Below are 72089 nucleotides of genomic sequence, written 5' to 3'. Positions count from 1 at the left end.
AGAAATCTCGGAAACTTGATGAATGAGAATGAAGACATCAAACAGAGAAAAATGCTAGCTCAAACTGCATTCAGAGAACTACACGTTTGGAACAGGACGAACATCATTAATGAAAATAAAAGAATACGCCTTTACAAAGCGCTAGTGCTGCCAATCCTTATGTACAACTGTGGTACGTGGGGTCTTACAAAAAAGAATTTGGACACCCTCCTTCATTGCAAACAACTGAGACGAGTTATTGGGGTACATTGGCCAGACAAAATTAGTAATGAGGTATATGACAGATGCAGAGTACAACCAGTCAGTACACGTATAAAGAAACAAACATGGAAACTGTTCAGACACATGTTCCAACGAGATAAAAATATTCTAGCACAAACCTCAATGAATGATTACTTCAAACAAGGAGCCAAATACAGAGGGCGTACACCAACTTCACTTCCAAGAACAGTGAATCAAGATCTCAAAAAATATCAAATACATTTAGAAACAACAACCGAAGAACAGATTTCAACAACACAAGGAAAAATTCAACTGCCTCAGGACCTTAACACACATGATGACATTCTAAAGCTAAGATCACTTGCACTAGACAGAGATTTATGAAGGCAGATTACTAACTGGATAATAGAAACAGACTGACAAACTCAAAGTGACGCACAAATTCACAGCAAGCGTCCATTGAGACTGTGCATTCATATTCATTCATTCATTATTATTATTATTATTATTATTATTATTATTATTATTATTATTATTATTATTATTATTATTATTATAATTATTATTATTATTATTATTATTATCATTATCATTAATATTATTATTATTATTATTATTATTAGTATTATTATTATTATTATTATTATTATTATTATTATTATTATTATTATTATTATTATTATTATTATTATTATTATTATTATTATCATTACTGTCATTATCATTCTTATCATTAATATCATCATCATCATCATCATCATCATCATCAAAACCAATATTAGTAAGATCTGGAAAAAAAAATGCGTACAATCCTGAAATCCACAACGTGCTCGAATTCTGATGATGGGCAACAAAACCAAACTAGCAATATTATAATCGATATTGAAATTCATGTATAAATCTAAAGGCCCTCAAGACATACATTCTGAAATGGCGTTCAGTGTCTAAATGGAATGATGTCGTTGTAAACTGCAAGTATGGAGGAGAAAAACCGTTGGGAAATCAGAATCAAGTTGAAATCAGACAAGCTTGAATTTTTTTTCTGCGATTCGGAAACAGACTTCATCGCGCCACTGCAGTAATTTGAACTCACGTAAATTGAACAAAATCATCTTTCTAAAATTGGTAATAGTTGACCGCTTTTAAATCTGATTACATATTGGAACCAGGGCATCAAAATTAGCAAACCCTAGATATACACATCCGTTTTAATTGCGTATTATAGAAAATATGTTATTCGATGACTTTAATTATCTGATACACAAACACCCTATGTTTTTTTAATGTATTCTTTTTCAAGAACAAAACAATGTAAACAGCTAACAAGTCATCAACATCACCGCCCTTTGACTTCGACATATCTCAAAATGAAAATCAGCGCACACATTGTGCTTGACATGTTGGAATGACCCACTGGAATGTGGCGTGTGAAAAGGTTCAGAGATGTTCCTGGAGAGCCTATCACTCTTCATGGACAAAATAAATAGTATCAACTTCCATAATCAACATATAAATCAGATATAACCCAGCCAGATCATATTTTATTGAGTAACCAGCATGAACTTCAGGTCAAATAACAAATCAAAGTGTTGAAGTAAACTAAAAGAGTGTATGAATTATAAAACTGTTTAGCACAAAAATTTTAATATAGCTAAGATCTTCAGCAGAAAGCGTATAATGAATGTAAAAATGCATTTTTCACTAAGGTTGGCTGTTACACCCTTATGGTCATATTTTAAAATTTACTTAACAGCAATTATATATCCAACAGTGACCAATTTTATTCATCCTCACATCCTTATGGGTACTCAACAATTCAGGACTGTGAATATAGAGAAAGACAACATTCTTCTGAGGAAGCTGGCTGGAACAACTAGAGGTGCCGATCAGACGCATGTGAGAACTTATGCCCAGGCATTAGGCTTATTCCACTGCAGACTTTTGAGCTGCAGCATGGGGTAGAATCATAAACATAGAGAAGGTAGATGCAAAGCTTTGCAAGTCCATGCATATACTATCGTGAACACTGGCAGCAACATCTAAATAATGGGGCCCAATAATGTCTGGGAGACAATTATCTGGTGCTGGATTTTACTCTCAGACGCAAAATGGATGGTGTCACGAGTATAAACAAAACAAGTCCCAGAAGACTTGTACTTGACTTTCCTGACCTTGGATGGTTTGTTTGTTGTTGTTTTTAAGGGTATTACGGTGCTTGCAACACATTCAAGTAATACAGCACCAGTAAATGGTCGTGTGTGGTCCATGCAAAGTCAAAAGGCGGAAAAAAAAGGAAAAGTAGAATTAGAAAAAGGAGAAGAAGAAGAAGAAGAAGAAGAAGAAGAAGAAGAAGAAGAAGAAGAAGAGGAAGAAGTAGGAGGAGGAGGAGGAGGAGGAGGAGGAGGAGGAGGAGGAGGAGGAGGAGGAGGAGGAGGAGGAGGAGGAGGAGGAGGAGAAGAGGAGGAGGAGGAGGAGGAGGAGGAGGAGGAGGAGGAGGAGGAGGAGGAGGAGGAGGAGGAGGAGGAGGAGGAGGAGGAGGAGGAGGAGGAGGAGGAGGAGGAGAAGAAGAAGAAGAAGAAGAAGAAGAAGAAGAAGAAGAAGAAGAAGAAGAAGAAGAAGAAGAAGAAGAAGAAGAAGAAGAAGAAGAAGAAGAAGAAGAAGAAGAAGAAGAAAAACTAAGAGGAAGAAAATAAATCAGAAAACTACTTACATCCCGGGCATTTGAATCTTTAATGCTTATGCTTTTCAACCACAAACTCCCATCTACACCAGTCATGTCAACCGTAACTTCACTTTCAATGTAATCCACTTTATTAACAGGACATGATGCATTGGATGTGAATGGTTGCATTGTCAGTACTGGAATCTGCCCCATGCAGAAACCTGTCAAATAATTTTTCGAAGAAAAAAATATATGTTAGGCTATAAAACGTAAAAATAGAAAAAACATAAGAGCCAGAGGACAAATAAAACAGAATTACAAAAACCAAAGACGAAATTGTCATATTCAGGTGATATGTATTTTTAAGCTGTTGAAAAGTAGTTGTGTCTGTGGACATGTAATACGACACTCGCCATAGGACCTGTTGGTACCAATTTGAGTGCTATTGTCATCAATGCGAAGTTAAGTCCGTGGAAAATACTTTTCACTTACAATCTCTCACCGTACTTAAGAGTAAAATGATTACCTGGCCATTAATAATAGAATTGTACCTTTCGAAAAAATAAAATTGCAACGGCCCCTAAAAGACATCATCTCTCATCCCACATGTTAAGTGCTGCTGTTGGTTTGGGTCCCTTATAAAGCTCTTTGAGCACATTAAGTGGATACTTGTCACTTTAATTATCATCATACCATCATTATTATTATTATTATTATTATTATCATTATTAGTAGTAGTAGTAGTAGTAGTAGTAGTCGTAGTCGTAGTAGTAGTAGTAGTAGTAGTAGCAGTAGTAGTAGTAGTAGCAGCAGCAGCAGCAGCAGCAGCAGCAGCAGCAGCAGCAGCAGCAGCAGCAGTAGTAGTAGTAGTAGTAGTAGTAGTAGTAGTAGTAGTAGTAGTAGTAGATAAAAAGTTTTCAATTTCCCAACTTTTAATGCAAAATACACTTTGTCAAGTCAAGGGGTTTAGGTCTTAAATCTATAAGATAATATTGCACAGTCATAATCTTGTGTGCATAACTATGAGGATAACCCTAGTTAGAAATTCTATGACCTGGTTGTTAAAAGTTGTTTTGTCGAGGTTTGGCGGATAGAGTGAATAGTCATTCAATTATATCACATACCTGATAAAAGAAGGAAAGCTCCTAGTAAGACGGACAAATGGCAACAATTCTTGTCACATTTCATTTTAAATCTGGAATGTCAAAAGAAAAAAGAAATATATCGAACAATTACACAAACACAAAAACTGGTTAAGTAATAGTAATATACTTAACTTGCCTTAAGTCATCAGTAAACAAAATTTCAGATGATGATCAAAAATACTTTGAATAGACAATGTGAGAGGGAAAATGTGTACAGTCAAATTCAAAACAATCGAGTAAAACTTAAAACTCGAGCTTTTATATATAGCGCAACATCCACTAAACGTGCTCACAGCGCTTTACAAAGGGTCCCTGGCCAACAGCAACATGTAACATGTAGAACGAGTTATAATAAAATAATCGAGTAATGCAAGCCAAGAAGCAGCTAGTTTGACAATCACAATAATACGCCATCATCATTTTAAGCCTCAGTAAGAATTCGAATTAACAGCGGCACGACTTGAAACCATCATAATATATCAATGTCAAGACATTGGAAATGTCAAGATGGAAATTCCGCCTTTTTTTCAACTAGTAAGTCACTTGTTAATCAGCAAATCGGTCCAAGTCCACCCTTCATTAACAATTTCACCACCCACCTCCCTGTTAACTTGATCTTCTTTTGTTTCTATCATAATTATATGTTCATTTTAACCACTATTTTGGGGATAATGATGATAGTCAGGGGGTTTGCTTTATTTCACGGATGAATCATATAAAGTAAGCCGTCATAAATTCAAAATCAGCCCTTTTAAAGGCCACCAACCCATCAAGAATGACGTCCCTTATTACTTTCTGGAATTTTCTCATTTGTTCCCTTTCATTTTTTGGAATGACTGATATATCGACATCACGCTTATATCGACAATTTACCATATCCGATCTCGCCTGGTTATTGAACTCCAGGTCAACTAACAGAATCAAGAGTTTTTTTAAAAGCTTAAATAATAAAAAAAATTAATACATACACTCCTGAGCAAAATATACACAATGAACAAAATAAATGCGTAAGAATAGGTATTTTCTAAGTAGGGTTGACACCACTGCAAAATGTCAAAACCTTGCATCTTATTGATACAATAGGCTCTAACTCTAAGCCAAAAGGTAATGTCAATTGCCAGGGCAAAATTTTCTGACCAATACCTAGAATTACGATCTAGAAGGTGACAAAAGATATTCGCTCTAATTTACTGTGTTGTGTTCCCGAACTCCAATAGTGGGCAGGGAGGTCCTTGCTATGTCTTCTATCCCCCTGTATCTGTCTGTTTTTCAAATGCTTTCTGCCATTGTCTTGAAATGAGATTACTTGGCTTTGTCCTGACCAGAGTCCTTGGCTGGGAGGGAAACAGTCAAATGTATATAGTTTTGGGAGATAATATATTTTTCCTTGTGAAATCATCTCTATGTCATAACACTGTTATTGCTTTCATATTTAACATATGATTTGTAAATATTTGAGTGAATTCCTCTTCTAAGTGGGTATTGTGCTGGTGTTTCGTTAAGACTTTTAGGTGATCTCAAACTAAGTACACTGATAGTGTGCTCTTGGAATCATTTGTCTTACTTTTCCTTGTACATCTAGAATGTTTTTACAATCCAATTTTCTTCCTTTTATTGGCCTAAATGTTAGCGCTGTAAAACCCTTAAAAACAAACAACAAGCTCTAATTTAAAAAACTAAAACAAAGACGAAAACAAACTTTAAAAAACACCAACAAACATGAAAAACAAAAACACCAACAAAAAAAAACTAGGGCCCTATACTGCCAAAGGAGACTAACTTGATTGCACATACGTAGTGGAGTTAAGTCCGAAGAACCAAGGGAAACTATTCAGGCTCGAGTCCAAATAGCCGCAGCCTATACTATTATTATCATTATTACTATTATTATTATTATTATTATTATTATTATTATTATTATTATTATTATTATTATCATTATTATTATTAACCTTGAAGGTACTGGGTTCGATTCCCATTGTGGACATTTTTTTTTCTCGGACTGACTATTTTCACCGCACGGTATTAGCCAATCAGAAGCCAGAATACTAACTGTGACGTATGTGCCTCTGCATCCAGACCATTAGAATTCGACCCGACATCATTTCCTTCCTGCGTGCAGACCAGTTTTTTTTTAAAAAGAAAAAGTTTGCCGAGAACAAGGGAGGCCTCCCGAAAGCTACTCGTTATAGCATTTCTTTCAATTTGTATTTTCACTTTGGATCTTTTGTCGGGAGACCTTCCATAAGCTACTACATCCCAAGTATTCTTGTTCTAGAAGTGGGTTTGGGAGGGGGGAAACTTTTTTTTTTAAAGTCTCCCCCCTCCAAAACCCACTACTAGAAGTTCTAGTGTAGGGGGTTTGGATGGGGGGAGACTTAAAAAAAAAAAAGTTTCCCCCCTCTCAAACCCCCTACTAGAACAATAATACTTGGGATGTAGTAGCTTATGGAAGGTCTCCCCTTTTGTCAGACGTTTATTTATTCAATTTGTCATCATATAGAACAAACCTTGATAGATTTGTGAAAGTTTAAAATTTCCTAATTTGACCATTGTTTTGATTCTCTGCTGCCATTTTGATTTGTGAGGTATTGAAACGCAGTGCAAAGCAGTCCTAGGGTTGTTTTTGTTTTGTTTTTTTTTCCTATTAGGGGTAGTTAAAGGTACTAGGTTGTATTTTTTCTTAAGAGCGAATATTTGGCATGATGAGCTTTCGGAAGGCCTCCCAAAGCTATAATAATACAGGCGGGATGGCGGATTCAGAATTGGTTACAGTTACCGATGAAGCTTTCCAATTTCGTGGCGGCAATGGGGTCTCGAAAGCGACCTTTCTGGTACAACAACAACACCTGGCCGGGGAAGGGCGTGGCTCTACTGTATGAGTATGAGCTATTCACAACGCGAGAAATAGTGATTTCAATCTCTATGTCTATCTTGAGCCGCTATTCCCGACTTCTTGAGGTCATGGGTTCAACACAGACAAACGCCGTGAAGTTTGTTAACTACCAAGATACCATTATCACTGTACGGTGAAAATAGTGTGTCAGGCTATTTTCACCGTACGGTGAAAATCGTCCACCAAGATATTACCGTACGGTGAAAAAAGCCTCCTACACTATTATCACCGTACGCTGAAAATCGTCCACCAAAATATTACGGGATAGTGAAAAAAGTCTCCCACATATATCACCGTATGGTGAAAATTGTCAACCAAGATATTACCGTACGGTGAAAATAGTCTCCCACACTATTATCACTAAGATATTACCGTACGGTGAAAATAGTCTCCCACGCTATTATCACCAAGATATTACCGTACGGTAAAAATAGTCTCCCACGCTATTATCACCAAGATATTACCGTACGGTAAAAATAGTCTCCCACGCTATTATCACCAAGATATTACCGTACGGTAAAAATAGTCTCCCACACTATTATCACCAAGATATTACCGTACGGTGAAAACAGTCGGCCCCACTATTATTAATTATCACCATACAGTGAATAATATAGCCTTCCACACCATTATTACCGTACAGTGAAAATAGTGTGTCAGGCTATTTTCACCGCAAGATGAAAATAGTCTCCCACACTATTATCACCATACGATGAATATAGCTTTCCACACCATTATAATGGATATATGTAGTCTCCCACACTATTATCACCGTACACTGAATATAGCCTTCCACACCATTATCACCGTACGGTGAAAATCGTCCACCAAGATATTACTGTACGGTAAAAATAGTCTCCCGCACTATTAACACCGTACAGTGAATATAGCCTGCCACACCGTTATAGTGAATATAGTCTCCCACACTATTATCAACGTACACTGAATATAGCCTTCCACTCCATTATCACCATACGGTGAATAGTGTGTCAGGCTATTTTCACCGTAAGATGAAAATCGTGTCCCACACTATTATCACCGTACACTGAATATAGCCTTCCACACCATTATCGCCGAACTGTGAAAATAGTCCACCAAGATATTACCGTACGGTGAAAAAAGTCTCCCACACTATTATCACTGTACGATAAAAATCGTCCACCAAAATATTACCATACGGTGATAAAAGTCTCCCACACTATTATCACCGTACGCTGAAAATCGTCCACCAAAATATTACGGGACAGTGAAAAGTCTACCACTACCACACTATTATCACCATACGATGAAAATCGTCCACATAGATATTACTCGTACGGTGAAAAGTCTCCCACATTATAATCACCGTACTGTGAAAATCGTCCACCAAAATATTACGGGACAGTGAAAAAAGTCTCCCACACTATTATCACCGCATGGTGAAAATCGTCCACCAAGATATTACAATACGATGAACAAAGTCTCCCACACTATTATCACCGTACACTGAAAATCGTCCACCATAATATTACGGGAGGGTGAAAAAAGTTTCCCACACTATCATCATCGTACGGTGAAAATAGCCTCCTGTAGGGATCTCTAGCCGTAAACAATCGTACGGCTAGTGACCTTGGCAATGGTCACAGCCTTCTTGAAATCCCTTCACTCTCCCAACTTGAGCACCCTCTTCGTAACCTTTTTGATATAGGCCTGAATCTAGGCATAGTTGATAGGAAGAAGAGTAAAGAGAAGGTTTGATGTCTGTAGGGTAAGAGTAAGAGCGTTTGGTGTGTGTCTGGTGAAGAGAGGGTAAGAGAGTGAGTCGAGAGGTCCACTCGGCTTTTATATGAATTCGTTATCCCCAGACATCGGAGTGGGGACGAATATGACAATTTGCAAGAAACTAGAAAGGAACTCAAAGAAAGAGAGAAAGAGAGAGAGAGAGAGAGAGAGAGAGAGAGAGAGAGAGAGAGAGAGAGAGAGAGAGAGAGAGAGAGAGAGTTAAAGTTAAAAAAAAAAAAAAGAGGTGGGGGGAGGATGGATGGGACATTTATCCCTTGCACCGTTCTGTAAAAGGAAGACGGAATGGAAAAAAAAAAAAAGTGGCGGAACCAGGATTTGAACCCGCATCGTCGCTTCTGGTAAAACTTCCAGGACAGACGACTAAACCATTCGCCCATGACACCCACTTCGAAGTCGACGCATATTGTGTATATGTAGTAACAACTGATTTAATGTTGGTTAATTTTATGTTTTTATAGATATTTTATTAACTTTCCTTATTTCTATGTTGCATTTGGAAACATTTCATATTCTGGACTGTGGATAATTGTTTAAAAGAGCGGAGTTTCAAATATCTGTCTGGGAATAACGAAATTTGGTAATCCCCAGACAGGTGTCTGGGGATAACGAATTTTCATTATCTCCAGACAGGTGTCTGGGGATAATGACAGCCAAACTACAATCTAAAACTATTTAAACCTCATGGACGTATGCAGCAACATTTTCATTAATTTACATCACCGCCAACGGAGGTGCATATAAACGGTGCGTTTTCGTACACCTCCAATGGAGGTGCATAAAAACGGTGCGTTTTTGTACACCTCCAACGCATAATTAAAATTTTTTATTATGCGTTGGAGGTGTACGAAAACGCACCGTTTTTATGCACCTCCGTTGGCGGTGATGTAAATAAAAAACGCCACCCTTTTTTTTTTTTTTTTTTTTTTTGTCTGAATAACGAAAGCCAACAATTCCACTTATGAAGAGTAAATATGTGAAGTTGCTCACCTTAATTTCTTAAAAATCACAAAACGTTCCCTTGATCGTCATCGATTCCATCAAAAGAAAGGGGAGAGAAAAAACAACAGGAAAACCTCAAACTATTGACTCAGTCTCAGTCTCAGACATCGAAACCACCACAGACCACAGTCACAGCCCACTCACTATCCTCACTTTACACAATTCAGCTCTGTACAAACTTGAAGTCAAATAAAACATGGCATATGTATCCCTTGATTTTATTTATTTTTAAGGTCTTCGAAATCCCCACCGTTTAATACTAAATACGACAAAAACAAATAATAATATCATATATTAATTCTAAGGCGTAATTCTAATAAATTCCTTGGGAAACAAGGGTTTGCCTGGAATTACTGGCTACTGGGCAGGGCAAGGAGTGACGGTGCGATTTTATAATCGATACCCTTCCCGATACCGACAAAATGCAATTTACTTCCTGGATTTAAAGTTGTATTTGGGTTATATTTTAATTCAGAAAAGTGACTGGAGCAGGCACTTATGTTGTGTTGGTAACAATAAGAGATGAAGTGAGTAGGAAAGTGCCAGAAGACAATAGAGAATAATTTATTTTTTTTTCGCGGCGGTGATTGGGGTTTGAACCCGCGACCTTATTGGTACGACAACTCCGCCTGGCCGGTGAGAGCGTGACTCTACCGTATGAGCTATCCACGATCCCAAAAAGATCGTCTCGAACTCAGGTCATTATTAGAGCTATTATTCTCTATTGTCGTCTGGCACTTTCCTACTCACTTCATCTCTTGTTGTTACCAACATAAGTGCCTGCTCCACTCACTTTTCTGAATTAAAAATTCACCCCAAATACCGGAGCATACTCAATTATTTTTTTTAACCCAGGCCATCCTATCTAATGACCCTCTTAATTAGTAACAATTTTATTTGTTAGGTTTATTATCAAGCATTCTCAACATCAAACTTATGTTTAGTGGTAGAAGCATCAGAAAGGCTTTGGCATTTACTGCTTCTGTATCGTTCGTTATACTTTTTTTTGGTTAAAGGATGAAATAAAAGATTGAAATATTAATGTTGTCTGAAGAGTTCATGGAGGATGAGGGGTTAATTGGGCAGTTAGGGGATATATTGGGTTGGTGGTTTGTAATAATTTTGTTATTCTTTTAGATAATTTAACAATTAAATAGCAGATCACGGCTGGATGTGGAGAGGAGATAAATTGTGATGTTCTGATTGGTGGATCGCAAGGATCCTGAACCAATCGGTTAATCGGTTTATTGATGATTAAGAGCTGTTTGTAATGTGTTTAGAGAAGTTTGTCTGGGACTGATAGAGGTGTATTAGGGGGGGTGTTGAATTCTGTGGGTTTTGATTGGTGAAAGTTGAAAGTCTGCAGCCTATCAGCTGACCGGAATCTTCGAACTTCTATAATATGGGGTTATTTGTGGAAGGGAGGTTAGGTTTAGGTATTAGGTTGGGTGGGGGTGGGGGGGGGGGGGAGGTTTCTGAGATGTTTCTATTGGTGGGATGTTGAGTACACGGGCCAATCGTCTTGTGGGTTTATTTATTGTTTGTTGTCGGTTGTTGTTGGGCTATTGCTAAATTATGGGAGTAGATTGGAACTGGTGATGAAGGTGGTTATGTTTTTAAAGAGAAACTTTTAATTTGTTAGTAACCTATTCCTTTGCTCCCTAAGGAGTCCAAGGGTGGCCACCCACTTTCCCGCTCTCTAACCGAGCGTCATTCGCTGCTTTAACTACTGTGCACGTGGTCTTTCCCTATGCAGCATTGGTTATTTTATTACACTTTAAACATGGTTAGGTTTTCATTAAAGTAAGAGTCATGGGTGTGTGTGGGGGGGGGGGGGTGGGGGGGTGGGGGGGGGGGTTGACTGTTGGTGTACAAGGTATACTTTTTACTATTATAAATATTATTCCTTCCGAGTCGGACTCAACTGATCTCATCTGTATACATGAGGTCCACGACAGTCTAGGCGCCGCAGCGCAATTGTTTCAGCCGCACTTCAGGCGGGTTGGGCGGGACCAGACCCCTCCGGCATGCTGCGCGGCACACACACATTGCCCCGCGCCGCCTTTGTCATGGGTCGTTGCGCCGAGTTCGCCAAGGCCGCATCGGAAGCTTTGATTCATTGTTATTTAATTCTAAAAAATTATATCATATTTACACTCATGTGCCACATCCTTTCCTTGGAAGTTTGTTATTATTATTTTGTTGGGTTTAGTATGAGTGGGGACTTTTGGTTGGGGGGGGGGGGTTGTTATTTTGTATGTTAGTATTAGTATTATTTATCATTAGATGTTTTAATTGCCACATGATCTTTTAGAGCCGAAATAGGGTCTGTGTTCTCTCCTCTAGCTATAGTTATGCAATCAGGTAACTAAAATTACAAAACGGTGGTACTTTGCATTTTTCCTTGGCGTGATCTCTTGTCGTTTATGTTGGTATTCTTTTCCGTCTCCTTTGTATCAGGGTGATGGGAAGGGGGCTGTCTGTATTATCTATCTATATGTGGGATTGGGTGGATGTACTGTATGGGGGAGGGGGGGGGGTAGAATAAAGGAAATAATAATAATAATAATAATAATAATAATAATAATAATAATAATAATAATAATAATAATAATAATAATAATAATAATAATAATAATAATAATAATAATAATAGATCTTTATTGTCCATAAATATGGCAATTTGTCATTTAGTTACACTTGTTATAACGTTATATGATAACTATAACATTGAACAGATATTTCACTCCTACTATATTCTCTCTCTCTCTCTCTCTCTCTCTCTCTCTCTCTCTCTCTCTCTCTCTCTCTCTCTCTCTCCCCTCTCTCTCTCTCTCTCTCTCTCTCTCTCTCTCTGGTAGAATTAGTTTTATACAGAATGGTTCTGACTATATTATTCCGGAGGCCGAAGAGTTTGGGGAAGAATGATCGATTCATTGGATTTTTGTGTCGTTTTCAAAGCTGAGAAGAAAAAAAGGGGATGGGGGTAAGAAAAGACATGGACGCACCTTGTTGGTTGTAACCAGGTTATTTGGCAATGATTAATTTTATTGGAGTTGGTGAAAATGTTATGGATATATCAGTGTGGTAGAGAGGGCGAAAAGTAAATTGTACATAGAATAGGATAATAAATAAAGCAAAATATAAGGGAAAGAAGAAAAGCTAAATACTGGGAGTAGGAAGATATAATAGTAAGCGATCAGTTAGGTAAATGATCGTTAATAGAGGTGTAAATAATATATGTATAAATAAAATTTATAAAATTTATAATGCTAGTTCACTCGGGAGGGAGGGGGGGGGGGGGGGGGGATATTGTGTTGAGAATATTGGCTGTTAAGCTTAATTGCTGGCCAACTAACTTCGCGGAAGTTGTGTGTGTTGGATCCGCGATCTCAAGTAGTCGGTGAGAGAGAGAGAGAGCTCTGATAATAATGACCTGAGTTAAAGACGATCTTTTTTGGGATTGTGGATAGCTCATACGGTAGAGTCACGCTCTCACCGGCCAGGCGGAGTTGTTGTACCAATAAGGTCGCGGGTTCAAACCCCTATCACCGCCGCGAAAATTTTTTATTCTCTTCTTTTTAAAAAAAATTGAGTTTTATATAGCGCAATATCCACTAAATGTGCTCAAATCGCTTTACAAGGGGTCCCTGGTCAACAGCAACATTTAACATGTAGGACGGAACATATTACAACTTTTCGGACAAAGACAGCGCTGTTAACGGCCAGGTACTCATTTTACACCTGAGTACGGTGAGAGAAAGTGAGTAAAGAGCCTTTTCCAAGGACTCAACTATGCGCCGACCGCGAGGCTCGAACCCAGGACCTTCCGACCACATAGCCGTCTTCTGGCACTTTCCTACTCACTTCATCTCTTGTATTTGGGTTATAGCGATGTGCATGTATCAGGGGCGGTTGCTGGCTGTTTATTTAAGGAGGCATGAATCGAAAACACATTCTCTCACCGTACTCAGGTGTAAACTGAGTACCTGGTCGTAAACAGTGTTGTCGGTTTCGGAGAAAAATGTCATGTCGCCCACCAGGCATCATGTCTTTCATTTTAAGCTTAGGAAACTTTTAAGTGCCTTGAGCACACTGAATATTGCGCTTCATCAAAGTTCTAGTGGGTTTACTTTTTAAAAATGTATGTGTGTAAGGGCGGGGTGGGGGTGTTGGGGGGGGGGGGGCATGTGTGGTTTGAATTTTAAGAGGTGTACTCACGTAATGGGTATTTACGATGGGCTTATGTAAAAGAGGTCCATTTGTCGACCTTCCTCTGCTCTAATGCAAAATTGTATATCACCCGATCACTGAAGTTGTCCATGGGTCCTATCATAGGATTGTGACACATGTCATTGAGCGCATTGAGATTTGTGAATATCATTTTAAAAAACATGACGACATCAATTAGACAGTCATATAAAATTTCTTCCTTTGAATATCAACGGTGATAATGGTCAAAATTTAAGAGAATGAATAGAAAATCCAACCTCAATGCACCACACATCTACTCAAAAGACACTAACATAACTACAAGTTGAACTGCTGTGTGTACCGGGACTGGGGTTCTTTTATAGCATCATGGGGCTCTGCTCGGTGAATGATTTGTGTAATATTCTTATTGATTATTAATATCCATTAAAGCAAAACGAATATCAATATAATCTATATTTTATTGTTATTTTTTTTGATCGTATGTTTTGACTACAACAAACGAGTTCTTTCAATGATAAAGCTGAAATGGTTTTGTTTTCTCCAAAGCCAGGCCTCAACAAAGTGTGGAAAACTAAATTTGCCGGCCTGATCTAATTATTTTTGCAGTAAAAGAGTATCAGTTGTTTGTCGGGAGATGTGGATAACCGTTGTTTTGAAACAGAAGAAAACAGTATTTTAAATAAAATATCAAGGCGGCCTTTTGGTATTTGGTTCAGTGGTAGCCTCCATTTCCCATCGTCACCGCACTGTCGTACGTCCATCTGGCCTCGCGTCGGTAACAATAATAATAATAATAATAATAATAATAATAATAATAATAATTCATTTGTATAGCGCGCAAATTCCATGAATTCATGCTCTATTAATGCGCTTTACAATAAAACACGAACTCACAACGGGAATATAAAATAAAAAGTACAGCATTGAAAGCTTCATTAATTTGAAAAACATTAATTTAACTAAGTAAAGGCTATTTTAAACAGTTCAGTCGTTAAATTGGACTTGAAAAAGTTAAAAGTAGGAAAGTTTGTGGTTGTGGAAGACAAAGAATTCCAGATTTCTGGAGCTGCATTAGAGAAAGATATGTTGAAAAAAAATTGTTCTTGATGTAGACCTTCTAATTTCGAGTTGAATGGAGTGGAAGGATCGATGATTTCTTGGCGTTTAAGAGAGATTTGATATGATCAGGAGCTTGTCCATGTCAGCATTTGTAGGTGATGGAAGTTACTTTGAATTTAATTCATTGGGCAATTGGAAGCCAATGTAGTGTTTTCAGAACCGGGATTATTCTCTCATATCTTCTGGTCTTGGATATGACTCTAGCGGAATTGCTTTGAGTGAGCCACTTGCAAAGCCCTAGTTGTTTTAACGGGCAAACCAGATAAGATTGCACTAGTCGATACGACTTGTCGTATGGATGATTATTTTAGCCGTTTCAGTATTGAGTAAATCTCTAATTCGATTTATGTTTCTCAGGTGGTAGTTTACTGACTGACAGACTTTGGTGATATCCGTGGTCATGTCAAGATTTTCGTCAAAGTAGAAGCCGAGGTTTTTGAAAGGATAGGGAATTGCCGATGTTGTTTCCAAGGATATTGATGCTTTTAACAATCGTGGATGAGCTTTTCTTCTTGAAAACTATCAGCTCGTTTTTTTTTTCATAATTTAATTTGAGCTTGTTTGTATTCATCCATAGTTTGACCATTTGTGTGCTGTGTCCTATGGTGTCTGAGACAGCCTCTCTGGAATTATGTGGAACGGGAACATAAATTTGCGTTTAATCGGCGTAGAGTTGGTAGTTAACACCAGATGCTGAAAGAATGTCATTTAGTGGAGAGGTGTATATTGTAAAGAGTAGTGGTCCTAGGACCGATCACTGAGGAACGCCAAATTGAAGCAGTGATGGAGAGCTATGAGTTCCATCAAAAACGACACTTGCTGCAGACTAGTGGGATAATCAGCGATCCAGTTCAGAGCAGGTCCTCTGATGACAAAGTTTTCGTTTAGTCTTGCCAACAAGATGGTGTGGTCAACAGTATCAAAGGCAGCAATGAGATCGAGCAAGAGCAGGATGGCATTGCTGCCCGTTTCTAGCTCTTCAATGATATCGTTGTGGACCCTAAGGGGTGCCATCTCAGTGATGTAGCCTATTCTGCACGCAGATTGGAGAGCGATCTACAAATTATTGTTCCTTTCCATGTGATCTTGCAGTCTGTTTGTGACAATCTTTTCGATCAACTTGGATATAAAATGAAGGTTGGATAGTGATCAATAACTTTTGAGATTGCCTTTGTCAAAGGATGGCTTCTTTATCGTGAGCCATTTTTAGGTTTGTGAGAAAGTCAGAATTTGCAATAGAGTAGTTGACAATAATTTATGTTGTGGAGGTCGCAAGTTCATTGATGTACGATTTTATAACCCAAGTTGGTATTGAATCGAGTTGGCATGATTTGTTTGAGCTATTGTGAACGAGTCTTATTTGTTCCTCTTGCGTCGCGAGTTCAAAAGATGAAAAAGGTAGAGCGCTGTCAGTTTTCTCAGAGGTTTTATGTCTATGATGTTGCAATGTTCCTTGCCAAAAGTGGAACGAATTTGTTATAATATTCCCTCACAAGGCATTCGAGGTATTCATGTGATATATGGTGAAGGCAATTGTAAGCAAAACATGCGATTTTGTATATTATTCTTTTCTCTATTGAAAGCCTGTGACTTATGGGCTGGTGTTATATAAAGAAATTCTTAGATCACAAGCCAACTAAAGTAAAAGTAACATTTTGTTCAGAAGCAGAATTTTATAGAACAGTAAAGTTGCTGCCCCAAACGTAAACAATAACAAGTTGCTAGTGATTTCCGTTAGGGACCGGAATAATTTACGCACAATATAGGTCTCCCAATTTTGTAGTTTGAGTTGTAGGCAATACATTTTCAGTATTGAAAATATGTTTACATAAAATCTAACAGTTGCGGAAATGATGATATAGGACTAAATTATTCTGAAAATCAGGCTCCGAATAATTCTCGTTTTGTTCACACCAGCGCAATAATTTGCTCTGGTCTAAAAATAGATAGACTGTAAATTTTGATAAATTATACCTTTTGTTCCATAAAATCTCCATATCTAGACATTATTTGATGCATGATCGAGTATTTATGAATATGTGTTTCTTTTGCCACCTAACAGCCAAATTCTAAAGGTTATTTTTTTTTCTATAATTTACATTGGAACGTGAGCTGTCAAGACAGGAACATGTGGTTTGCCATGTGCTTCTAGACCTTTGTTTAGGGTGTGTCTTTTTTACGAAACCCGCCGAAACCCGCCGAAACCCGCCGAAACCCGCCGAAACCCGCCGAAACCCGCCGAAACCCGATGAAACCCGACGAATCCCGACAAAGTTATGGGAAGTAGGTGGCTGTGGGGAGTGAACCTAGAACTCAGGGAAGTGTACACCATTGGGGAGTGAACCTGGGACTGGGTTTCGGCGGGTTTCGTAAAAAAGAACCAGTGCTTTTTTACGAAACCCGCCGAAACCCGCCGAAACCCGGCGAAACCCGACAATATACAGCAAAGTTATGGGAAGTAGACAACTGTGGGGAGTGAACCCGAGACTCAGGGAAGTGTACACCAGTCGGGAGTGAACCTGAGACTAAGTTTATCGGCCGGTTTCGGCGGGTTTCGTAAAAAAGAATTAGTGCTTTATTACGAAACCCGCCGAAACCCGCCGAAACCCGACAATATCCGGCAAAGTTATGGGAGTTTGGCAACAGTGGGGGGTGATCCTGGGAGTCAGGGAATTGCACACCAGTGGGGAGTTAACCTGGGACTGTGTAAAAAGGATATCAGTGGGAAATAAACCTGGGACTAAAGGGACATGGATACCATTGAAAGTTGAAGCCGGATATGGGAATTGAGTACCAGAGGAGAATGAACCTGACACTATAGAAGGTGGGCGCCAGTGGGGAGTGAACCTGGGATTCAGGGAATTGCACACCAGTGGGGAGTTAACCTGGGATTGTGTAAAAAGGATATCAGTGGGAAATAAACCTGGGACTAAAGGGAGATGGATACCATTGAAAGTTGAAGCCGGATATGGGAGTTGAGTACCAGAGGAGAATGAACCTGACACTATAGAAGGTGGGCGCCAGTGGGGAGTGAACCTGGGATTCAGGGAATTGCACACCAATTGGGAGTTAACCTTGGACTGTGGGAGATGGATAACTGTGGGTATCCGAGCCGAACTATAGGAGTTGGGTGCCAGAGGAGAATGAACCTGACACTATAGAAGGTGGGCGCCAGTGGGGAGTGAACCTGGGATTCAGGGAATTGCACACCAGTGGGGATTTAACCTGGGAATATGTAAAAAGGATATCAGTGGAAAATAAACCTGGTACTAAAGGGAGATGGATACCATTAAAATTTGAAGCTTGGTATGAGAGTTTGGTACCAGAGGAGAATGAACCTGACACTAAAGGAGGTGGGCGCCAGTGGGAGTGAACCTGGGACTATGTAAAAAGGATATCAGTGGGAAATAAACCTGGGACTAAAGGGAGATGAATACCATTGAAAGTTGAAGCCGGATATGAGAGTTTGGTACCAGAGGAGAATGAACCTGACACTATAGGAGGTGGGCGCCAGTGGGGAGTGAACCTGGGACTATGTAAAAAGGATATGAGTGGGAAATAAACCTGGGACTAAAGGGAGATGAATACCATTGAAAGTTGAAGCCGGATATGAGAGTTTGGTACCAGAGGAGAATGAACCTGACACTATAGGAGGTGGGCGCCAGTGGGGAGTGAACCTGGGACTATGTAAAAAGGATATCAGTAGGAAATAAATCTGGGACTAAAGGGAGGTGGATACCATTGGGAGTTAAAGCCGGATTTGGTAGTTGGGTACCAGAGGAGAGAGAGAAACCTGACACTATAGGAGGTGGGCGCCAGTGGGGAGTGAACCTGGGACTATGTAAAAAGGATATGAGTGGGAAATAAACCTGGGACTAAAGGGAGATGAATACCATTGAAAGTTGAAGCCGGATATGAGAGTTTGGTACCAGAGGAGAATGAACCTGACACTATAGGAGGTGGGCGCCAGTGGGGAGTGAACCTGGGACTATGTAAAAAGGATATCAGTGGGAAATAAACCTGGGACTAAAGGGAGATGAATACCATTGAAAGTTGAAGCTGGATATGAGAGTTTGGTACCAGAGGAGAATGAACCTGACACTATAGGAGGTGGGCGCCAGTGGGGAGTGAACCTGGGACTATGTAAAAAGGATATGAGTGGGAAATAAACCTGGGACTAAAGGGAGAAGGATACCATTGAAAGTTGAAGCCGGATATGGGAGTTGAGTACCAGAGGAGAATGAACCTGACACTATAGGAGATGGGCGCCAGTGTGGAGTGAACCTGGGACTCAGGGAAGTGCACACCAATTTGGAGTTAACCTGGGACTGTGGGAGATGGATAACTGTGGGTATCCGAGCCGAACTATAGGAGTTGGCTACCAGAGGAGAATAAACCTGACACTATAAAAGGTGGGCGCCAGTGGGGAGTGAACCTGGGAGTCAGGGAATTGCACACCAGTGGGGAGTTAACCTGGGAATATGTATAAAGGATATCAGTAGGAAATAAATCTGGGACTAAAGGGAGATGGATACCATTGGGAGTTGAAGCCGGATTTATTTCCCACGGATATTCTTTTTTAGATATTCACAGGTTAACTCCCCACTGGTGTGCAATTCCCTGACTCCCAGGTTCACTCCCCACTGGCGCCCACCTTTTATAGTGTCAGGTTTATTCTCCTCTGGTAGCCAACTCCTATAGTTCGGCTCGGATACCCACAGTTATCCATCTCCCACAGTCCCAGGTTAACTCCAAATTGGTGTGCACTTCCCTGAGTCCCAGGTTCACTCCACACTGGCGCCCATCTCCTATAGTGTCAGGTTCATTCTCCTCTGGTACTCAACTCCCATATCCGGCTTCAACTTTCAATGGTATCCTTCTCCCTTTAGTCCCAGGTTTATTTCCCACTCATATCCTTTTTACATAGTCCCAGGTTCACTCCCACTGGCGCCCACCTCCTATAGTGTCAGGTTCATTCTCCTCTGGTACCAAACTCTCATATCCAGCTTCAACTTTCAATGGTATTCATCTCCCTTTAGTCCCAGGTTTATTTCCCACTGATATCCTTTTTACATAGTCCCAGGTTCACTCCCCACTGGCGCCCACCTCCTTTAGTGTCAGGTTCATTCTCCTCTGGTACCAAACTCTCATACCAAGCTTCAAATTTTAATGGTATCCATCTCCCTTTAGTACCAGGTTTATTTTCCACTGATATCCTTTTTACATATTCCCAGGTTAAATCCCCACTGGTGTGCAATTCCCTGACTCCCAGGTTCACTCCCCACTGGCGCCCACCTTTTATAGTGTCAGGTTTATTCTCCTCTGGTAGCCAACTCCTATAGTTCGGCTCGGATACCCACAGTTATCCATCTCCCACAGTCCCAGGTTAACTCCAAATTGGTGTGCACTTCCCTGAGTCCCAGGTTCACTCCACACTGGCGCCCATCTCCTATAGTGTCAGGTTCATTCTCCTCTGGTACTCAACTCCCATATCCGGCTTCAACTTTCAATGGTATCCTTCTCCCTTTAGTCCCAGGTTTATTTCCCACTCATATCCTTTTTACATAGTCCCAGGTTCACTCCCCACTGGCGCCCACCTCCTATAGTGTCAGGTTCATTCTCCTCTGGTACCAAACTCTCATATCCAGCTTCAACTTTCAATGGTATTCATCTCCCTTTAGTCCCAGGTTTATTTCCCACTGATATCCTTTTTACATAGTCCCAGGTTCACTCCCCACTGGCGCCCACCTCCTATAGTGTCAGGTTCATTCTCCTCTGGTACCAAACTCTCATATCCGGCTTCAACTTTCAATGGTATTCATCTCCCTTTAGTCCCAGGTTTATTTCCCACTCATATCCTTTTTACATAGTCCCAGGTTCACTCCCCACTGGCGCCCACCTCCTATAGTGTCAGGTTTCTCTCTCCTCTGGTACCCAACTACCAAATCCGGCTTTAACTCCCAATGGTATCCACCTCCCTTTAGTCCCAGATTTATTTCCTACTGATATCCTTTTTACATAGTCCCAGGTTCACTCCCCACTGGCGCCCACCTCCTATAGTGTCAGGTTCATTCTCCTCTGGTACCAAACTCTCATATCCGGCTTCAACTTTCAATGGTATTCATCTCCCTTTAGTCCCAGGTTTATTTCCCACTCATATCCTTTTTACATAGTCCCAGGTTCACTCCCCACTGGCGCCCACCTCCTATAGTGTCAGGTTCATTCTCCTCTGGTACCAAACTCTCATATCCGGCTTCAACTTTCAATGGTATTCATCTCCCTTTAGTCCCAGGTTTATTTCCCACTGATATCCTTTTTACATAGTCCCAGGTTCACTCCCCACTGGCGCCCACCTCCTTTAGTGTCAGGTTCATTCTCCTCTGGTACCAAACTCTCATACCAAGCTTCAAATTTTAATGGTATCCATCTCCCTTTAGTACCAGGTTTATTTTCCACTGATATCCTTTTTACATATTCCCAGGTTAAATCCCCACTGGTGTGCAATTCCCTGAATCCCAGGTTCACTCCCCACTGGCGCCCACCTTCTATAGTGTCAGGTTCATTCTCCTCTGGCACCCAACTCCTATAGTTCGGCTCGGATACCCACAGTTATCCATCTCCCACAGTCCAAGGTTAACTCCCAATTGGTGTGCAATTCCCTGAATCCCAGGTTCACTCCCCACTGGCGCCCACCTTCTATAGTGTCAGGTTCATTCTCCTCTGGTACTCAACTCCCATATCCGGCTTCAACTTTCAATGGTATCCATCTCCCTTTAGTCCAGGTTTATTTCCCACTGATATCCTTTTTACACAATCCCAGGTTAACTCCCACTGGTGTGCAATTCCCTGAATCCCAGGTTCACTCCCCACTGGCGCCCACCTTCTATAGTGTCAGGTTCATTCTCCTCTGGTACTCAATTCCCATATCCGGCTTCAACTTTCAATGGTATCCATGTCCCTTTAGTCCCAGGTTTATTTCCCACTGATATCCTTTTTACACAGTCCCAGGTTAACTCCCACTGGTGTGCAATTCCCTGACTCCCAGGATCACCCCCCACTGTTGCCAAACTCCCATAACTTTGCCGGATATTGTCGGGTTTCGGCGGGTTTCGGCGGGTTTCGTAATAAAGCACTAATTCTTTTTTACGAAACCCGCCGAAACCGGCCGATAAACTTAGTCTCAGGTTCACTCCCGACTGGTGTACACTTCCCTGAGTCTCGGGTTCACTCCCCACAGTTGTCTACTTCCCATAACTTTGCTGTATATTGTCGGGTTTCGCCGGGTTTCGGCGGGTTTCGGCGGGTTTCGTAAAAAAGCACTGGTTCTTTTTTACGAAACCCGCCGAAACCCAGTCCCAGGTTCACTCCCCAATGGTGTACACTTCCCTGAGTTCTAGGTTCACTCCCCACAGCCACCTACTTCCCATAACTTTGTCGGGATTCGTCGGGTTTCATCGGGTTTCGGCGGGTTTCGGCGGGTTTCGGCGGGTTTCGTAAAAAAGACACACCGCCTTTGTTTACGTTTGGGGCACCTAACTTTAATGCTCTATATTCGATATATTCGATAACACTAGTCGGTATTGTATAGAAGAGTAAAGGAAGGTGCCCCATATGTAAACAATAACATTTGACGTCAAACGTGACCCAGATTTTTTTTATAAATGACCCGAACTATGCTGCAGTTGACCTTTAGTAATGTCATGCGCATCCAACCAACTTTTTGTTTACATGTTGCTAAGGCAGCAAACTGAAGCTGGTCGTGAATAAATTCCAGCTGTTTACTCCGAGCCTGAGATAGCTAGGAGGCCACGATCATATTATTTATAGCCCAAATGCTCCTTTTATTTTGTAGGAAAACCATAATCATGGTTCCCCCTCTTCCCGTAAACAAAACCATATCTATGTTCAGGGAAACTAAGATTGTTGCTTGTTTTTGGTTAAGGTGGACCGTACTTTTTTTTTTTTTTTTACAGCGTATCAAATGATCAAAGTCAAAGCATACGGTCAATGCAATGAAGAGAGTAAATTCGAATCTATCTCCTATCTCTTCGCTCAGATGACCATTTTGAACAGAAGACTACTACTACGTACTTCTACTATAACTGCACTACCACTACTGTATTATAACCACTGATACCACAAAACTAGACTGAACTAACGGACCGTATGGCTCAGCGGTACGGTTTTCGTCTTGTCACAAAAGTCGAGCAATGCCAATGCTAAGTGTGATCAGTAATAGGATGGATGACTAATCGTGAAAAAATTGTGGTCCCCGCGTTGTTTCCCTGGCTAAGGCACTTTACCGCTTACCCCACTCGATTGAATGAGTATCTGGCTACAGAAATGACGGGTAGTGACAGGTTTAGTACACAAGGGTCGCTTAACAGGCTGTATGACAAAGAAATATGGTTCCATACGGCTTGTTGAAGTGGGGGGGGGGGGGGGGGATAAATATGAAACATTGTGAAGCGCATTGCTCACGGCTATCTGAATCTGTTGAAATGCGCTGTATAAATATTCATATTTATGTACTTGGTCCAACTGTTACTATTTCTACTACTAGACCTCTACTACTAATATCATTATTAATAACAATAATAATAATAATAATAATAATAATAATAATAATAATAATAATAATAATAGTTATTATTATTGTTGTTGTCAATATCATCGTTTAATGGTAAAAGTGTTAAAGATACTTGCAAAATGTTGGTGTTGTGTGTGTTGTAGCAATCGGCCTCCAGCGACGCAACTCTGTCTACAAGAGACGCACAAGACCGTGGCACTAAACATCCCTGGCATGCATTTAGTCATACAACATGAAAGCAACATTCACGGTAGCGTTAACTACATCAAAGTCAAAGACAAATCAATAGTGACATACAACCAGGACATGACAGTAAGTGAGGTGGAAATTCTCAGAATTGAAGGCAGACACTTCAATGTGATATCTGTCAACAAACCTCCACCAACGCCATTCAAGTGGCCAGTTACATCCACCACTAGTGAGAAACCAATGATTGTGATAGGTGACTTTAACAGCCACAGCACCAAATGGGGATACAATGAGAACAACGAAGATGTAGATACTGTTGAGGAATGGGCTGACCAATATAATCTGACACTCTTCTATGACGCATGAATCATCCTTTTCAAGCGCTCGCTGGAGAACAGGTTACAACCCAGACCCTGCATTTGTGTCTTCCAGCCATGTCAAAAACTGTCGGCAACCCCATACCAAAATCACAATCCGGACCAATCGCCATTGAGGTAGGATCAGTCATCTCTACGAGAACAAACAAATTACATGAACTGTGTTCGTGGACCTGGCAGCTGCCTATGACACAGTAAATCACAGGAAACTGCTCCTAAAGGTTGCAAGGGTAACTCGTAACACAAAAATAGTTGCAATAATAAAATCCCTTATGTCAAACCATCACTTTTTTGTGGAAATGGATGGGAAGAAAAGCAGATCACAAAAGAACGGACTCCCTCAAGGATCGGTAATTGCACCTATCCTTTTCAACGTTTATACCAATGACCAACCTCAGTTCGAGAACATCCAGGGGTTTCTATATGCTGATGATCTGTGTCTCGCGTCCCAGGCCTCTGATTTCAAGACCATTGAGGAGAGACTAACGGATGTCCTGGAGCCACTCTCTGAGCCCACATTTAAAGAACTCACAAAATGCTAACCCAGGAAAAACTCAAGAGTGTGCTTTCCATATAAAGAGCCGCCAAGTCTAAAGAAAACAGGAAACTGAACATCTCCTGGAATGGGGACATATTGGAGAACAACACATTCCCCGTGTACCTCGGTGTTACCGTAAACCGCACAATGTCCTTTTCTCAGAACGCAAAGAAAACAAAAGCAAAGGTGGCCAAAAGAAACAACTTCCTAAGAAAAGAGAAGAAAAACTTACACGGGGAGCAGATCAGAAAACAGTCAGGACAACCATACTAGCCCTCTGCTATTCAACAGCCGAAAAGGTCTCACCAGTCTGAGTAAGATCCTGCCATGTCAAAATAACACCTGCCGGATCATTAGAGTAACTTGAAACCGACTGCAGTTCCAGTCCTCCATCGGCTGGCTGGCATTGCACCTCCCCACATTCGAAGAGCCACTGCTTCCAAAGCCCAGAAATATAAACAGAAAATGGACCCAAGGCACCCCCAACATGACCACAGCCCAATAAAAAGTAGACTGAAGTCGAGAAAGAGCTTCATGACGGAAGAAAGCATCAACCCTGACCATGCAGCTGTATACAGGATTTCCACACAGAGTGGGACAATCATGCAAATGAAGCTGTTGGAGATCCGAGAGAAGAACTGTCCTACGGAACCGAGCTCCCCAGGAATGAATTGGTAACACTGAACACAGCACGGGCAAAACTTGTGAGAACAACTGGTGGCATGAAAAAGTGGGGGCTGGCTGAGACTAGCTTGTGTACATGTGAATGCCCAGAGCAGACATCCTTAGAGAATGCCAGGATGGGCTCAGCTGCACTGACCATGACCTAAGAGTCTGCTCCCCAATGCTGTGGAGTGAGTTTGGTGTTGGTGCGACAAGCTATGATGATGATGACTTGCAAAATTAATAAGTCTTACACCTGGCAACATATAAAAAAAAAAGTAAGATGACAAAGATTAAGATTAGAATGTTAGGATGATGATCTTTTTAATATCAAAATACTTTTGTAACCCGGCATTGCTAACTTTCATGTGTAACCCAGAATGAAAAGTTATTACAAAAGACGAATGCAAGATATTTAGATAAATTGCTAGTCTATCATTGTGGTAGACGTAAATGTATTAAACTTACATATCCAATAACCTGTAGGTTAACAGAGAAGGAAGGGCGCACAAGTTCATTGTAATTTGAAATTGAGGAGTTGGAGTTGGAACAAAGTTGATTTGCATTGAGTCAGAATTCAATCAAGTCTTAGATTGAAGAAAAAAGCCCAAAGAATCTTTCTTTAAAACAAGAAACAAAAAAAAAAACCCCAAAAAACCTACAGCGTGCACCAGAATGAATAAAACAGGACAGTCTTTAAACTGCATCAATGGAAATCACATCTTGCATACAAGACCTCTAGTGCTATTGTGAGGACTGGTTCTCAGTCTCACCCGTCCTGCCGTATCTGAGGGCCATAACACAACTTGTGAAATCGAAATAAATTAAAAGCAGATTATAAATTTATATCACTTTTATTGTCATTTCATTCATATTCATGTTATTCAAACTGAAAATCATTTTTAAAAATATAGATAAGATGTTTCTCCATTATAAAGGTATGCTTGTATTCTCATCCTGTGAAAGAGAAAGAAAAAAAATAAAGAAAATTGATAATTATTACTGAAACTGTGTAGTTCCATTTTTTAAATCTGTGATTTAAGAGCCTTAGCAAAAGCTTTGATTAAGAAAGGTTCTGATATGCAACATCACATGGTCCCATCTATCAAATTCTACTACCATTACAAATCAGCTACATAAATAGATTCATCAGTACTCTTATCTTGTTGATAAATTAAATTATAAATATAGAAAAGGATATAATAAACTTTTAAAAATAATTAGAAAGTTAAATGGTAGACAAGATAAAGAGATATTTGCCTATTTCTTTTTAAATTTCTTATTCATAACCAAGGAAGCAGGTTTCTTTTGCTATATTCTTCTTGACTTCCCTATGTAAATGTTTCTTTCGAGTGTATAACAAGCTCACAGGGCATTTGTATAAAGAAACAGGAGCCAATACCATTAAAATGGAGATACCACTGCCAAAAATTACAACGGGATAGAAATGCATTGGTTTTAAACGTGTATTAGACGCTGTCATTAGAAAAAAGTTTTTTAAAATCTTTACAAACTACAGTAAGCTGCTTTTAAAATTAAGAAACGCTCGAAAGCAAAATATGGTCCTGTTCTCTCAATCACCGCTCTCTAGTCTCTAGATTATACTTGGTAGGTCAATAAAGCTGAGAGGTTTTATGAAGAATATAGAATAAAAACATTAATTCCATTAAAAAAACATAGAAGGGTCCATAATGATATATGAGGAACTCTATAAGATACAGTAACAAATGAAAGCCATTTTGATAATCTTGAAGGATATGACTCAATGATGATGATGATGATAATAATAATAATAATGATACTTCTTCCTGAATATAAATTGTTTAATTCCCATGGTATAGGCAGGCCAATGCTTCCAGAACAATTAAAGGAATGCAGAGACTCATTCTTGTTGTAATGTTATTTAGATCTGAAAAAAAAAGATAAGCATGGCATCCTAAACCATTTTCCCATGGTCCCATAAAAAGCAATATCATCTCACACAAAATCATAAAGTAAAATTCATATGGACCAACCAATGAATAAAAGTTATAATTATCTTATTTTATCAATTATTATCATTGGATTTATTTAACTTTATATTTATTATTATTAATTAAATGCCAATTTGAAATTAAGATAGCAATGTTTGAATGAATAACTGGATCTAACTCTACAAGTAAAATGTAAATGTGCAACTTATTCAGAGTTCATCAAGCACTTGTTACAGTCTGTTGCTTCATGTTACAGGAAAAACTCCAGTTCCATGAGCCTTATGACTCTAAAGGACCAATTATTTCAAAGTAAGATGAAATACCATTTATTGTTTAAAGAAAGTTATCAAGCACTATTTAAGGTCTGTTGCTTCATGTTACAGAAACAGGAATAACTCCAGTTCCATGAGCCTTATTACTCTAAAGAACCACTTATTTCAATGTAAGAAGAAATACCATTCAATGTTGAATATATAGACATGACCTATTTCTTAATGGTTTGCTTATATTCAATAAAAACATTAGAAAACATAATGGACCTGGAACTCAGATACCACTAGGTTGTTAAAACTAAAACCGTTGTGTCAGGTCTAATTTTATCAGAGATTTATGATCATGAAGGCAAGATTACATAACCAATGTCGATTAGCTTTTAAAAAATGGGCTTTTATTTACCTTCTGGTGAACTCATTTGATCAGTATTTCCTGTATTTAACTTTTTGATCACATAAGAAAAGTCTAATAAACATTGAATATTTTTTAATGCCTCTAGATTTCACTTTAAAGTCAAATAAAATATCTGATCACAAATAAAATTTTTGATAATTCGATCAATAGAGAGAGCTTTTCAAAATTGTTGGCTTATCATTCCTCAGGCAAAATTTAGATAAGACATCATGTCACATATCATGGTGTTTCCTATGAATTACAAAATCCTAAAAAGCTTCTTCTTCATAAAAAAACGTATGAAATAAAATTAGGTAATCTAAAGTAATCAGAGAGGTTTAGTTTTCATTTCAATCCAAGGTAAATCCGTAAAGAGTTGTGGGACCAGGCCCCACTTGATCATTACCCCCAAAATAGATTGAACTAACAGGATGTGTATAGATAGTATGCAGATGACGTCACTCAGGCCTTTGTTATTGTTTTTGCCATCCGCGTTTGTGAGTTGTTCTCACTAAACTGTATTAACCAGACTATAAAAGTTCATGGTTACACAGAGTTTGTGTGTTGGTCCGTTATACTTCCGGATGGCAATGTTGTGAACTCCTTGGCCAACCGCATTCTATCTATAAGTATAAAACTGTAACAAAACCCCACGACCCCCCACAACACTCATACAAAAACTTAAACACAGTTTTTTTCATTTTCATTCCTCTTGAGCCAAGGGAAACTCGTTGCTCATTTTAGCTGCACAGATTCATTCAATCGCTCTCCCCCCCCCCCCCCCCCCCCCTTTTTTTTTTAAATCTTTTTTTTTTTTTGGAGCGAGTCTATTCTTTTATCCTTTTTTGTTTGGCCTTGTTCCGTTTCTGAGCATGAATTTCTTAAAATTGTTTTTATTTTTTTTTTAAATAAAAAAATATTGTTTTTTTTTTTTCCTCTATCGGTCTGGGAATAACCAATTTTCGTTATTGGCAGACCCTGTCTGGGAATAATCATAGCGACGACGAAAATATCAGACCGCACTCCCTGCATTTTACAATTGTATGTTTTCTTTCACAGAGCTACCGACCAAATAAGGCGAAACGGCTTGGAAGATCCAAAACGTCATACATGTAGTTTGACACCTGCCAAATATCAAAGATGCGAGAAGGGGTTGAGTGGGACATTTTCTTTTCCCAGACATTCTCATTTTTTCACCCCTTCCTCCCTCTCTGCCATTCCTTATCCCATCGACTCTCAGCAAAAACAATAACAACAAGTCTTATGTGGCAAAAACGGCTACCAACTTAAATCCCTCAAACAACACAAGATATTGAAAATCGGTGGCAGAGACCCTTTGTCTTGTTCCTTTTCCAGTTCCAGTCATGAATAGATAATGAGAGAATGAAGACTGTTTCGAAATCTATTATTATTATCAGGTCAGGAAAGAGCGAGAGTCAATAAAATATGACAAGCGGTGAAAGCTACGCGCCACGAAAGATGAGGATTTAAAAAAACAACTTTTGTTGAGATTTCAACTACTGAGGAGGGGGGTGTCTGCTCTTTTTTTTGTTCCTTTCTGTTTTGTTTTTCGGTCAAGTTATGACTGACGCTGACACTGACACACGTTCTAGACTGTAAACGTTACCCATAAAATGTCATAAATTACGAAAAGTGTGTTCTCTCACAGAGTAGTATTCGAATCACTCACTGAATGAGCATGAAGCAGACATGAGTGAAGGAAACGTAAACTCTGTAAGTGAGAATCGGCGAGTGAAGCTGTACTGTAACTGTAACTGTAATTTGTACTGACTGACAGCAGTCAAATTGCGAAGTGAAATGAAAACAAATAAACAAAGCATTCTAAAATTATGCCGGTGAGACATCCAAAGTTAAATACCCGAACGCTATTATGGATTAACATTGAACTAAATCGTTTCCTTCTCTCAAAACCAATCGATACAAATTACAAACTCAAACACTGAAATTGGCATCTTACCTTTGCATGAGTTGGACTGCCATTCTTTTCTGGTGATTAGGAACTTTAGCAGCCGGACAACGTTGCGCACAAAACAGGTCTCCCGTTTTTGTCGTTCAAATTGTAGATAATACTCAGTCAGTTAAAAACAAATACGTACAAATAAAATAGTTATTTATTTAAATTCTTTGTATATGGCTAAATTATTCCGAAAACCAGATTTCAAATAGTTCTTGTTTTGTTCACACAAGCGCATTGATTTTGGAGAATGAGATTGACCGTGGTCTAAAAATAGACCGACAGTAATTTTTGATAAATTTTACGATTTGTTTAATAAAAAATCAATATTTAGATATTATTTGACGCGTGATCGAGTATTTATGAATATGTGTTTCTTTTGCCACCTAACAGCCAAATTTTAAAGGTTATTTTTTTCTATTATTTACATTGGAACGTGAGCTGTCAAGACAGGAACATGTGGTTTGCCACGTGCTTCTCGACCTTTGTTTACGTTTGGGGCACCTTCCTTTACTGTTCTATATTACAATAACGAATAAGTTGCCCAGCCACTCTTTGTTTTTCACTGCATTTGGAATGCCTTTGTCGCGTTTTTAATACCAAATTCAAAAAGTAGGGTCTGACAGTTTGGCATTCTAAAATTATTTTTTTGTTTGTTTGTTTTTTTTTTCAAATCACTTAACTACATCTACTTTATCGACAAATTATCACTTTAAAATAAAATTTAATTTTATTAATAAAGATAGTACTTATGGCAATGGAATAAGAAAATTGAGATTTATTTCCATTTGGCAATTGTTCGTAACTTGTTTTGGCATTTTTTAAAAAGAAAATAAATTTGGCACACTGCAAACTGTAAACTGCAACTAACTGCAAAGCAACAAGGAAGTTAATATGTTTACACTTGTTACTCCAAGATTTTGTTGTGTCGACTGCTTCATTATTGAAGATAAAATCCAGTTAGTTTTTGTGGGGACATCATTATTTATGTTTTAAGTCATTACAGGTTTGTATAAGAAGTGTGCCATTATAGTTATAGTTAATGCAAACTTTGCTGTTTGAAGCTCGAATAAATAACGCAGTGGCTATTTTTACTTTTACAGTACAGTCCTGTAATTCAGTTACTGATACTGTAATGGTTAAAGACGGTACTCAGATCTTATTATCTCCCTACTGTTCCATATGATTCAGTACATATGTTGCAAATCCATCCATGGGATTTCTCTTTTCTCTTAATTAAATCAAGCACCTTGACCCAGGCTTCCACACTGAAGTACTGCCTTGCCTCAGAAATGTCAACTTCCTGATTTAAAGTTAAGTTTAAGACCTGCATTGATAGTCTAGAATAGTAATAGGTCCTTTTCTGAGGATGGAATTTTGGGGAGGTCTTGGACCTCACTTGGATCAGCATCCGCCAAAATCCAGTGCAGAATCATATGGGACTGTAAAAATAGATCTGAGTACCGTCTTTACAGGACTGTAAAAATAGCCTCTGCGTAGACTATCTATCTAGTCAGCAATAGAGAGAAGTCTCTTGTCTGAGTCTGAACACTGAAAAGTCCAGAAAAGGATACCCCTCCATTTATCCACCACGGTATGAACATTTTGCCAGACATGTCTGCCAATAATCGTTTTTTTTATTGGCAGACATTCTGGCAATAACGATGAACGGTTGTTGGCAGACACCTGTCTGGCAATAACAATGGACGATTATACGCAGACACTTTTTTAAAACTCAGCTCTTTTAAACATTTATCCACATTCCAGAATATGGAAAGTTTTGTAATGCACATAGAAATAAGTAAAGTTAATAAATTATCATTAAAAGCATAAAATTAACCAACAATAAATCAGTCGATGGATAATAGGACACTGTATATACACACTATGCGTCAAACATTCATGTGGGTGTCAAGGCCGAATAGTTACGGTTAAGTCGTCTGCCTTAGAAGGCTTTTGGAGCCAATGATGTGTGTTCGAATCCGTGTTCCACCACTTTTTTTTCTTTTTCTTTTTTGGTCTTCTTTCTACAGAGCGTTGCAAATGCAAAGAGATTTAATTTAGTTTTGTCTGTTTGTTTTTTTCAAATTACCACGATCTCTCTCTCTCTCTCTCTCTCTCTCTCTCTCTCTCTCTCTCTCTCTCTCTCTCTATCTCTCTTCTCTCTCCCACTTATTTAAAATTTAGTCTATAATGTTTTCAGTATTATCATTTACTATTTTTGTTATTAATACATACTTTCCAACTTTTTGTTATATATGGGCATTTTTTTGTGTATATATTTTTAAAGTTTTTAATACAATATACATTTTATTTCATTTTGTCAGCAAGTCATCAAGTTTGTTTCCCATATATTTAGATATTATATTGTTATCAGTTGTATTCACATAATATAAATAACATAATAATACTAATAATAATAATAATAATAATGATACTAATAATAATAATAATAATAATAATAATAATAACATATTTTATTCTAGAATAATAATAATAATATTAATAATAATAATAATAATAATAATAATAATAATAATAATAATAATAATAATAATAATAATAATAATAATAACCTATTTTATTCTAGAATAATAATAATAATAATAATAATAATAATAATAATAATAATAATAATAATAATAATAATAATAATAATAATAACATATTTTATTCTAGAATAATAATAATAATATTAATAATAATAATAATAATAATAATAATAATAATAATAATAATAATAATAATAATAATAATAATAACCTATTTTATTCTAGAATAATAATAATAATAATAAATAATAATAATAATAATAATAATAATAATAATAATAATAATAATAATAATAATAATAAATAATAATAATAAAGATAATAATAATAATAATAATAATAATAATAATAATAATAATAATAATAATAATAATAATAATAACCTATTTTATTCTAGAATAATAATAATAATAATAATAATAATAATAATAATAATAATAATAATAATATTAATAATAATAATAATAATAATAATAATAATAATAATAATAATAATAACCTATTTTATTCTAGAATAATAATAATAATAATAATAATAATAATAATAATAATAATAATAATAATAATAATAATAATAATAATAATAATAAAGATAATAATAATAATAATAATAATAATAATATTAATAATAATAATAATAATAATAATAATAATAATAATAACCTATTTATCTAGAATAATAATAATAATAATAATATAATAATAATAATAATAATAATAATAATAATAATAATAATAATAAAGATAATAATAATAATAATAATAATAATAATAATAATATTAATAATAATAATAATAATAATAATAATAATAATAATAATAATAATAATAATAATAATAATAATAATAATAATAACATATTTTATTCTTAATAATTATGGTAAGAAGTTCTATTAGTTATTAATCTTGACAACCCACACATTGGGGGGCGGGGAGTGAGTGGGAGAGTGAGAAAGAGAGAGAGAGAGAGAGAGAGAGAGAGAGAGAGAGAGAGAGAGAGAGAGAGAGAGAGAGAGAGGGAGAGAGAGAGAGAGAGAGAGAGAGAGAGAGAGAGAGAGAGAGAGAGAGAGAGAGAGAGAGAGAGAGAGAGCAGGGATAAAATTATATTAAATGTCAGAGCAAATGATGAAATAGTGATAGTGATAGCAGAATTTTTAGAAGCCAGAATTTTCCTTCTCATTAAAATAGACATACAAACTGCCTTGTGTGAATCCTTATTTAATTTATTTGAACTTCTTCATTTTGTTAATTGATCTTTATGTCTAGGCAAACTCTTAACCTTGATCGATCTTAATGAAGGAATTACTTAAAGCATCTGCTGTATGGCAATATAATCCTCTTAATTTCTTGATATTCAGCAGGTGAGGTTGCTGTAGTTAATGCATAGCGGGAATTATTTGGGTGGATTCAAACTGCTTGTAATGCCACATGTAAACCTATTAACATAAATGCATACTCCTATAATATCATGCATTGGAAGTATTGTGCCCCTCTTCCTGAGTCTCTCAACTCGATTGCCTTACCATTTCTCTACTCCATTTAATACTAGGAGGAGCTCAGCGCATAGCATATGCATCAGTGTCTTGTGGATTGAACTTTATGTAATAGACATTGCTTACAGATAGTCTGGGTGCGACGCAAATCTAATTTTGATCAGCTTTGCCTCTTCCGGATCAATGTGATGCTGATTTGCCTGGAAATTCCTGAGATCAAATTAAATGATTGCGAAAATATCTTGATATTCCAATAGCAATTGCTCCACTTTGCCACGCCTCTCTTTATCCAAGACTTGTATAGCTCTCTCTCTGAGATCACAAAGTGCTTCTGGTAGTTTCTGGCTTGGCTTGATATGGAATAGCCTGATTCTTGGCTCATTGAGGGGGTTCCACATTCCTCCACTTCCTTTATATCATGAGAACCTTCCAATCCTAAGTCAAATATCAAAGCTTTCGGTTAATCGCAACATTTTTTCTGATCCCAGTAAATATGAGTGAAATTCACATAATTTATGGCATAGGTTATGGTCACATGGAAGGGTCATGATCTACGCGCTGAAAAATGTCAATCTTTTTTGTGGCTAGTCATTCTCCCACCTCTTAACTTAGTATGGTGGGCAGGTTGGGGGGGGGGGGGGGGGGGGGGGGGGGGGGGGTCTTTAAATATGTGAAAAAAGTTATTTGCACCATCATTCCTATGCTCTAAATTCACAGAAATGTTAGAAAACATTGTTTAAACGCTTTATGCTTTCTTTGCAGATTATTTATTCTTCAAAACTATTGCTCATTAAATTATTCTTGAAAAAGATCAAATTCATTCATTAAATGCTTTAGGAGATGGCTCATTATTTGTTTTCTTTATTTATTGTTTTTCAGTTTGACTTCATCAGATCTGCATGACTGGAAGGCTGACATGTGACTTGACTCATTTCAATTGAAAACGAAATGACCATCGATCAAAGTACACTTTTTTTCTTCACTTAAGATCATTAAGTGTAAAGTAGAATTAAGATATAGTGAGAGTTGATTATATAAGGTTAAAGGGGAGTTAAATTTTATGTGAAGAATAAGAGATTACACTGTCGCTGTGAGCAAAAAGGGAGATAACTGGATAGAATCTGAATTAGTAAGGCAAAAGGCCTCTGGGCTCATCAATGCTAATCTGTAACAATATGGAGTTTTAAAGATATCGATCGTCGTGGTGGCCAGACTTAAATTTTAGGTCATGTGGTCAGAATCTATTTTCCGTCCTCTCATCTGTTATATGTAATTTGTTTTTTTTTTCATGGGGAAAATAACATGACTCTTTAAACAGGAAATGTGTAATTGAAGTCATGATTTAATTAAATGCATTGATCAAATTATATAATTGTTTAGGGACTGTCAAGATTGTGCAAAAATGTATATTATTTAATTTATTTTTTATTTTGTAGGGGCACAGGAGATATGGCTCGATTTTCATAGTTGTCTTTTCTTTCAGTTTTAAAGTTTGTGATTGTGATGGAAAGATAGAGCTCATGAAAGACTGGACAATGAAACTCATCACAATTCTATTGTTATCATCGGCTACCATCTCTGCCATTTCAGCAGGTAACCTTTTTTTGTTTTGTTTTATATTTTATAAAAAATCCTATCAGCTTTATAAAATTCAATATTGATGACTAATGATATCATCCATCCTAAATTTCCTAAAGTCGTCATAAACGAGAGCACGCCAAAAGCCATGAGGTATTTTACAGCTTCTTATTTTCATCAAATCCTTTATAAAGTTCAAATCTATATCCTCCGTTTATTGTAGATGAACTGTAATTACATCTCTGTTTTTTATGATTGTGTAGCCGGGTCTATTTGATCTGATGGCAAATACTCTGAGATAAATTAACATTCTATCCAACACATTGCAAGCAATTAGTGCCGGTTTAATACTACAGAAACCGGGATAAACAATGACCTTTATGACTCTGATGGACCACTTTTTTTTTGGGGGGGGGGGGGGGGTTGGGTTTTTTTTTTCCAAGGGGACTTTTAATTTTTCATTAAAGCAGGGATGTTTCATATCTAATTTTCCGCTGAAAAAAATCAAACTGAACTAGCAGGCACCTCCCCCCCCCCCCCCCCCCCCCCCCCCATAAAACCCAACACGCACCCATATATCCACACAATTGTCTCCCAGGCACTAGATGCAATGACACATCGACCCAGTGGTGACATGGTAAAATGGTGAAAGATTAAAAGTTTGTAGAAAACTCTGAATAGGTCAATCTAATTATTTGTATTTACATGTTACACTATCAAACATGGGTGACACAGCTTTCCAGGGAATTTTTATTGTACTTTGTATCTGAATTGGCGCTGAGTGGTTAAGGCATTGCACAGTGATCCAGAAGGTCCCGGGTTGAAGCCCTGCTTTATGCCCTTTTTTTTCCTTGGCAAAATTATTAATCTCCAATTTGCTCACTTTGGACAACATGGGTGATTCCTTTTGACATCAGACGTCTTGTTTAATGAATATCTATATTCCTTCATGGAATGTGGGGGGGGGGGGGGGGGGGGGGGGGGGGGGGGGTCCCGATAGTTCATTTTCTAGAGCACTCGCTTCATGCGCAAAGGGACCAAGATTGATCTCGGGTGCAATCAATATTGTTTCTGACCACCTGTCTATAGACTAGCGATAGACTAGCATCCTATCCAAAGGGTAGCAAGCATTTGCTATTGTCTGTTCATGCTCTAGAAACCGGGATAAACTCTGGACTCTGAAGGACTACTTCATGGAATGCCCAGGTGACGTTATCTAATTACCCTTGAGTAAGGGCATAATTTTTAAAAATTTTCTTTTTTGTATATGAATATAAAGCCAGTTTTTGAACATTTGATATAAATTAGCATCATAGGAATGATTTGTGTATGTTAAGTGACCTCAAGTTTGGACACAAATTAGATGCGTGATTATGAATATGAATGAAAACTCATGTTTTTAATAAGCAAAGAGGTGTGCTTTTGTGTGATGTACTTTAAATACATCAACACAATTGAAAAAGGAATGAGTACTTTTCTTACGTAACCTGGCATGCCACTATATTTTTCCCTTTTGTCTTCAATGATGACGATTGTAGAGAGTCAAGTAATAAGTTAAAAGTGTACTGATGCTTTTTTTTAGATATGAAAAAAAAATATAATCCTATAGTGTGTAAGGTGGATTGTTAGTTTAATAATTTGTCAGTGATTTGGTTGTGGCTTTACCTTTTTCAAGATTTATAAAGTAGAATAAGAGAATCGAGTTTGAATCCTCTGATCATTCTGAAAAGTTGCGTGGTTGAACTTACAAAAATGATACTCTCCTCACTTATGTAGATGATATTTTGCTTGTCAAGTGTCTAGATCTGGAGATATGATTGATCAGAATATTGGATGAAAAGTTTTACAGATTAAATCTTATTTGCAGCTTCTTCTTTCTTTTTAGATTATCAAGCTATGTAAATTAATTACCTACAAGTTCGGATAATTGATGTATCTTAATTGATTTACTTAAATTAATGTTTTATAAAATCAGTACAAATGTTTTCTAATGTGTTTTACTTTTATATTTATATATTTGTATTTCTTTTTTTTTTTTTTTCTTCTTTTTTCAGACCAATGTTCCCCTAATCCAGTGGCAGAGGGATCTGACCTGACCTTAACAAAATATGTGGATAAAGATGGTGAGGCAAATAGGAGATTGATTTGGGGATTCGATGCAGGTGGTCAAGCTGGTATTTTAACACTGACTTCGTGCAGGCCTGATGTCACCCCCCAACAACAAAGTTCATTGGATCTAGATCGGTACTCCTGTGCAGTGGAAGATTTCAATTCAAATCAATACAAGTGGACAATGACTATACAAAATGTAGACAGATCATTGAGTCAGAGAACTTGGTCTTGGTTTGACGGTACCAGTAAACTCGGAGAATGTGATTTCAATGTATTCTGTGAGTATTCTGTTGAATTAAAAAATTATAAATTGACAAATATTTATCCTCATTGTCATTTGCTTTCTTTAAAAGGGGGGGAGGGGGGGGGGGGGTTTACATATTTTTGCACTTTATTTGTTAACATTGGGCTTATGACATTCCTTGATCTGCTGATAAGGACATTTTCTCAACAAGAGTAAACAGTTATCATTTGGTCTAATGGTCCTTGAGGTTCTTAATTTATATCAAATGAGTAGGACGATAATCTTTGTCACGCATTCCCAGCAAATTTAAATGTATGAACAATGAGCATAATGGCTTTATCATTATTCTGGCTGGTTAAAAGAAAAAAAATATCTATAAAATCATTCTACGGACAAAATATGCCGACTGAAGACATGGATGAAGACCACAGAAACATGTGTTTCGGCCATATATAAATGTGAGTGACTCCATTTTTTAATGGAAACCAATATTCTGCACTTGAAGAGTGAATTAATGAATCTAATTTTGAAATAAGATGAGCAAATGGACGTGAGTAAGAGTTGAAATGTGGAACAGTGTTGTGATTAAAGAACGAAAAAGAGACTAAGTTGTGATTTGGTTATCCGTCATTATCACCCTTGTAATGCGAGGTCAAATCCAGTAAAAGCTTGTTTATGGTTTGTTAGTTTTTTTCTCTCTTTATTTTATCATTAAGAGCAATTCCCTTTTTTTAAGTACAGAGAGATGCTGTGAATTATTCTTGTCAGGAACTCAATGACTAAATCAGGAGGACTGATATTCTTATTGTATTAACTTATTTTTTAGTCCTGATTTGATAAGAGGATCTTGATAGCTCAGGTGATATTGCATCAGAAGCAAAGGAACTGGCATTATACATACTGCCGTTGCTTTTAAAAACACAGTATATCCAAAGTTAACTCCATAGCACATACTGTGTTCTTTAATAAAATGGCAGTATTGGTCCTGGTTGTTGTCAATTTTTTTTCTTTGGACCTTTCGTTCAACCCAGAAGTGATTGAATAACTTAAAGCTTAAAATCTGGCAGATATTGTTTGGGATAGATTAGCATCCTTAAGGAGAAGACAACAATTGTAATTATTTAAAACCACAGTAATTGGGATGAACTCCAGCTCCATGGGCCATAAGGATTTTCAAGGGCTGAAGGAATATCATTGATTAACTGGCCAATGTGGCCCCAAATCAGTTGTAGACAAGATATTCACATTGAGGGATGATACGATGAAACAGGGGATCAAAGCTAAGCCTAAACAATCAAAGGTAGTGAGTGATAAATCAGTCGGTACTGGTTTTGTTTTTTTATTTATTTTTTAAATAATAGGCCATATATTGATTCATACAGTGACAAATCTATGCATCTTGACTGCACAAACAGATTCTCAATGTGAATGAACGAGGAGTTAATTCATTTAGGTAGAGAAACTCAGAGGACCAGTCACTCATGGTTTTGTATTTCATCATCCAAAGGATTGATCATGCCCCCCCCCCCCGGCCCCCTTAAAAAAAAGTAAGAGAAATACAAACAAACAACAAAAAAAAGACCCTCTCAAACAACAGTGAGTTCTCATGCATTATGAGCCAATCTCACACAACAAAGGAAAGGCTTACTGTTATGCTGTCTTGGTTGATCATTGCCCAAAAAAAAAGAGACCGTGTCAAATGTTAGTTTAATCATGTATATCAAGAGAGAACACAGTTATGTCTTTTTTTACAGTTAATGGAATGTTGAAAAAAAGGAAATGACAAAATGTTTAATTGGTACTTAAAAAGATTGATATGCCGACTGTCAGTCGTATGCAAGTACAACTCATAACAAATAATATTTGTATTTGTCGATAGAGCAGATATTATGTTGCCATTGATTTCATTTACTGTTGTAAGCGACATTTGATCTCTTTAATGGTGTATAAAATGTAATAATATGTTATATATTTTGTATGTATTTTATAAAACAACTGCAAGCAATTGGTGGTTTTTGGATTAATCATGAATGTAGCGATTGCACTTGTCCTGAAATCGCTTCGAGTGTAGTGCATACGATAGTAAATAGGATGTAAAATCCTTCATTACTTTGCACTGTGTCGATCCATTATTTTCCTTATAGTATTTGAAACCTGTAGCTTACATTAGTGTGTGAAATCAACATTGATACATTGGATTTTCAAGTTTTGTTCTTTCTACCATTCACACATAGCACTGAGAGCTCGTGGCAAAATGAGATCAAATGACAAAATGCTCTCATTTTGGTATACAGTACAAAGGATCATAATAAGTTCAGATATCTTACAAACATCCTGTCAATTCTCATCTGTACTTAACCATTTTTACTGCTTTTTCCAGTTTTTCCTTTAATAATACATTTAACTTGAAATGGCCAAAAGTGAGTTTTGGCCTTCTCTCTGGTTGAGATTAGTGTCACTACTAGTTCTAGATTCTTATAAAATGATCTTTAAGAGGATAATAATTTAGGTGGCTTTAGGAATTTCCTTTTTAAAAGATAGCACACGACATTCAGGAAGGCTGAAGGCTATATGTATGAATAAGTACCACAATATATAATTTTATATACTAGTGGAGAACCCGCTATATTTGCAGAGAAATAAAAGCTATATTATAAACAGGCAGTCATTTATTTTGATTATTATACTGCTTTATTGTGGAAATTAACATAGATCGAGACGGATCTTTTGAGCTGTCAGCGATCAAAATTGACCCATTAATAAAATCAGTTGGTGTGCGCAAATGAATCTAGTATTGGGGGGACCAGATGGTGATTTTTAATGTCAAATGACCTAACATTATATGGGTTCCATCATGCTCTTAGCAGATTTTATAAATAAACATTTCAGTCAGTTTGTGATAGCAATAACCATGCTTCGGTAGGATCGGCTATGGTATTGCTACTGTGCAAAGCTAACTTAAATAGTATCCCTGTGAATTTATATATAAAACACGAGTTATGAAGACAATGTAATGCAATATGGATATTAGTAAATGATTTAAAGAATTCTCATTATATTGACAAATAGAATTTAATATAAATATTTGTAAAAATATAATTTTAAATGCTCAATCACCATTATATCTGTGCTTGCTGGCAAAAATTTAATGGGTTGTACATCATAACTCCCCCCCCCCCCCCCCCCCCCCCCCCCCCCCTTTTCCAAGTCTATTAAAAAAAAAAAAGAATAGATGAAAAATGTGTTCTGATATTGTTATCACTATTATAAAATATTACAGCATTTCAGTCAGCCCCCGTGTGTACCAACATCGTACTATCCAGTAATGGACAAAATGTTGTATGGACTTGTGATGTCAACAATGTCTACCCTGAAATTGACTGTCGGTTTGAGTATAGGAAAGGAAGTGGGGTAAGCATTTTTCTTACCGAAAAAAAAAACAATACTTGGTGTATATTATCTTATTATATATTAGGCCAATCCGTTTTTTTTGTTCCACTATCACTAAGGCTCCAGATCCACCTAACCAATCGCTACCAAATCTTGCATGGCGTAAACAATTGACCTGAAGGTAGTTTTTGCAGTGATGCCAAAACTCCGGTTTCGCCGGAATAAAATCCAGTTTGGAGCAAAAAATTCTGGGTTACAGGCAACTTCTGTCAAATTCCGGTGAGGTCATATTGCATCAAGAATCCCCCCCCCCCCCCCCCTTCCCAACACTTCCACCACCTTATCTTCACCACTACCACTACCACCACCAACACATCATCCTCACTACCACAACTACTACAACCACTACCACCACCACGTCATCTTCACTACCACTACTTTAGTACAACAACATCAACATTATCACTACCACTACTATTACAACCACCACCACATCATCATCACTTCCACTACTACTACAACCACCACCATCACATCATCATCATTATTACCACTACTACTACAACCACCACCGCCACATCATCAGTACCATTACCACTACAACCACCCGCACATCATCATCACTACCACTTCTACTACAACCGCCACCTTCACATCATCATCACTACCACTACTACTACAACCATCACCAAACATCATCATCACTACCACTACTACTACAATAACCACTACCACATCATCACTACCACTACTTTTACAACCACACAAACACCACATCATCATCACTACCACTACTACAACCATCACCACCACATCATCAGTACCATTACCACTGTAACCACCACCCCCCCTACTACGACTACTATTACTACAATCACCACCAATACTACTACAACCACCACCACCACCACATCATCACTACCACGACTACTACAACCACCAACACCATATCATCATTGCTATTACTCGTATTACTACTACAACCACCAACACCATATCATCATTGCTATTATTACTACTACAACCACCACCACCGCCACATCATCACTACCACTACTACTACAACCACCACCACCACCACATCATCACCACCACTACTACTACAACAACCACCACCACCACATCATCACCACCACTACTACTACAACCACCACCACCACATCATCACCACCACTACTACTACAACAACCACCACCACCACATCATCACCACCACTACTACTACAACCACCACCACCACATCATCACTACCACGACTACTACAACCACCACAAATTCGTGTTTTAGAGCTTTACTTTATTTACTTCATTTGAAACAAAGGGACTTTGGGTTGGTATTTGACATTGTGTTTACTTATTGTATCAGTTATCAATTTAGAACTATTGGATATATAAACATAATGCCAAATACCATCCCAATTCCCTTTTCTTGTATGTGGAAATTCCTCTTTCGGCATTGAAATTCCTCTGAGTGGTGTCTAAAATTCCTGTGAGCCAAATTTTAAGTTGGCATTTTGTTTAACTCTCAGTTTGATTAAACAACACTTTGATTTTATCAAAAAGTCAATTGTTTTGTCAAAATGTCAGTGAAAACAGATGCCATCATTTTTAGCACGTTGGTTATGGGTTAAACGTCTGGTAAACAAGTATTAGATGACAATTAGATGTGAATACTTGCACTGGACCGATACCAGGTAGTTAGCAATGACTATCCCGCACAAATCTTTGGGCCTCTTTTTCGCTCACGAAGTGCCCAAATTCATGACAATATATGGGATGAAGCCGTTTCGTATATGCTATTTTGAAAAATTAATTACGGCGCTGTTTATCGATGAATTTGACTGAAAGTTGGCACACAGTTAGAAAAGAGATCATTTTAGATTATGTCAAGCGACAAAACTCGTACGATTACCAGAAGACCATTAAAAATAGATTTTTACTCTTTGGAGTACAATATTTCTAAACTACAAAGAGGAGAGATTTTGTCGCTCACAAGGTTATATATGCACATTTCTTCTATTTATATTTCAAATTTCATTCAATTATGATAAGTACTTTTCCCGTATTCTCACAAAACATCAACCCAATTTGCATTTCAATGAGTGAAAATATGGAGATGGCCATTTTGCTCCACCATCGCGCGACAAGAAAATGACGTGGCGAGGCAAGGCTGCCGGATGGCCAGACTTTAACCTGACCAAATTCGACTTCAAAAGTGGCTAAATAGAAAATCATATGGCTTTCAATATTAAGACTGGCCCACTTAAAATGAACTAAATTTTAACAAACAGAAAATTGAATAGACTAGGATAAATGTCACTGAGACAAAGATAGATGAATAAAATGTAAAAAAAGAAACAAAATTATATATTTCGCCACACACGTGGGCATCTGGCAACCTTGTTCGCGACGGATGACACAAATCCTCGTGCGCTTTTTTAAAATTAAGGTATTGTTTCATTGTTATGTCATAGGGATAGTAGATTAACACACTCTCTCTCTCTCTCTCTCTCTCTCTCTCTCTCTCTCTCTCTCTGTCTCTCTCTCTCTCTCTCTCTCTCTCTCGCAACCATCCATTAAATCATCTGGTTATACAGAGATAATATATTAGAATAGAGCAATGGTGATTGGCTTAGTTAACTACTCTTTCTTTTTACCTTTGGACTATGGCTTTAAATTTGAGAGATTCTTGGGTTGTATTTATAAGCTGAGTAACCACTAGGTTTCGGTACCCTAACAAAGATATTGTAACCTGCTTTATATAGTAAAAACCAAAACAAAACACTGGCCTTTTATTTGAATAAAATTGTAGGCATTTAGGGACAATTCATTAAATGTTTACAAATAATAAATTTATGTCTTATTATAAGAATGGATTTATACTAGTAATAGTAATATACAGTTACATAATACTAATATAAAATTATGTTCCTGTTATTTTTACACTTTGCTTATGTTTGATCGATAGACCGAGACATTTTCTTCCTTTTTGACAAATTGCTATTATCATCACAGAATAAAAACACTCACCAAAACCACTACATCAACATCTCTACCACTACTACTATTACAACCACCACCACATCATCCCTACCACCACTACTACTACAAATAACACCACAATATCCTTACCACCACTACTACTACAACTACCACCACATCATCATTCCTACCACAACTACTACAACCACCACAACACAATCATCTCTAAGACTAAGACCACTACTACTAAAATCACCACCACATCATTATCCCTACCACCACTACCACATCATCCCTACCACCACTCCTACTACAACCAACACCACACCATCATCCCTAACACCACTACTACTACAACTACCACCACTACTTCAACCACCACCACATCATCATCCTACCACAACTACTACTACAACCACCACATCATCATCCCTACCACCACTACCACTACAACTACCACGACATCATCATTCCTACCACAGCTACTACAACCACCACCACACAATCATCCATATGACCACTACTACTACAATCACTACCACATCATCCATACTGCCACTACTACTACAATCACTGCCACTCATCCCTACCACCACTACTACTACAACCACCACCACATCATCATCGCTACTACAACCACCAAATGTAATTACACTTTGAACTTTTGAAATTCAACCGGGTCGTGTCAGAAATTGCTGTGAGACAAATTTTGGATCGCATCTCAGTAAATTTGAGTGAAATTCAAATTTATAGGTTATGGTCACATGGATGGGTCATGATCTTCACGATGAAAAGTTCCTCCTTTTTTGTGGCCAGTCATTCTCACCCCTGTATATATATATATATACGTACAATTGGTTTACAGAGGGTCATGGAACCCAAGAATGCTGTCAGCATTCTTAGGTCATCAAGAACAAACAAGAACAATGAAAACTTGGCAGAAAACTGAAAGAGCTGCTTGTAAATAGAAATGCTCAATTTAGTCTTGTTTAAACATTTGAAATGTACAAATTTTGAGACTTTTGACATATTCACCATTTTGTTAGTCTTGTGAGATTAATGTAGTAATTGATGAGATCTGCTTTACCCCCCCCCCCCCCTCCTCCTCCTATAACTTATATTTCTTGGATTTTTCTAGAGCCGGGCTGGAAGTCCTTTTCTTTGAAAAAAGTTGTGGATAGTAGTGAATTCTGGTATTATCCCCCCCCCCCCCCCTCTCTTCCCTGCCCTGTCTAGCCCGCAGTTTTTGGGTCTCTCTTCAGTCTTCATCCCACAGTGGACATGGACCACTGATGAAACTTTTCCATCCTCTTCTGTTCTTGGCCATTCTTCCCATCTCCTGCCAGTACATCCCAGACCTCTCCATCTCTACCAGAAGCTCTCTTCTCCAGGTTACCTTGGTCTTGTTTTTTGCCTCTTTCCGGATGAATTCCAATGCAGGGCTGTGTGTCTGTGATATTATCCTTTGCTTTCTTAAGTGTGTGTCCTATCCATCTCTATTTTCTTTTGTATAATTGCCTTTCAACGTCTTCTTGTCCTGCTCTTCTCCACACTTCTTTTTTTTTTAATTTTGTCAATCCAATTTATCTTAATCTTATGTAAAGAAAGATGGGAACAAAGTTATGTCACCATAATTATTAAACAATTAAAATAAGAAGAGCACATGATGTGTGTATAAGCACACTCATACACACATCTATAAGCACATGATTTTATTAGCTACTCAAAGCCGCGTGATTCTGCCATCAGCTGGAGTTTTTATCTCTAAATAGTAGTCTTTTAAAAAAGTGCGGGCATTTTCTTCATAATTGAGTTAGGAACATATTTTTTGGACAGTTAAAACATGTTATTCTTCTTTTTTTTTTCTAAAAATATCACATTAATTCGATTAGTGTTGCTGGAAATACATGTTAAATCGATTTGCTTTAATCACCTTTCATCGGAAATTACAGTGTTTTTGATAGCAAATTATACCCCTTTAGAAATAAGCACTCTCCATTTATGCTGAACAATGCCAATGATTGAATTTAATCACAAGTGGTTTCAAAATAGTGGCGAAAGAAAGAACAATCCTTCTTGTAGTATAACTTTAATTTTTGTTTCCAGGAGTTAAGCTCATTTTTTATCATATCAAATCATTTTTAAAAAAAATAAAACCCAAGAAAAAATACTTTTTTTTATTTTTTATATCCAAAAGTTGTATCAAATGAAGCCTGTCCTCCATTTTGTTTTGTGTCAAAGTTTGAGTCAGAATCAGTTGTTTGGTGTAATTCAACTTGTTGACAAACTGGGTGCTACGTAATACTGGAAACGACAAAACGACAGTGGCAGCAGTGGGGAGTGAACCAAGGACTCAGGGAAGTGTACATCAGTGGGGATTGAACCCGCGACTATGGCAGGAGGATATCAGAGGGAAATGAACCTTGGAATATGGGCGGTGGATACCAGTAGGAAATGAGCAGAAACGACAGGAAAGAAGATTGGGAATTGATGCTATGTGCTAAGGTAAAATGCTTACAACATCCACCAGTCGGATATCACTCACCAACACACAAAACGGGTGTTTCTTTTTTACGAAACTCGTCAAAACGGGCCAATGTTATGGAGAGTGGGCAGCAGTGGGGAGTGAACCTGGTACTAAGGGAAGAGGATATCTGAGGAAAATGAACCTGGGACTATGGGAGATGGGTACCAGTGGGAATTGAAGCCGGACTTTGGGAGATGGGTACCAGTGGGAATTGAAGCCGGACTTTGGGAGATGGCACCAAAGGTGAATGAACCTGAGACTATAGGAGGTGGGCACCAATGGGAACTAGTGGAGAATAGAATTTGGACACCAGAGGCGAGTGAACCCAGAAGGTTACTTCTTTTTTCCAAAATCTCCGGTAGTCCCAGATTCATTCTCCTCTTCTAATCCCAGGTTTATCCCCAATGGTGCTCACTCTCCATATTCCTAGCTTCCACACTGGTATCCACCTCCCATAGTCTTAGGTTTATTCTCTCCTGGTATCCACATCTCTGCGTCCTGGTCTCGTTCCACACAATGTGTCCACTTCCCATAGTCCCAGGTTCACTCCTCTCTGGTTTGAACCTTAGATAATCTCGGGTTCACTCTCCGCAGAATGAATCTTCTTTCCAATTGTTTCCAGTCGTTTCTGGTCATTTCCAACTGGTATCCATCTCCCATTGTCCCAGGTTAATTTCCCTTTGATATCCTCCTCCCATAGTCCCAGGCTCACTCCTCACTGGTGTCCACTTTCCTGAGTCCCTGGTTCCCTCCCATTACTGCCCACTTCCCATTATTTCAGACGGTTTTGGTAGCTTTAGGAAAAATGAAGTACCTTCTGGGTTCACTCTCAACTGATATCTGCCTTTTGTCTACCTGTCCAACATATACCTGCTGTGGGCAAGAACCTGAGACGGCAGAGCATCTAGTCGAATCGTGTGTTGTGACAATGCTACCCGGCGGGTAAGCGACGGTGCACGAATGCGGATCAGACTTTGCTGATTGGGTCGATCGTCATAACATAGAAGTGTGAAAACCATAAGAGGCTTCTGCCTTTTGTAGGCACCTCGTCCTAGGTTAATTCCCCATTGGTGCCCATCTATTTTAGTTTTAGGATCATTCTCCTCAGGTGCCCACCTCCCATGTCCAGCATCAATTCCCACTGGTACCCGTCTCCCATAGTTCCAGGTTCATTTCCCTCTGATATCCTCTTCTCATAATCCCAGGTTCACTCCCCACTGGTGTACACTTCCCTGAGTCCATGGCTCACTCCCCACTGCTGCCCACTCTCCATAACATTGGCCCGTTTTGACGAGTTTCGTAAAAAAGAAACACCCGTTTTGTGTGTTGGTGAGTGATATCCAGCTGGCAGATGTTGTAAGCATTTTACCTTAGTACATAGCATTAATACACAATCTTCTTTCCTGTCGTTTCTGGTCATTTCTGCTCGTTCCCCACTGGTATCCATCTCTCATATTCGTTTAGACCTGAATTATAGAGGGAACGAAGTTAATGTTAATCAGCTCTTTGGTATTATTTTAAACAGCCTGTTAGTAAATAGTTATTACTAAATTATAGATGGAGCGAAATTAGCGTCACTCAGCTTTTTGTTATTTTTAGAAAGTCGTTTTAAATATTAGTACTCACTAAATGCTATCAATTAGACTATAAACGTGGAAGGTTACACATAGTTTTGTGTGTCGGTAGGTTTTATCTGGCTGGCAGATGTCATGAGTATTTTACCTAAATGCACAGCATCAATATCAATCAGACAAGAAACATTAAAGGTTACACACAATTTCGTGTGTTGATTTGATTGGCAATGTCATAAATAGTTTATCGAAATGCAAAGCATCAATATTAAAGTGAGACCTAATCACTCAACTCAGGTCCAAAATAAATAGCAAAGAGCTGAGTGAGGTCGACTTTGTTCCTTTTTTACAATACAGTGTAGGAGAAGAACGAGTAGAGTTCTTGGATTTATGTTAGTAATCATTTCAACGCATCAAAACATAATGCTGTGCTTTTTCTTTCTGTTTAAAACTGCATCATACATCCTAGAAATTTAATAAAATTGATTTATTTTCGACCTAAATCGCAAAAATTTGGGTATCCTGCAACTGAAGGATAAAAATGTCAAAGTAATCTGGTTTTCCCTGTAGTCGACACACACACATACACACACACACACACACACACACACACACGCACAGAGTCAGACTTGCTCTTTCTTTTATTGATATAGGTAAGTCAAGACATGTTTAAAACTAAAATTGTGATATAACTTTTAATAACAAACCATTTATACAGCGTTCTATCATATCATACCATATATCATGTAAAGGGTGATTTAGGCCAACTGACCTTTTAATATCCTCTGTATTTAGATTTAATCATAAATCAACCGGGCAGGTGGTTGGATGGGAGCATCACCCTTGAATCATATACCTATGATGTTCGCATGGGTGTACGATCCGATAGTGTTGTCGTTTCTTCTTCTCTTTACTAGCCTATCCTGCTTCTTTGGTTTGTGATTGTATTTTTGACAGGGGATATTTTTTTTTCTGTAAATCTTCTTCCTGTTTGTTCTTGGTTTTTATAATTTAGCTTATGATATCTTTAGGTTATGATATTGATTTACATTTGTACTATTTTTGTTAGATTGCTTGTTTTTTTTGTTTCAGCGGTCTCTCATATAACCTCAATTGTGTTGGAAGAGACCTAAAGCAACAAACAAATAAATCAACAGGGAATTGATTGTTTCTTTATCAAGTATTATTTTGAATCTGCCATTACTTATTCACAAATCCACCAAACTATTATTAGTATACAAGTAGTATAGATTTGTTATCCTTGGATTTTAAAATTTTATTTTACTCTTCTCCAGTTTCATCAGATTATATCAAAATAGAGAATCCCAAGATACAAATAAAGAGACACCTCAAACAAGTGGGATTATTAGAGTTGTGATGTTATATTGCTAATTGACATTTTGAAATGATTTTGCTCTCTTCTACAGACATGGAAATCAGTGACATCGGGATATATAAATTCCAAGAAAACGACAGATGAAGGTAATGACTCACCCCGTACTGTTTATTACAACTACGAATGTGAATTGAATCTACCCATCAATCAGCTTAATGGTGCTGGGAACTATGAATTTAGATTTACACCATACATGGATTTGACAGTTCTAGGATGGGATGACTCAAGGACAAAGACAGAAGGTCCTACAAAATTGAATCTGGGTAAGTTGTGGATAATCACGCTGGTAATAAAACAAAGATAGCAATAATATATCATATATCATATGTCATATAACAAACAAACAAACTTGATAGTTATGGTCCATAAAACTGCGTGGAAATGAATATATACTCCATCATCTCAAGAACGGTGTTATGTAATTATACAGTGATTAAGATGATGAAAAGTGAATTTAAATTTATGTCCAAAACATGTGTTTTAAATTGTTTTTTAAATGTTTTTTAACATTTTTTAATTTTTTGTTTTGAATGTTGTTAATATAACTTTGATAAATTGTATTTATGCGTGAAAGTTTTACAGAGCATTTAAAGGTTTTTAGAACCTATTTGCTCTTAAACAATACGATACGATACAAATTAGATTATTTATGATCATGTTACCGTTCTCACTTTTTGGCATTGGCTGCATCCCGACATAAATACCAGATTGACACATGACATTGGGTCACATTTGATAAATACAAATCGATGGTCGGTGGATCAAAACTCTGAAGTCTCGATTTTCACGACCGGTGGATCAAAACTCTGAAGTCTCGACTTTCACGATCGGTGGATCAAAACTCTGAAGTCTCGACTTTCACGACCGGCGGATCAAAACTCTGAAGTCTCGACTTTCACGACCGGCGGATCAAAACTCTGAAGTCTCGACTTTCACGACCGGCGGATCAAACCTCTGAAGTCTCGATTTTCACGATCGGTGGATCAAAACTCTGAAGTCTCGACTTTCACGACCGGCGGATCAAAACTCTGAAGTCTCGACTTTCACGACCGGCGGATCAAAACTCTGAAGTCTACATACGAGCTGTCATCAGAGGTATGATCTGCCCAAAATTAAATAAAACATGGTGTGAAAAGCTCTTATGTAGACTTCAGAAATCGAGACTTCCAAGATTTGATCCGCCGACCATCGAAATGATTGTTGTCACCTCAACCTTGGCCCAAGGAAACTCATCACTTGAATAGAAAATCTTTCATGTGGGCATACTTTGGCTACCGTTGGTTGTATCTGTAGCTCTTCCATAGTCTAGTTCAGAGCATTGGAATGTATTGGATTCCAATCTGAAATGACTGATGGGTTCATTCATGATGTACGCAGTCCTACTTGACTATCCTGAATTTGCTCTCAAGTCAAGCCTAATGACTGTTTTAATTTACCTACATGTGTGGTGACAAATGTGATGAATATTTGAAAACTATGTTTGTATAATTATTGACTTACTGTAATATGTAAAATTATGTGTGTGTGTGTGTGTATGTGTGTGTGTGTGTGTGTTTGTGTGTTTTAAAATCAAATTCAAAGTTGCCTCATTGCCTATAATTTTTTGACAATTTTTCTCATCTTCTGTTTGATACTGTTATCAATTACAATAAATCACACCAAGAGTGCTATTTTGGACCAAATTCTTTGAAATATAAAAATGTGACCAATCGTCTCAAAACGGTATTATATCTGGATGAACCCAAATCTTAAAATTCAATTTTAAGCCTAACTTATAAGATTTGAACAAAGATGAAAGAGTTCATTTAGGATAGAGAGTTTTGTCTCTTAAACTTCAAATTACGTACATTATCAAATTCTAATCATTTTGACATTAAAGTCGATTTTGTTCATCAATGTCATTCTGACATCAAACCAGATTTTGTTCATCAATGTCATTCTGACATCATACCAGATTTTGTTCATCAATATCATTCTGACATCATACCAGATTTTGTTCATCAATGTCATTCTGACATCATACCAGATTTTGTTCATCAATATCATTCTGACATCATACCAGATTTTGTTCATCAATATCATTCTGACATCATACCAGATTTTGTTCATCAATGTCATTCTGACATCATACCAGATTTTGTTCATCAATATCATTCTGAAATCATACCAGATTTTGTTCATCAATATCATTCTGACATCATATCAGATTTTGTTCATTAATATCATTCTGACATCATACCAGATTTTGTTCATCAATGTCATTCTGACATCATACCAGATTTTGTTCATCAATGTCATTCTGACATCATACCAGATTTTGTTCATCAATATCATTCTGACATCATACCAGATTTTGTTCATCAATATCATTCTCACATCATACCAGATTTTGTTCATCAATATCATTCTGACATCATATCAGATTTTGTTCATCAATATCATTCTGACATCATATCAGATTTTGTTCATCAATATCATTCTGACATCATATCAGATTTTGTTCATTAATATCATTCGGACATCATACCAGATTTTGTTCATCAATATCATTCTGACATCATATCAGATTTTGTTCATCAATATCATTCGGACATCATACCAGATTTTGTTCATCAATATCATTCTGAGATCATACCAGATTTTGTTCATCAATGTCATTCTGACATCATATCAGATTTTGTTCATCAATATCATTCTGAGATCATACCAGAAAAATCTGGTTCATCAATATCATTCTGACATCATATCAGATTTTGTTCATCAATATCATTCTGACATCATACCAGATTTTGTTCATCAATATCATTCTGACATCATACCAGATTTTGTTCATCAATATCATTCTGACATCATACCAGATTTTGTTCATCAATATCATTCTGACATCATACCAGATTTTGTTCATCAATATCATTCTGACATCATACCAGATTTTGTTCATCAATATCATTCTGACATCATACCAGATTTTGTTCATCAATATCATTCTGACATCATATCAGATTTTGTTCATCAATGTCATTCTGACATCATACCAGATTTTGTTCATCAATATCATTCTGACATCATACCAGATTTTGTTCATCAATGTCATTCTGACATCATACCAGATTTTGTTCATCAATATCATTCTGACATCATACCAGATTTTGTTCATCAATATCATTCTGACATCATATCAGATTTTGTTCATCAATATCATTCTGACATATTACAGAAATTGGTTCATCAATATCATTCTGACATCATATCAGATTTTGTTCATCAATATCATTCTGACATCATACCAGATTTTGTTCATCAATATCATTCTGACATCATACCAGATTTTGTTCATCAATATCATTCTGACATCATACCAGATTTTGTTCATCAATATCATTCTGACATCATATCAGATTTTGTTAATCAATATCATTCTGACATCATATCAGATTTTGTTCATCAATATCATTCTGACATCATACCAGATTTTGTTCATCAATATCATTCTGACTCATCATTTTATCAGATCATTCTGATTCAATTGCATATATCATTCTGACATCATACCAGATTTTGTTCATCAATATCATTCTGACATCATTACCAGATTTTGTTCATCAATGTCATTCTGCATCTACCAGATTTTGTTCTCAAATCATTCTGACATCATACAGATTTTGTTCATCAATATCATTCTGACATCATACAGATTTTGTTCATCAATATCATTTCTGAATATCATCATACCAGATTTTGTTCATCAATATCATTCTGACATCATACCAGATTTTGTTCATCAATATCATTCTGACATCATACCAGATTTTGTTCATCAATATCATTCTGACATCATACCAGATTTTGTTCATCAATATCATTCTGACATCATACCAGATTTTGTTCATCAATATCATTCTGACATCATACCAGATTTTGTTCATCAATTCATTCTGACATCATCAGATTTTGTTCATCATTCATTTGACATACAGATTTTGTTCATCAATATCATTCTGACATCATACCAGATTTTGTTCATCAATATCATTCTGACATCATATCCAGATTTTGTTCATCAATATCATTCTGACATCATACCAGATTTTGTTCATCAATATCATTCTGACATCATACCAGATTTTGTTCATCAATATCATTCTGACATCATATCAGATTTTGTTCATCAATATCATTCTGACATCATACCAGATTTTGTTCATCAATATCATTCTGACATCATACCAGATTTTGTTCATCATATCATTCTGACATCATACCAGATTTTGTTCATCAATATTCATTCATGACATCATTATCAGATTTTGTTCATCAATCATGCATATCATTCGTGTTCATCAATGTCATTCTGAATCATATCAGATTTTGTTCATCAATATCATTCTGACATCATACAGATTTTGTTCATCTAATATCATTCTGACATCATACCAGATTTTGTTCATCAATTCATTTGACATCATATCAGATTTTGTTCATCAATATCATTCTGACATCATACCAGATTTTGTTCATCAATATCATTCTGACATCATACCAGATTTTGTTCATCAATCATTGTCTATATCAGATTTTGTTCATCATTCATTCTGACATCTACAGATTTTGTTCATCAATTTCATTCTGACATCATATCAGATTTTGTTCATCATATCATTCGGACATCATAACCATGCATTTTGGTCATCAATTATCATTCTGACATCATACCGATTTTGTTCATCAATTCATTCTGACATCATACCAGATTTTGTTCATCAATGTCATTCATGTACATATACAGATTTTGTCACTCATATCATTGAGCATCATACCAGATTTGTTCATCATATCATCTGACATCTATCAGATTTTGTCAATCATCACATATCTTTTGTTCATAATTCATTCTGACTCATATTAGATTTTGTTCATAATATCATTCTGACAATACCAGATTTGTCACAATGCTCACCATAGTTCAGATGATTCATAACATTCTTCCGTTACTGGATTATCTATCACTACAGTCATCTTTTGGTAATATCTGATCTGAATTACAGTTTTTTGTTCTAATCAATTCATTTTGGTAAACAGAATATCATTTTTCTCTTTGTATCTTTCCTGGTATTTTTTATATTATTATTAGTATGATTTATTACAAACATTATTATTGTTACAAAATACATCTCGTCTCCCCAGTGTTACCGGAGGTAGAAATGATAAATTGTCCCAATGACGGAGATTACATCAATAAGGGACATACTAGACGTGCAGTGTCATTGAAGGAAGTGAAATACCTACTGGTGTACCACAGTGGCTGAATTCTAAAGGAAATCTTGTTGTAACTGCAATCAACAATGGAAACAACTTATCTCTGCCTGTCATCTATAACCCTAATGGTGGGTGGTTATTCTATACATTGTGTGGTTTGCAAAGAAATACAAACAAGTAAATTTGATATTGTGCTTTGATCAACTTGATATAGAAAATGTTCTCTAGGGGTAATAATAAATATTTTGTCATTAAGATTATGATGCTACTGCTAAAAATAATATCGGAGGTGATTATACAACCTTTTTGGGTAGACTTTGATCTATCCTAAAGTCATTTCTGTTAAAATCTGACTTAGGAATTATGCAGTTTTCTACTGGACTGTTAGAGTGGCTATTAAATCATCTGGTTAAATGTGGATTTGAACGACGTCCATCCACTTCTTAGTTGAATGTTCTACTGATTGATCTTCTTAGATCCCTTCAGAATGTGTGTTGGGACAAATAAAAATGATAAACTTGTTACATGGTCAGATCAACCTCTGCTCAATATTCTCTGTTGTTACATCCACTATGAAAGATTCATTAATGGGTCGTCTTTTGACCCTTAATGGTGGGCAGAGAGGTCTCTCTGCTGTGTCTTATCTCTGTTTTTTTTCCTTTCCGTATTGCTCTTTTCCCTGTTTCTGGACTGACATTACTCAATTTGTTTATTTTCTTTTTTTTTTTTGGGAGATGATCTTTTTTTTTTTGTAAATCTTCTCTGTTATGTACACTTATAATTTTAAGTTTTAAATGTATTGTATTTTGTAAACATTTTAGTGGGATCCCAACTTTTAGGTAATGTCAAAATAGGCACATTGATAGATTGCTCATGGAATCTTCTTTTCTCTATTTGAACCAGTCCCCTTTGCCTTGATTATTCTTTAGTGTTTTTTAACTTCAGATGTACAACTTTTCACCTTTCATCTCCCTTTTTACTGGCACAATCACTGTGGAACCCCCAAAACATACTTTTTTTTTTTTTTAAAACAAAAAAACAAAACCAATGAAGGATTAATCTACATCTGTCGTTTATCGGAATGTTTTATTTTTAGGGATCTGATGCTTTTATTCTTCATAAGCGTGCGTTTTTCCACTGTTAACCCTCCCTAAATCACAAAATACAACCATTGAACTCGAGAGGACACAGCGGAAACATATACCATTGTGAAGAATATAGGCATTAAATCATCCCAACTATTGGGAGGTCTTAGGTTTGATCACCAGTCAAGGCAGGCTGATTTTTTTAGGATGTTTTTTTTTCTTGTATTTTTCTCTCTGCTTTGTCTAACACTGAGTCATACATACTTTTTCAGAGATTTTTATCCTAATTGTTTATGTCATGGGACATTAATTCTGAAAAAAAAAAAGAACTATAAAATTCTACAGCAATGAAGATGAGAACTTTTTTTTTTTTCTTTAAAATGAACAATACGTACAAGTAATATATTTTGTTGTTTGTTGTTTTTATTTGTGGTAAGCCTTTTTAAATATCATATAGTTGGATGACATGACAGCTATTAGTCGCATTATTTTTACATAGTTTTTCGTTTTGGCTGACATCTGTAAAAAGTTCAAAAAGAAAGATTGCTGAGGAGGAGGCTGTGGTCCTAAAGAAGAGAAAAGTTGAGTTATTAGAATATGCTGCCTATTAAAGGAAGGAAAGTGAAAAGAAATCTGACAAAAGCAAGTATATTCACTGGAGTGAAAGAGCAGTTGGCTTTACTTTATTCACTTCAATAAATGCTGGAGGAAAATCGTCAAAGGAAAAGGACTGTAATTGGTTGTGATAGTTGTTTTGTATCGCTGTGCGCATTAAGTATAGTGCTTGACCATCACATGTGTCAACAAACTTTTTAAAAATTAGTAAATTAGGCATACTCTACATTTATGAAATCGTTGAAGGGGATCAGATCAATAATTATTGCTGACATAAAAACAACTAAACCTAATCAAGGATTCAAAATTAAAATGATTTTGTTGTATAAAATTTTATTAAAATTTAAAAAATTGAAGTAGGCTCACTGGTAGGTAAGTGTTGACTGAGAAATCCAAAGATCAAAGTTGTATTTCTTTTCTTTCTTTTTTTTTCTTTTTTTCTTTCTTTTTTATTTAAATTTGGCGCGATGGCCACTTTTTTTGTCGATTGGTGTGCAGAAAATAAAGATATATGGGGTCTTGAAACTTGAAAAAAATATCATTTTGATTTGGGACTGTTGTATGTTTGTAGGTCAACAGCAACATTGAATTATTTACAATCAATTCTATATAAGTTATTTCATAAACTTCACAAATTGAGTGTATTGTGGAGGAACTGGTTTTAATGGAGATATTGATACAAATACAAATAATTGTTTGCATTGGACGGAATGTGTTGTCAAGAATGGTGGAACTTGACTTAGATTTATATTAGGTGTCCATAGTCATGATTTAATTGACTCTTCTGTATCGGTGGGATCATCCAATGTGGTAACTCATTCTCTTTCCATTTGTGGTCATGGGAACACATCTAATGATGAGTATCATGAAAAATGGAAGGTAACATTTTAGTCAATAACTGACAGGAAGATGGATATTGCTCTTGTTTTACATTTACTACAATTACTATATTCTTACACATGTAACTAGATTTATTACAGCAGTCTTTATAGGTTGTTCCAATAAGGAAGGCCATCCGCATTATTAGTTTATTGGATCGCCACTTAATTGGAACAATTTCCCAGTAGCAGTGCTGTTAACAATTAAGCGGCTTTGACTGTATATGACATCAACAGAGTGTTTTATCAACCAATAATAACTCGGAAAGAGGAAATGAAATTAGGTCATGTCCTCATCCTTTGCAACTTGACTTATCAAAATGATGATGATAATAATAATAATAATGATAATAATAATAATAATAATAATAATAATAATAATAATAATAATAATAATAATAATAATAATAATAATAATGAGAAGAAGAAGAATCGTTGTCGTCATCGTCATCATCAGTATCATCATCAACATCCATTATTATTATTATTATTATTATTATTATTATTATTATTATTATTATTATTATTATTATTATCATTATTATTATTATTATTATTATTATTATTATTATTATTATTATTATTATTATTATTATTATTATTATTATTATTATTATTATTATTATTATTATTATTATTATCATTATTATTATTATTATTATTATTATTATTATTATTATTATTATTATTATTATTATTATTATTATTATTATAACTCAAAGCACTCAAAGATGATAATGATATCCTCTTTTTTCTACATCCCGCAGACAAAAGTCCAAGCTACACATGTAGAGGATATTCTAATCTTGGAGCAGGAAATTCTTTCACATATACTCCCAAATTTGTGTGTAAGTGTCTTCATTTTTGTTGTTAAATAATTATGCATGTCATTTTTTTTCAACACAACGTTACACTATCTACCATGTTCTTTTTGGTTCACAAAGCAATAAGACTCATTCTCATCAGCTCGTCACATAACCGACAACAATGGGTCAATTTTTCAAAATGCTTCCGAAAGCTTTAGAATTCTACCAGAATGTAGAGAGGGAAATTTTTAGTTAATGAAAGCTGAACAGAAAAGATAAATGAAACATGATTGTCCCAACTGAAAAGGTAGAAATATATTATACCTACATCCTTGTGCGACATCAATTCCATAATGAAAGGCTCTTTACTCACATTCTCTCACCATACTCAGATGTAAAATGAGTACCTGGTCGTTAACAGTAGTGTCTATGTCGGAAAAAATGGTAATATCGACTATCAGGCATCATGTCTCGTGCTACATGTTACGTGTTGCTGTTGGTCAGGGATCCCTTGTAAAGCGCTTTGAGCACGTTTAGTGGATATTGCGCTATATAAAAGCTCAAGTATTTTTATTAATACAGAACTCATTGTGTTATAAAGGCTTACGAGATTATATAAATCAACCAGAATGCTCATGTCAAAATATAAGCTCTCAACAGCAACCAGCATGATCAACAGGGGCTTAATGACGTTTAAGAACTCGCAGAGCATTCGGATTCAATAAGGATAATTAGAATAACAAAGGGGAACTCGATTTGTAAGACTATTTGACAATTGCACAAACCATGACCGAGTCACTTGGTCAATCATCCTACAATTACTTGTGTGAGACAATCCGAATATGCACATGTAGTTTAGGTAGTTTTGTCACTTGTATGACACAATGACATGATAAGAACTGCATTTGTTACAATATTGCAGAATCCAATAATAATGTGATCAGAGTATCTTAATAATAAAAATAATGGTATAGATTTATAGTGCGCCAAACATCCCTTTATCTGGAGGGCTCTGGGTGCATAACATAGATTAAGCTCTCTTATACACATAATCAAAAGAAATCCTGTCGGAATAAGAATGTCTTCAATTGACGCTTGAATTCCTCTAGTGAAGACGAAGAACGTATCTCAAATGGTAGCAAATTCCACAACCTTGGACCAGAATGCTGAAAGGCACATTCACCAGCCTTCACTCGACAGCGGGGTGTTTTCAATTTGAGGTCGTTCGTTGATCGAAGAAGATCGCTGTGGGTTATACCATTCAATGAGGCTTGAGAGAAATGCTGATGACGAGCCTTCCAACCATTTGAAAACGATAGTTGAAGATTTATATGTAATGCGCTGGTCCTATGGCAGCCATTGCAGCTGCCATAGTAATTTGGGAGCTGTAGTTTTCCTGTCTTTCTGCAGTACAACACGGGCTGCCATGTTCTGTACTTTCTGAAGTTTGTTTATTTATTTATTTATTTATTTATCTCTTAGCAAACAACAAATGTTTAGGAAGATTTCACTCATTTGAATTAAAAATTAGATTTAAAAGACTTTGATTTCATACTGATAATCTGTAGTAAGAATCTTTTCAATAAAGTTCCTTCTTATATTATGTAAATCTTATTTATACGACATCCAACTTTCCAAATGACCAAAAACACATGTGTTCACTTTGTTTTGTTTTTTTTGGTAAAATCACCGGGAAGAAACTATCAGTCATCACAATCCTCAGTTTAGAATTGTTAATTAGGTTTTAAATAGCTATTTTCAGACAAAGATGTAGGAAATCTTGTATATTACAAACGAAAATTTCTAAGATCATTTCTTTTTTTCCTTTTTTTTTCATAAATTGATTAGCTATTCCTCTATATAGAAAATTGTATTGGATAAAGAATAAATGTAATGGATAGAACAACGTTCTGAAATAACATGATTACAGTATATTTATCGAGCTCATATTATAATATGACTTAAACTTTGTCATACAAGATCAGCATTTAATAGCACTGGATATGATAAATAAAAAATGAAAGTATCAATCCCTTGATTTTATATCTTATTCGGGTCTATAAACAAGTTTGGATACATTAAAGGGCGGTGTAGGGAGAATTGAGTAAATAGATTGGCTAGTTTAAACAATGACAAAAGCATGACACACATTATATACGCTTTTGGATACATTTACAATTGTTTTTACAAAGAAGATGAATAGACAGAGAAAGGAAATTATTCCCATTATATTTTTGCATTTCTTACTTATTGTTGTCATAAATTCCAATAGTTAAAAAGATGTGAAATTTTTTTTTTTTTAAACGAGGGTTCCTGTTTGCCACTTTCTGTGTATGCCATGCACCTTTGAGTATGAATTTATTTTTAGGGGTTATACGGCTCTTTTGACTCTATGAGGTCATTTCAGTGCCATGAGAATGAGTTATTTATTCATGCGCCCTTCTGGACCTTTGATGAAATCAACATTTCTAAACCCATTGTTTATCTTTAATGTATGCATATTTGTCCTAACCTCTTCCAAAAAAGGTTTTCATCTCATTCTTTTGTGGTTACAAATGTGTTTCATTGTGGACATTTAATCTATTCTGCGACTTCTGTATGGAATTGCTATTGTAGTATTTTGCATGTATTGTATATTTTTCGTGAGCCTGCTGTGCATTTCTATCTCTCTCTGTAAGTTTGAGTGTGTGCATGTGTGTGTGTGTGTGTGTGTGTGTTTATATGTATGTGCGTGAGTTCTTATTTGTTTGTTCGTTTGTTGTTGGGTTCTTGTGGTGTATGATGGGAGATTGTAGAACTGTAAAGATTTTGGTTTGTCTGGGAATTTATTTGAATGTTTCCTTTTTTTCTGGTGAGTGACACTTGCTGCAGGTTGGAGGTAGTGTGTGATGATAAGGTGCCACTCATCAACAAAAGGTGAAACAATTCATGTCTGAAGAATTATCATGTCATTAACACACACACACACACACACACACACAGACACACACAGACACACACTTACATACACACACACACACACATACACACACACACAGACACACACACACACACACACACTTACATACACACACACACAGACACACATTCACATGTAAAAAAACAAAACAAATCTTAAGCAATATCCACTGAATGCTATTTTAGTATTTTGCATATTTTGTTTATTTTTTGTGAGCCTGCTGTGTATTTCTACCTCTCTCTGTAAGTATGAGTGTGTGTAACTATATGTGTGTGTGTGTGTTGGTGTGTATGTATGAGTGTGAGTTCTTATTTGTTTGTTTGTTTGTTGTTGGGTTTTTGTGGTGTATGATGGGAGATGGTAGAACTACAGATTTTGGTTTGTCTATAGAGGTGTTGAATGTTTCCTTTTTTTTCTGGTGAGTGACACGTAATGCAGGTTGATGATAGTGTGTGATGATAAGGTGCCACTCATCAACAAAAAGTGACACAATTCATGCCTAGAAGAGAGTTATATCACGTCATTAACATACACACACACACAAGCAGGCACACACACACACACACACATACACACACACAGAGGCACATATTCACATGTAAAAAAAAGACCCAACAAATCTTGATCTTTTAGATAACGCAATATCCATTTAACGCTATTTTAGTATTTTGCATGTATTGTATACTTTTTGTGGGCCTGCTGTGTATTTCTACCTCTCTCAGTAAATATGATTGTGTGCATGTGTGTGTGTATGTGTGTGTGTGTGTTTATATATGTGCTTGAGTTCTTATTTGTTTGTTTGTTGTTGGGTTTTTGTGGTGTATGATGGGAGATTGTAGAACTGTAAAGATTTTGGTTTGTCTGGTAATTTATTTGAATGTTTCCTTTTTTTCTGGTGAGTGACACTTGCTGCAGGTTGGAGATAGTGTGTGATGATAAGGCGCTACTCATCAACAAAAAGTGAAACAATTCATGTCTGAAGGAGAATTATCATGTCATTAACACACATACACACATACACACACAGACACACACACACACACACACACACAGACAGGCACACATTCACATGTAAAAAAAACCCCAACAAATCTTGAGCTTTTAGATAATGCAATCTCCATTGAACATGCTCAAAGCACTTTACAAGGTGTCCTTAGCCAACAGCAACACATAACATGTAGGGCGAGACATTACGCCATTTTGGTGACATTACATAATTTTCCCCAACAGAGACAGTGCTGTTAACAGCCAGGTACCCATTTTACACCTGAGTATTGTGAGAGAATGTGAGTAAAGAGCCTCTTTCAATGACTCAACTATGCGCCGCTCAGAAAGGGATTCAAACCCTGGTCCCCCTGGTCCAAAGACGAGTGTCATACCACGACCACATAGCCACACATGTACTGCTCATAGAAACAACCCCATTAGATACATTGAAAAAAGAAAGAAATCAGAACACATGGAAGCAATGAATTTCCATAATTTATTGGAAAGTTTCTGATACCACCACATAGATACAAATTAATTTGTAAGCCAAAGAAGGTACAAGCGCAAGGCGAAAAACTTATATAATTATTACTCTTACTCACCTAATAGTTGAGTACTCTGTTAATCCATACATATCAGACATCCTACAAGACATGAATGTTTAGTTAATGGAAGACACCTCTATGCATATCTGTTCTTCCTTTTAACGTATTCTATCATGTTGCCATTTATTAATGCAAATATTGCAGCTTCAAGTAAGCCATCAAACTGAAAAGCAATGATGAGATGGAATTAAAGCCCCAGCCAAGCTTATTTACAAAGACAAAGGATATGACTGTTTCGGTGCTACTAAGTGGTCTTGTGGTATGACACTCGTCTTTGGTTTGGAAGGTCCAGGGTTCAAATCCTGCTCTGAGAAATGTATAGTTGAGTCCTTGGAAAAGGCTCTTTACTCACATTATCTCACCATACTCTGATGTAAAATGAGTACCTGGCTACTAACAGCGTTTTCTCTGTTTGAAAAAATAAAAATTGTAATACCGCCTAACAGGCATCATGTTTCATCCTACATATTAAGTGTTGCTGCTAACCAAGGATCCCTTGTAAAGAGATTTGAGCACATTTAGTGGATATTGCAATATATAAATGCTCAAGTCCTGACTATTGATAATGAGGTACCCAGTAAAGGCCTTATATTCATCTTTGTAAATAAATTGAAACTTAATTTCTACCTATTATCGTTTTGTTTTTAGGGGATCCTGATAGCTCAGTTAGTAGAGCACTCCCTTCACACGCAAAGAGACCTATATCGTTCCCAGATAATTTTTTTTCTGATCCTGCTGTCCACCAAGCAGTCATTGGGTAGCTAAGTCTCTTAGATCTGGTAGAAAGTACTTTATGATAGACTAAGGTTCTATCCAGAGGGTAGCAAGCAATTGCTACTGTCCGTTTAATGGTATAGAAACGGGGATATACCCCAGCTCCATGTGCTGTGTGATTGTGAAGGACAACTCATTGTTTTTTACTTTTTGTTGTTTTTTTTAATGAGATATTAGTACTCAACACTTTTTTTTCAATTCATTATCCTAAGGGTTGGTACAGACCATTAGCAAACGTCCTCCATCAATTCCTAACTGAAGGGATGGGATTTAATTCTGTTTTGGTTTATCTGAAGCTCATTATTAAATATCTCTCTCTCTCTCTCTCTCTCTCTCTCTCTCTCTCTCTCTCTATCTATCTATCTATCTATCTATCTCTCTCTCGTCCTTTATATCTCTCTCTTTATCTCCCTCTCTATCTTTCTTTCTCTCTTACCCTCCAGCCCCCCTCTCTCTTCCTTCCCCTCTCCCTCCTTTTTCTCCTCTCTCTTTCTCCTCTCTCTTTCTCTCTCTCTCTCTCTCTCTCTCTCTCTCTCTCTCTCTCTCTCTCTCTCTCTCTCTCTCTCTCTCTCTCTATCTATCTTTCTTTCTCTGTTGCCCTCCATCCCCCCTCTCTCTTCCTTCCCATTTCTCTTCTTTCTCTCACTCTCTCTCCCCCCCTCTCTCTCTCCCTCTATCTCTCTACCTCTCTCTCTCTCTCTCTCTCTCTCTCTCTCTCTCTCTCTCTCTCTCTCTCTCTCTCTCTCTTTCTACAGTAGCATTCTCTCCCCTTCCTCATTTCTTCCTCCGCCCCCTGATTTTCCTCCCTTCTTTTCCACCCCCCCCTTCCCCCCACTCCCCTAGCCTCAACTTCCTTTTATGCTCTTCATCCTTCCCTGCTCCCCCATGCCCATTCATATTCCTTATGTAAGTTAAAGTTTACCAAAATATGAATTGATGATGTAGAAAGAAACAAAAGTGATTTAATTTTATCATAATTAATGGGTTGCTTTCAATTGACAGATGGTCCAAGTCGAATAATTGTGGCCTTGCATGACAACAAAGAACCTGCCGTCATGAATAGATGTGAATCTACATCCTCATTCGACATGTACTGTGACGTGGCCATTGTCAATGTAAATCCCAGACCTACAATGACAGTTACAGCAAGTGACAGAAGTGTCATTACACCAGGAAAACAAACTAACCCAGGAGTGTATTACAGATACAAGTACAAAGTAGTCCCAGAGAAAGGAGGAATTCTTACCATTACGTGTAAGGCAACCAACGCCATCTTTGATGACTTGAAAACAGAGGAAAGTAAAAGTATTACAGTACAAGGTGAGGTTATAATATTTTTTTTTACTATATCCTGTTAAAAAAATAAACAAGCAAAAAACAAGAAAAAATCCAGTCAAGTTTCAGGTTACTTTGTGAATTTATTTTGAACACATTTTTACATTTCAATGAAGGATGAAAAACAAACATATTTATTTTCTACTTTGTTTTTTTTTAAATTTTTATTTTGATCAAAAATTAATTGAAAGACAAGGATCCTGTATTCTATTCCTATCTGTTGCATAAAACAAAACTTGGAAATAGAAGAGTGCTGGGAGGCAATGGGATCCAGCATGGTGTGCAATTGTTGGCGTCAGTTCTGTACTCTGCAAGCACATGTTATTATTACCAAGAATCTTATGCAGTCCTGCAGGGCCATTCATAAGGCACATGGAGCAAGTGACAGTAGTATCATTACACTCAGTAGACCAAACTAACCCATTAAGGCATTACAGATACAAGTACCTTGTGCAGCTATGTGGTTTAGTGGTATGACACTCGCTTTCGGATCGGAAGGTCCTGGGTTCGAGCCTAGCTCAGCGCATAGTTGAGTCCTTGGAAAAGGCTCTTTACTCACATTCTCTCACTATACTCAGGTGTAAAATGAGTACCTGGCCACTAACAGTGTTGTCTCTGTCGGAAAATAATTGTAATATCGCCTAACAGGGATCATATCTCTTCCTACATGTTAATAAGTGTTGCTGTTGGCCAGGGAGCCCTTGTAAAGCGCTTTGATCACATTTAGTGGATATTGCGCTATATAAAAACTCATTTTTTAGAAATAGAGGTGAAGTTTATTCCAGTTTCTATAGCGCTAAACCAACAATAGAAATTGCTTGCTACCCTTTGGATAAGACACTGGTCTATCCCAAAATACTTACTGCCAGATCTAAATCACCCAGCTACTCAATTACTGCTGGGTAGACAGGGAGGTCAGAAAAAAAATCTCAACCTTACCCTGGATTGATCTCATTCGTCTTGCATATGAAACAGTTGCTCTACCAACTCAACTATTAAGTATCTTATGGTATGGGCCAAACACCTCTACTGTGATAATGATAATTAACATTCGTCTTACAATACGAGGGCTCTTTCATAATTAACCGAAAAATGCCTGTAAAATCCGCGTTTTTTATGCTATCAACAAAATTCTTGCACGTGTTCATACCTTGACTCGTCCTTCATTTCTCTACGTAACAGCCAAGTCTGTCGACACACTTCTGCCAACGCCGTACCATGGAATAGATACCCTCTCGGAATAAATTTCCGTCAAGGTTTTGTAGCCATTTCCGCACATGGTCAACAAGCTCTTCATCGACATCAAAGCGCTTTCCTGCCAGCTCACGTTTCAGTGGCCCAAAGAGGTGATAATCAGATGGTGCGAGGTCTGGACTGTGTGGTGGGTGTGGCAAAATCTCCCATCCATATTTCTCTAGTCAACCTTGCGTCACTCGTGCTGTGTGGGGTGTAGCGTTGTTGTGTTACAAAATGACCCCGTTGGTCAACTGCCCTGGGCGCTTTCTGCGAATGGCCTCCCTAAGCTTGTCAAGAGTTTGGCAGTACCTTGCAGCATTGATTGTTTCTCCAGGTTGTAAGGTTTCGAACAGAATAACACCATGACTGTCCCAGAAAACAGTTCCCATTATTTTCTTTGCTGACCGCATGACTTTGAATTTCTTCGCGCCAGGTGAGGATGGATGTTTCCATGTCATCGAATCTTGCTTTGTTTCTGGGGTGCAATGGTGCAACCAAGTCTCATCACCGGTAACTATGCTGTCAAGAAAAGTCACATCGTACCCTAGAAAGTCTCTGCCGGCGTTGGCAGTATGCCCGTGAACCCTGCGTGAGCTCTTGCTTCTTCTCAAAGGTTCCCTGCAGAGGTCCAATCTTTGTTCTTTATGATTGTCTGTCAATTGCTTAGGAACCCATCTTTCGCTGACTTTTCTGTAGCCAAGTTCATCAAATACAATTCTATGGGCAGAAGTTTCCGAAATTTCAAGATTGCTTGCGATTTCATGAAGTTTCAACCTCCTGTCTTGACGAATAAGCTCATCAACTCGCTTCACATTGTCTTCTGACGTCGCAGTTATCGAACGCCCTCTCCCTTCCCTGTCTGTCAAGTCGGAATGGCCGGCTTCAAACAAATTACACCAGTGATAGACTTGTGTACGGCTTCTAACATGCTCACCATATACACTCTGAAGTTCTTTATGAATTTCGGTAGGATTCAGATTTTTGGCGTTCAAAAAACGTATGACAGCTCTGATTTCCTCCTTTGACCAAGTTTCAAGGTGGGCCGCCATCTTTAAAATCGTCTAGAAATTCATTGTGCAAAATGATGCACTTCATAATTTCTGGGAATATCCGTAAGGAAATAAGGAATATCATGTCGTTTACAGAATTAAAAAATCGCCACTGGTTGCTGAGCAATGGGCATTTTTCGGTTATTTCTGAAAGAGCCCTCGTAGTACAACCTTATCTGTCATCTGTTAGTCAACATCTCCCTCCTGCCCAGCTTCACATCTCTCAGCACTCGCACATTAAATACCACCATAGTCCCATGGTTGTTTTGCCTGAGATTTTTTTTTTTTTTTTTGCTTTTTATTTTTGTTTTTTTGTTTTTTGTTTTGTTTTTTTTGATGGGTTTTTTTTAGGGGGGGGGGGGGGGGGGGAAAGGATAATTAAATTTGTACTTATTTTACAATGCAAATACTTTTTTTTATTTTTTAAAAATAATTCTACTTATTTTCCACTGTTGGAGATTTTTACTTTTTTTTTTTTAGTTTTGTTTTTAATTTTGGCCTATTTTTATCCCGTCTGGGCGCGTTTTTATTCAAATTTTTATTTTTAGTTCAACTTTAATTAATTACCTGTTTTTTGATAGAAACAAGAGAGAATCAATTGATTACGTTGCCATTGATTTTGTTTAATAAGGATGATAAGGTATATCTACAGACCTGCCTACTGGTACAAGAAAGAAATCGTAGAACTAAGAATTCTTGTTCCTAAAAAAAATGTTTTTTAATTATAGCTTTTATATAGCGCAATATCCACTAAATGTGCTCAAAGCGCTTTACAAGGGATCCCTGACCAACAGCAACACATAACATGTAGAACGAGACATGACGCCTGTTAGGCGATGTTACAATTTTTCCAACAGAGACAACGCTGTTGACGGACAGGTATTCATTTTACACCTAGTACGGTGAGAGAATGTGAGTAAAGAGTCTTTTCCAAGGACTCAACTATGCACTGAATGAGGCTCGAACCCAGGACCTTTCGATCCAAAAGCGAGTGTCATACCACATAGCCGTACAATTGCAGAATTAATTTTGCATCTTTAACTCAATGGAACTTGTTCGTTCCAAAGGAAATTTTGTTGCCAGAATACTTATTGTCAGGAACTCGAAGCCTTATTCAATCATCCTTTTCAAGGCCTATTGTTAATTTTGTAGGATTTAATTATGGTTACTCCCTTTTCCCTCGCACCCCCCCCACCCCCCTTTAAAACTGTGAATTTGTAACATTTGGGGTTGGCAGCTCGGTTTCCATTCTCCTCAGTCAGGAGGAAAGGGATGCAGGTGTATGTGTGTGTGTTTTTTGTGTTTGTGTGTGTGTGTGTGTTTGTGTATGGCCGTGTGTGTGAACTTGGTAGAGGTTCACATATCTGACCCTCTGCTTCAATTTTATTTTTATTAATGAATTAACTAGTATGCGATCCTTCAAAGCAAAATAAATAATTAAAAAATTGTATCTTGTTTAAGAAATATCAGAAAAGTGAGTGGAGCAGGCACTTATGTTGATAACAACAAGAGATGAAGTGAGTAGGAAAGTGCCAGAAGACAATAGAGAATAAAAATTTCGCGGTGGTGATCGGGGTTTGAACCCATGCCCTTACCGGTATGACAACTCCGCCTGGCCAGGTAGAGCGTGACTCTACCGTTTGAGCTATCAACAATCCATGGGGATCTTGTTGTTAAGAAATATCAGTAACATTCAATTCCATTTTTTTTTTCCATGTCTAATCTTGATACAGCCTTACCCATTGATTGAGTAAATAGGGTAATTTAGATTTGAGTGATAATGATTACTTTATTTTTCATCAAATGATATAATATTAATCCTTTTCTCTTTGTGCACTTCACATTAACTATCTGACTCGGTCAGACTGAGTATTTCTGTCATTTTGCTTATTATATACAAAAGCAGGGAACAAAATATACTTCTTCTCTGATAATCCATAATGCATCTCTAAAAGTTTTAATTTTGTACAAAAACTCATAACCTGCAGATACATTGTTTTTTATAAATGGAACGTATTTGGTGAAATGGCGTGAAGACAACTGTCAACATTGGATAAAGAAATATTAACGTAGTGTTATGATGACTTTGAAATCATTAGATGACACTGGATTGTTTCAGGGAATAGGACAGCCTTTATTGAAATACAGTCAGATAGACCGTTAACTAGAATATTGAAAGTGAAAGTAACCTCAACCAGGAAGTAAACAATAAAACAATAAGTAATGGTTCATTACATAATAATAATAATAATGACAATATTAAAGTGGTAATGTTACCACTGCAATTAACATCTTGGATTTTTACTTGACTAGATTTGGTATTGATCTACTGGTATCTCTATAAGGCCATTTAATCCTTTGTTCAAAGTTGTTGTTTTCGCCTCAGCCCTTACGTCATGATGACGTAACCATCCCAATTGTTTGATGAGTGCATCTGCTTCCCCCACTCATGAATGAGGGGAGTCATTTGTAACATATAGTCAAATGTTTCTGTTTAGTTGTCACGGTGTAGATCCCAAGCTGTCCAACCATAGTCTAGTATTGGTTTACTAGGACATGATACTGTCCAACCATAGTCTAGTATTGGTTTACTAGGACATGATACTGTCCAACCATAGTCTAGTATTGGTTTACTAAGACATGATACTGTCCAACCATAGTCTAGTATTGGTTTACTAGGACATGATACTGTCCAACCATAGTCTAGTATTGGTTTACTAAGACATGATACTGTCCAACCATAGTCTAGTATTGGTTTACCAGGACATGATACTGTCCAACCATAGTCTAGTATTGGTTTACTAAGACATGATACTGTCCAACCATAGTCTAGTATTGGTTTACTAAGACATGATACTGTCCAACCATAGTCTAGTATTGGTTTACTATGACATGATACTGTCCAACCATAGTCTAGTATTGGTTTACTAAGACATGATACTGTCCAACCATAGTCTAGTATTGGTTTACTATGACATGATACTGTCCATCCATAGTCTAGTATTGGTTTACCAGGACATGATACTGTCCAACCATAGTCTAGTATTGGTTTACTAGGACATGATACTGTCCAACCATAGTCTAGTATTGGTTTACTAGGACATGATACTGTCCAACCATAGTCTAGTATTGGTTTACTAGGACATGATACTGTCCAACCATAGTCTAGTATTGGTTTACTATGACATGATACTGTCCAACCATAGTCTAGTATTGGTTTACTAGGACATGATATTGTCCAACCATAGTCTAGTATTGGTTTACTATGACATGATACTGTCCAACCATAGTCTAGTATTGGTTTACTAAGACATGATACTGTCCAACCATAGTCTAGTATTGGTTTACTATGACATGATACTGTCCAACCATAGTCTAGTATTGGTTTACTAAGACATGATACTGTCCAACCATAGTCTAGTATTGGTTTACCAGGACATGATACTGTCCAACCATAGTCTAGTATTGGTTTACTAAGACATGATACTGTCCAACCATAGTCTAGTATTGGTTTACTAAGACATGATACTGTCCAACCATAGTCTAGTATTGGTTTACTATGACATGATACTGTCCAACCATAGTCTAGTATTGGTTTACCAGGACATGATACTGTCCAACCATAGTCTAGTATTGGTTTACTAGGACATGATACTGTCCAACCATAGTCTAGTATTGGTTTACTAAGACATGATACTGTCCAACCATAGTCTAGTATTGGTTTACTAAGACATGAGACTGTCCAACCATAGTCTAGTATTGGTTTACTATGACATGATACTGTCCAACCATAGTCTAGTATTGGTTTACTAGGACATGATACTGTCCAACCATAGTCTAGTATTGGTTTACTAAGACATGATACTGTCCAACCCTAGTCTAGTATTGGTTTACTAAGACATGATACTGTCCAACTATAGTCTAGTATTGGTTTACTAGGACATGATAGCTTTTCTCTTTGAATTAATTTTGGACATCTTCATGTCTTACGTTAAAGAAAGCCTATGACGACGTTTGCACTATTACACACATTATGTTGTTTTGTCCATTAAGATTCGCTGTGAATAGTAGGTCTCAAATATTTTGTATCTTAATTTATGTTAGAATTTTGTCACAGATTATGTAAATGTAGGGGGTCCCGATAGCTCAGTTGGTAGAGCACTCAATTCACATACAAAGGGACCGTGATTGATCCCGGGTGCAGTCAAGATTATTTTTCTGACCCCCCTGTCCAGCCAGCAGTGAATGGGTAGCTAAGTCTTGTTAGATTTTTTGGAAAGTATAGACTAGTGTCCTATCCAAAGGATAGCAAGCATTTGCTATTGTCATTTTCATGCTATAGAAACTGGGGTAAACTCCGGCTCCATGGGCTATGATTGACTACTTTTTAAAAAAATATGAATATTATTAGAATTTATAGGTTTAGTTAGAGATTTGTTCTTCTCAAAACTATAGAAGATAATTAGAATTTATAGGTTTAGTTAGAGATTTGTTCTTCTCAAAACTATAGAAGATGATTAGAATTTATAGGTTTAGTTAGAGATTTGTTCTTCTCAAAACTATAGAAGATAATTAGAATTTATAGGTTTAGTTAGAGATTTGTTCTTCTCAAAACTATAGAAGATAATTAGAATTTATAGGTTTAGTTAG

At 36.9% G+C, this 72089-nt stretch overlaps 3 protein-coding genes across 5 annotated transcripts in view; 2 read left to right on the top strand and 1 right to left on the bottom strand.

Annotated features, from left to right (window-relative positions):
• The window catches only part of LOC144959448 (uncharacterized), a 115067-nt gene extending 104990 nt beyond the window's left edge, over nt 1-10077 (bottom strand). For 2 of the 3 annotated variants that reach the window (XM_078892039.1, XM_078892040.1), the window contains exons 1-3: nt 9695-10070; nt 4009-4079; nt 2933-3105 (exon numbers count right to left, since the gene is read on the bottom strand). In XM_078892039.1, coding sequence (XP_078748165.1) covers nt 2933-3105; nt 4009-4072 — 237 coding nt within the window. In that variant the 5' untranslated portion in view covers nt 4073-4079; nt 9695-10070. Of the gene's footprint in view, nt 1-2932; nt 3106-4008; nt 4080-9694 lie in introns of all 3 variants that reach the window. The other variant, XR_013642626.1, reaches the window with a different exon arrangement.
• Nucleotides 10078-30868: 20791 nt separating this feature from the next.
• On the top strand, nt 30869-55238 carry LOC144959447 (uncharacterized). Its single transcript, XM_078892038.1, has 7 exons — nt 30869-31017; nt 34936-35020; nt 35540-35649; nt 37689-38024; nt 41271-41401; nt 49886-50117; nt 55039-55238. The coding sequence occupies exons 3-7, from the start codon at nt 35577-35579 to the stop codon at nt 55158-55160; spliced, it is 894 nt and encodes a 297-aa protein (XP_078748164.1). The 5' UTR covers nt 30869-31017; nt 34936-35020; nt 35540-35576; the 3' UTR covers nt 55161-55238.
• Nucleotides 55239-64870: 9632 nt separating this feature from the next.
• The window catches only part of LOC144959443 (uncharacterized), a gene marked incomplete in the record, with an annotated part of 47668 nt that continues 40449 nt past the window's right edge, over nt 64871-72089 (top strand). Inside the window, 1 exon segment of the mRNA XM_078892032.1 lies at nt 64871-65139. Within this exon segment, the coding sequence (XP_078748158.1) occupies nt 64875-65139 (265 nt within the window).

This window comes from Berghia stephanieae, chromosome 14 (genome assembly GCF_034508935.2).
Source record: "Berghia stephanieae isolate SIO BIC M18660-M18661 chromosome 14, UCSD_Bste_1.3, whole genome shotgun sequence".
Classification (NCBI taxonomy): domain Eukaryota; kingdom Metazoa; phylum Mollusca; class Gastropoda; order Nudibranchia; family Aeolidiidae; genus Berghia; species Berghia stephanieae.
This window is presented reverse-complemented; position numbering and strand designations above follow the sequence as displayed.

What these genes read in the sequence shown, in the direction of transcription:
- LOC144959447 (XM_078892038.1), top strand. Translation starts at nt 35,577, where the DNA reads ATGAAAGACTGGACAATGAAACTCATCACAATTCTATTGTTATCATCG. An exon ending in CATCTCTGCCATTTCAGCAG is followed by an intron (nt 35,650 to 37,688) that starts GTAACCTTTTTT and finishes TTCTTTTTTCAG; the next exon opens with ACCAATGTTCCCCTAATCCA. An exon ending in AGTATAGGAAAGGAAGTGGG is followed by an intron (nt 41,402 to 49,885) that starts GTAAGCATTTTT and finishes TCTCTTCTACAG; the next exon opens with ACATGGAAATCAGTGACATC.